The sequence below is a fragment of the Nomascus leucogenys genome, chromosome X (genome assembly GCF_006542625.1).
Source record: "Nomascus leucogenys isolate Asia chromosome X, Asia_NLE_v1, whole genome shotgun sequence".
NCBI lineage: Eukaryota > Metazoa > Chordata > Mammalia > Primates > Hylobatidae > Nomascus > Nomascus leucogenys.
In genome coordinates, this window is record NC_044406.1 from 53,573,373 (window position 1) to 53,628,492 (window position 55,120).

General features: G+C 39.7%; 1 non-coding gene across 1 annotated transcript; it reads right to left on the minus strand.

The window, feature by feature from the left end:
• Positions 1-34,670: 34,670 nt before the first annotated feature.
• On the minus strand, positions 34,671-34,777 carry LOC115833373. The gene has a single exon (XR_004028811.1). It is a non-coding gene; the product is annotated as a U6 spliceosomal RNA (small nuclear RNA).
• Between the last annotated feature and the right edge of the window lie 20,343 nt (positions 34,778-55,120).

Consider the following 55,120-nt stretch of genomic DNA (forward strand, 5'->3'; position numbering starts at 1 on the left):
TCCCCAGTACAAGTATAGAGAAGGTCCCCAAAGATAATATGTTGAACCAAGTTGTCAGTGCCACTACCTCTCCCTAGGTTCTTCTTTTCCCTCTTGTTAAGATTCCCTCAAGGCTCCTAGGATCCAAATTAAAGACATTCAGATGCTGTAAACCAGCCTTCCAAGGCATTGGCAGCAAACCACTAATCAGTTTTTTTTTTCCTCACTAAATCTTTTCCCATGTCCCTGTGAAGTTTTGAAGCTCCCAAACTCAACACTCCACTCAAAGGACAACTATTTACTGAATATTTACTCTTTTCCAGGAACTCGAGGATTTGATTCATACTTAATAGAAACTCCATGAGATCACACACACACGTACACACACACACACACAGGCAAAGTGCAGTCTCTAAAAGTTAGCACACTCCATAAAAGTGATTTGGCACCCTTAAATTACCATATACCCATGTGGAGAGGGGAAATCTGCTCTAAATGTGTGCTTTTGCTACATTGATTAATATTTAGTATTTTACTTGGCCTGAACATTGATACAATCACAGGTTCAAATAGCTTATTTTCTTGACAGTCTAGTAGACTTTCTGGTCAGTTCCCCAAATGCATCACCTACCTGCCTCTCCCTGGCTGCCTTTCCACTATAGAAGCTGAAAAAACTGATACTTTCCCAGTCTCCTTTGCCACTAAGGGCAGCTATGTGCCCCAGATATTGCCAATGAGATAAAAGTAGGATTCTGTTAGATAAATTTGGGGAAAGATATTTTTTCTCTGATGAGAAAGTTGCATGAGGAAGAATACTCTGACCTTTTCCACCCCGTTTCCTGTCATTGAACGTGGGATTAAGACCGAGTGTCTTGAGCTGTTAGAGCCATCTTGAAGCCATGAGGGTAAGACACTGACTCAGAACCCTGATATTGTTAGGTCACTGTATCAACTCCAGTTACCACCTACTGTCAGACTTCTCTATTTTCTTTTTTTTTTCTTTAGAGACAGGGTCTTACTCTGTCACCCAAGCTAGAATGTAGTGGTGCAATCATAGCTCATTGCAGCTTTAAAATCCTGGGCTCAAGGGATCCTCCCACTTCAGCCTCCTGTGTAACTGGGACCACAGGTGCATGCTACTATGCCCAGCTAAACTTCTGTAGTATTACAAGCCACGTTTAGTTGGCTTCTCTGTTACTTTCACCAAAAAATAAAAATAAAAAATAAAAAATAAAAAATTAAAGTTCACAACAATATATAGATTTTTTTCAAATATAGAAAACTCTCATTTATTTAGAACACAGTGAATTCTGAGGATCCACACTTTGAGTACCATTGAATTAAATGGCTTATCTTTTAGGAGTGAAGAGAAAGAATGCGCAGGTGGATTTCAAGGAATGGCAAACCTAATCTGGACTGCCAAATTATTTTATTCATTCTTTTTTTTCAACAGACCTTACTTTACTAGGCTGCAGGGATACAAAGATTAATAAGGCATTACCCTTGCTTTCAAATAAATTTTATTACTCTAAGCAAGATGGATAGGTAAACCAAGAATCATAAGGTGGTAAGAGCTAAGATAGAGGTATATAGAGGAGAGGAGTTATGTTATCAGAGAAGTGGGAAGCTTAACGGCTCCCTGGGGAGGACATTGGAAGAGGATCATGGAAGCTTCCACTCAACTCTAAAAAATTATTCCTGTGATCTGACTAAACATGTAAGGTTTTATTAATTTTATTTCAAGGAGGGGTCTTTTCTATAATTATAGGTTATAAAACAAATGACAATTCAAGAAAGATCGGGGACTAATCAACTGCCAGAAAAGATACCCCATCCATTTTTCTCTCCCACAAAACAAGACAAAAACATGGTTTTGTGTGTGCATTTTGGGGTGGGGGTGGCGTGCATATCAGCAGAGTTGTTTTCTAGAAGAGAATACTTCTGTGTTGTGAATTAAGACCACCTGTTAACATTGCATCAAACCAAACAATTTGATGGTAAAGCAATCAGTTATCAATATAAACCACATATTCATGCATTCTGGGAGATGCTCTCCTCTGCTCCTTTTAAGCAAAAATGACAATAATTAGTATTTACTTAATAGTCACAGAAACGTTTTGCATTTAATGATAGAGAAAGGGGAAACATCTCCCTGCCACCACCACCAAAATGATTTTTCTAAAAGAGGTTAACAGAAGGAACTCCCTAACCTTAGAGGAGAAACTAACACGTAGTTTTGCACTGTTAAATCCTTATAAGAAACAGAATAGGTCCTCACTGGTTGTCTTGCAAGGGAATAATAGGCTTTGGAGCGTATCTGAAAATAGAGAAAATAAAACCAGCAATAGTCTTCTAAAATTTTCCTGAAATATAATACTTTGAAAATAAAATATTCAATAGTGTCCTTCAATGAATTATTTCAACATTGTGGCATTCACATTAATTGTGCCTCCGGAACATTTTGATTCAGTCAGTGATAACGAGATAGATATGCAACAACTGCAGTTACCTTAAGCGCTGGCATGTCCTGGGCTGGAGAGGGTTGTTCCAAGATCCCAGCTCAGGCTACAGTAAAACATCTGCCACCTCGCAGAGAATGAAGAAGCCACTCTGGCAAAGGATCCCAGCTAAGCCCTCTGGCTCTCCTGTCCCCACCTCTAAGAATTACACCGGAGGAAAATGGGGGAGGAGGGAAATACACTAAACAAATAAAACATTCCTAGCTCCATAAACGCTGCATTCGGACATGCGAAGGTACCCGGTAAATTAAGAATATGGCCCCAGAGTTTTGTTTATCTGGGGTCTGAGCATAGATTTTATATTCTCTGTTGCGTTTTTTAAATCCAACTTTCTGTCTCCAATGGAGAGAGCCAGAGGGAGGAAGCAAAGGCAGACACAGACTGGAAGACCCCCTCCCCGCGAGTCCCCCAAACAGTAAGCATCAGAAGACGAGAAACTTGCCTGGCCCTCACCTAGACGGAGAGGCAGCTGGTCCAGCCTCAGGAGGGGGTCAGCCTGCTGGGATGAGTCGCTGAAGCTGGAGCTGAAATGCAGACCCCAGGCGGGAGGCAAAGTCCCGCTCCTAACCCAGGGGAGCAGAGTGACTCACGCGCTTGGCGTCCGCCTCTGGGCGCTGTGCGCCCCTCTCCCTCCCCACCCCCAGCAAGTACCAGGACCTAGTGCCTCGTGAGACGCGGTCTCCAGGCGCCCCTATCCACGGGGCTCACAGCCGGACGCCCCCAGGCGGCGGCGCCAGAGTCGCGCCAGGCACAGCCCGCCCCTCAAGGCAGCCGCCCGCTGCCAAGGGGTGAGAGCCTCCTTTGTGGATCTCCCTCTTCTCGGCTCCCCGCCACCCCAGGAGCCCCTGACCCCGGGCTGACCATTTGAGCTTAACACACTTTTCATATACTACCTGGATGCGGCTTTGCAAAGTCCCTCTTGCAGGCTGTGCCAAACGGGCTTCAGGATGCACAACCAGCCCCAGGACTTAAAACCGGTCTGCAAAGACCCCACCCCCGCCATCCTTGGTCTCCACCTTGTGGTGGCTCCGGAAGCCTCTCAGCCCAGAAACAGGTACAGCTGGCTCCTCAAGATCCCAGGTGTAACCTTTTCCATAGGTCTTTCCTCGGGCCCTACCTTGCAGGAACTGTCACCCCCCACGCCCCCCCCACACACACCCCTTGGCCCATCTGACACAACCACCTGCAAGGTGGATATGGCGATGCCCAAACCTCCCACAGTTTGTACCTACACCAGGAGTACCCCTACTGCTCACCACAGCCAAGGCACAAGTTACTCCCATCTCATCTCCTAGGAGCCCCCTTCCTTGTGGAGGGGGCTGCAAGTCTCTCCTCTCTCATATCCCCCCTGGGTCTTGGAAAAGTACTGTGGGGAATGATGGGACCCTGGTGCCAGGGGTCACCTTCCTAATCTGACATGGAGTAAGAAAAGCCAAGTCTCCACCCAAACTGGTTTTGGTGGCAGTGCTTCGTTGGGACAGTCAAGATGTCCTGGGGTGCCAGGACTTAGAAGAGTTAATAGCTTCAGCAAACATGGCATGGGAATTCTGCCTCACGACCTGGTGTGTTCTGGTAAAGGTCAACTTGTTCTGCTAGGAGGAGGGGTAGGGGTGATGAGCCCTCAGTCCTGCCTTCACCATATCAAAACTGAGAGGAAGAAAATGTATAAAAACAGTTCCTTTAGCCCTGGCAAGGGTGAGGGATTATAGAGTTCAGAGAGAAAGAAACAAGAATAGGGAAGGGGTGGGCCATTTTCTCAACTGGAGGACAACATTTCAGCTGTCAGACTTCTTATAACTCTGGTAAAGGATGGGGGTCCAATTTCAAAAAGCTGGCAATATCCCCTAACACGTGCCGTTTCTTGTCATCCCATTGCTTTCTTATACCATTATAAACTGAGATCTCCCCCACAATTGGATGCATAGGGACTATAAGTTACTCATTTCAATGTACTAATAACCCAGCACATGGCCTAGCACATAGTGGAAAATAAAGCTTCATTGAAAGCTCAGAAGTCTACTATCCAGGACCTTCCTCCCCCTGTCTCTGGCTCCCACCTCTACTTTCCATCTTTTTCCATTTCTTTACCTTTACTTTTCTTGCTTGTCTATACCTACTTGCCTGAATAATACCAGCCTTCAGTTTTTCTACCTCTATTTTCTAATTTTATAAGGCAGTGTTTCATTTCCAATTTTATTTGTTCTCTTTTTCTAAAGTCCCCTCCTACTCTGCATTCTCTCCCGATGCCCTATTTTCAAGTTTAATTTTAATGAAGTGCCTTTCCTCGAACCCTACCTTGCAGGAAATGCCACCCCCACCATCACCCCACACACACTCCTTTTTTGTTTGTTTTAAGGTTGGATCAAAATTCTTACCTCTCAAAAATCTTACATTCCCCAGAGAGTGAGTGTGTGTGTGTGTGTGCTTGTGTGCATCCCAGACAATGTGTCTTCTCGCACAAAGCAATCAGCCATGTATTACCAGAGCCATATCTTCATTAATTCATTCAACTCACATTTACTGTGCACCTAATGCATACTAGACATTGTGTTAGGTCCTAGGTTTATAGAAATGGATAAGGCAATGTGACTACCATCTAGAATGCCACAGACCGAGGGGTGGGGGAAGGGGAAGAGCAGATAATAAAACAAAGTTACATAACAATGCTGTAAGAGAAATGTGTACAAGGTGCTGTGGGAATAAGAAGGAAGCTCACAGTACTTCATGGAGGAGGCAGGAGGTGGTCAAGAAACATTTTACCAGAAAACGGCAATTGAACTGAGTCTTGAAAAACAATTAGGAGTTTTCCAGGAAGACAAGAAGGGAGAAATATATACAAGATGAGTAATTTACTTTGAATTTTATTTTATTTTTTTTTATTATACTTTAAGTTTTAGGGTACATGTGCACATGTGCTAATTTAATTTCAAAGCTACAAACCAAGCTCAAGTCTCAAGTGCAGCAAATGCCTCTGAAATGAGGTTTCTATGGATTCATAAACATAAAACAATCAATGCAAAAGAATAATTGAAATGATTTGTCTCCTACATTTTTTTTTTGTCCCAAGCATTTTTTTTTAAATTATACTTAAAGTTCTAGGGTACATGTGCACAAGGTGCAGGTTTGTTACATATGTATCCATGTGCCACGTTGGGGTGCTGCACCCATTAACTCTTCGTTTAACATTAGGTATATCTCCTAATGCTATCCCTCCCCCCTCCCCCCACCCCACAACAGGCCCAGGTGTGTGATGTTCCCCTTCCTGTGTCCATGAGTTCTCATTGTTCAATTCCCACCTATGAGTGAGAACATGCGGTGTTTGGTTTTCTGCCCTTGCGATAGTTTGCTGAGAATAATGGTTTCCAGCTTCATCCATGTCCCTACAAAGGACATGAACTCCTCCTTTTTTATGGCTGCATAGTATTCCATGGTGTATATGTGCCACATTTTCTTAATCCAGTCTATCATTGATGGACATTTGGGTTGGTTCCAAGTCTTTGCTATTGTGAATAGTGCCACAGTAAACATACATGTGCATGTGTCTTTATAGCTGCATGATTTATAATCCTTTGGGTATATACCCAGTAATGGGATGGCGGGGTCAAATGGTATTTCTAGTTCTAGATCCATGAGGAATCGCCACACTGACTTCCACAATGGTTGAACTAGTTTCCAGTCCCACCAACAGTGTAAAAGTGTTCCTATTTCTCCACATCCTCTCCAGCACCTGTTGTTTCCTGACTTTTTAATGATGGCCATTCTAACTGGTGTGAGATGGTATCTCATTGTGGTTTTGATTTGCATTTCTCTGATGGCCAGTGATGATGAGCATTTTTTCATCTGTCTTTTGGCTGCATAAATGAATTTTAATTTGAGTCTCCTTTCCCTTGTAATGGCAGATGGTGTGTAACATTGTTCCAGAGTTAAAAGAGTTCTCTTTCCTGATAGCTCCAGGGACAATTCTTGGTTCTACTTGGATCATGTGTCCATCCCTGAAACAATTACCATGGCCAGGTAGGTAGTATATTCTGATTGGCTGGCCTGGGTCGTCATGTGCCCACTCCTGGGTTTTTGTTCTTTTGTTTTGTTTTGTTTTGTTCTGTTTTGGGAGAGAAACATAAATATAAATACCTTTCAGTTCCTGCCAGGAAAGATGTGAACAAAAGTAGCATGTCAATTATATGTATACAAGCATTTCTGACATAAAATGACATACCCGACTCTGAAAAATCTCTCATTTTTCAAAATCACACACTAAAACTAACAAGGCATAAGAGTTAAGGCAGATCACTCAAAACTTATGTACCTTTATAAGCAGAGCATTAACAATTTTTTTAAATAATATATCGGGTGATGACTTGTGCACAGCTCAGACACACAGCTTGTTATGGCTAGAGGCCACCTCAGTAGATATTAAACATGCAAGAAACCAATAGAGAGGAAATTCTGCTTGAGAGCTGAGACAATGCAGATGGAAGTGGAAGTCTAAGACAGAAAGGCTGCTATTAAGGTGGGCACAGGAAGAAGTACACTCTACCTGAGGCAAGAATCATGCAAGGCTGAGGGTCTACTTCCTTGGAGAGGAAGCCCTGGGTGTAGAACCTCACTTTTAATTTTAAAACATAAATAAAGCTAAAAGGGCTTTTGATGCTGCAGCAGCCAAATTGAGGGATTTTTCCTCTCATGCTGAAGGTTATAATTCTACTTCGACCCAACGTCCACATTGTATTGACATTCTTCCCCTATTTCCAATTACATATATACTATTTGTTATAGATAATGTGTTGTAGCAGAAGAGATTGTGTATATTTGTTTATTACCTATCAAATATTTATCAGGCCCATGTAGTCTAATCTAGTCTCATGCTTTAAAATTCCAATTATTTGCTAATGACTCCCAAATTTATGCCTCTGGACTGGTTATTTCTCCTGAACTCCAGACACTTATCAAGCAACCTGTTGAGCAACCTGCTCAACATCCTCACCTGAATGGCAATAGGAATCTCAGACTTCCCTTATACAATACTCAGCTCTTTCATTTGTTGCCTATTCTAGACATTTTACACAAGTGGAATCATAAACTATGTGGGCTTTTGTGTGCGGCTTCTTTCACTGAGCATAATGTTTTCAAGGTCATCCATGTTGTAGCATGCATCAGAACTTCATTCCTTCTTATGAGTGAATAATATGGGCCTACTTCTTAGAGAAGAACTTCAGTTTGGGAGTGTAGAGGAGAGACAGGAAGGATCTCTGAGAAAAGCTGCAGAGCAAAGGCTTGATGGAGGTTGTGTTTTCCGGTTAGATAGTTGTCCCCCATATGAATCCTGTGCTTGCCTTGCATCCTCTGAGAGCCTCGGGCCCAGCTGCAGGCTTCTCTGCTGGCAGGGTAGTGTCTGCAGTCCTGGCTTTTTGCTTAATGACAACGCTGCATCGATGGCTCTTCCTGCAATTGCTTCTACAACAGCTTCTATGAGGCAAGATCTTTGGGATGCCCGGATCCCCTGAGGGAGATTCATGGCAGAGCACCTGGGGTCTGGTTCCATCTGCTCCCAAGGTAAGGTGAACTTAGATCCATGGGATAGTCCCAAGGGATCCCCTCAAAATCAGTGGTTAGACAATGGTGGAGTCATTCAGTCAACATGTGGTTTGTGATAGTCCTCTCTATTCATACAATAAACCTTTGTGAAGCACCCACTTTGGCACCAGGATGCTAAGCTGTGCTGAGGATTCAGTCATCCCGTGGTCCTGTGCTAAGTGCTCCTTCCAGTCTCAATACTTCTGTAATTCTCTTCTTCCAAAGGAACTTGCAAACCCTGATAGATCAAAAAGAGAAAAGTTACTTTCTTTGCCTCCCCTAACTGATGATCTCCTGGGGAAGATTACACAGAGTAGGGGCTCTGAAGCCCCCTCCACACACAAAAAAACAAAATCCCAGGAGTGGGCACATGACCCAGGCCAGCCAATAAGAATACACTACCTGCCTGGCCATGGTAATTGTTTCAGAGATGGACACATGATCCAAGCAGAACCTATCAGAATTATCCCTGGAGCTTTCAGGAAAGAGAATTCTTAACTCTGAAGCAAAGTTATACACCATCTGCCTTAAAAATGATGCCATTACATGTCAAAGGAGATGCAAATTAGAATTCAAAGAAAATTATTCATCTTCTATATATTTCTCCCTTCTTGTCTTCCTGGAAAACTCCTAGTTGTTTTTCAAGCTCAGTTTGATTGTCATCTTCTGGTGAAATGTTTCCTGACTGCCACCTTCAAAAGTCATGTATTACTGAGGTCTTCTTTTACTACTTTATTTTGAATGGCAACTCTCCCACCTTATAGTTTATTCCTGCTGAATTTTTCCAATTGTCCTTATCACTATCTGATGTACTAAATATCGTATTCATTTATGTCTTTATTTTCTGTCTCCCACTTGTAGAATATAAACTCTGTGAAAGTATGAATTCTGTTTTATTCAATGCTGTATCCCCAATGCCTAGAACACTATCTGGCATGTGGTAGGCACTAAGGAAATATTTGAGTGCATATTTGCCTACTGTGCACCAGGCACTGTTCTAGGCATTATGAATAGGACAGTAAATAAAAGAGGTAAGCCCCTCCCTCACCATTGTGTGTGTGTGTGTGTGTGTGTGTCTTTGTGTGTGACCAATCCCCAAATATTAGCTTATAGAAAGCAAGACTTGTTTCAGTTTCATTCAGCCTATTCTATATGGACAAGCAAAACTCTTATGCTTAAGAGAACAAATACTGAATATGATATAATGAAGATTCGCTTACATATTTACATATATTTGCAAATTACATAAATTCTCTCTGAAGTGTTGCTTGTTTTTTTTTTAAATTTGAAAAGCCCATATAATCATTATCTGATTCAATTCAACCCTTTCTTCACTGGTAGATCGTTCTATAACATCTTGGCATTAAACCATTACAAGCTGACTGTAAATCTGTTTTGTTATGGAAATATTTCATTCTTATAGGTACCCAATATACTTAAAAAAGGTCTCACAAGTAAAATTACAATGAAGCTGCATGGCACTAAAATAACATGATCATAATTATGGAGTAGCACACCAGTGTCCTGGGGCAGCACATAATTAAATGGCAAATGAAATAGGGAGAGAGAATGTGTTGTGAACTCAGACGTGGACAAATAAGTGGTGACTGGAGTGTCTGGTTCTAAGGGTTAGTCATTTTGCATTTTGCATTTTGCATTTTCAGCTCACTGAATCTAGCACCTTTAGGGTTGGGCGTTAACAGATTGGGACAAAGCACTTAAATTTCTGAGCCTAAGTTTCCTCATCAGTTAAGTGAGCATGATAATACCTACCTTATCTTTTAGGACTGTTAGAAGAAATATCAAAGATTTATGTAGGCTGGGCATGGTAGCTCAAGCCTGAGCCTCATTAGCTCAGCTAATCAGGAGGCTGAGGCAGAAGGATGCTTGAGCTCAGGAGTTCAGGGCTGCAATGAGCTATGATTGCGCCACTGCACTGTACCCTGGGTGACCTAATGAGGCCTGTCTCTAAAATAACCATAATAATAAAGATTAATAATAATAAATAATGAATAATAGATTAATGCCTTTTCTTTATTACTGGGAATAATTGAGTTTTTCTACAAATAATACTTGTTACATTTTCTTCCTTGGTATGTTATAAGATTCTTATTCAAAATTCCACGTTGTCTCAAGTATTCTTACTGCAAGCCAAAGTTTTAATGAATGTGATTTTGTGGATACTTAGTACTTTTCAATGTATCGATACACAAGTATTTTTAAGTACCTACTAAGTGCTGGGTCCTGAAAGAATGTGGGCTCTTAGGTGAGATTGCCCAGGATGAAGTCTCCACTCCACTATTTATTAACCATGTCCCATCTCTGGTTTCTGATTCCTCATCTGTAAGAAAGAGAAATAATCAGAGTAATTATTCACAGAATTCTCATGAAGTTTAAGATAATCTACATAAGTACTTAGCACAGTGCTTGACACATTATAATCATTGAATGAATGCTTAGCTGTTATTATCTTGTGCTATAAGTATAGCTGCATAGAGGAAGGATATAAAATAAATTGAAGGAATTATTCCTGTCTCTAAGAAACTAATAATCTATTTCAGAAGAAAAGGACTATATTAAAGAACTAGAGAGAGATCACAGGATAATTATATTAGTTAAGAGTTTTTATTTGCAAGCAGCAGAAATTAACTTTGCTTTATTCAAGCAAAAAAGATTGAGTGTTGGAGCAAATTCATTTTAATGATTCAGGAGTGTTCCACAGACTCAAAAAACAAGTTCAACCATCAAGCCTTGACAAAGACAAGAAGCAAGTCAGCTCCTGAAATTTGGCAACTAGAACGAAGTATGAATTCTATGGCCCCCTGAGTTCAGGCAGTGCTAAAGTCTGAATGTTTGTGTCCCCCCAAATTCATATGTTGAAACCTAATACCCCATGTGATAATATTAGGAGGTGGGGCAATTGGGAGGTGATTAGGCTATGAGGGTGGAGCCCTCTTGAACGGGATTAGTACCTTACAAGAGACCCTAGAGAGTTGCCTTGCCCTTTCCACCACATGAGGACACAACTTGAAGGCACCATCTCTGAGGAAGAAGGCCCTTGCCAGACACCAAATTTATTTTTTTGAGACAGAGTTTCACTTTGTTGTCCAGGCTTGGGTGCAGTGGCGCATGATCTTGGCTCACTGCAACCTCCACCTCCCGGGTTCAAGCAATTCTCTTGCCTCAGCCTCCTGAATAGCTGGGATTACAGATACCCGCCCCCACACCCAGTTGATTTTTTGTATTTTAGTGGAGATGGGGTTTCACCATCTTGCCCAGGCTGGTCTCAAACTCCTGAGCTCAGGCAATCTGCCTGTCTTGGCCTCCCAAAGTGTTAGGATTACAGGCATGAGCCACCGTGCCCGGCTTCCAGACACCAAATTTGGCAGCACCTTGACTTTGCAGCCTCCAGAACTGTGAACAATAAATTCCTGTTGTTTATAAGCTACCCAGTTTATAGTACTTTTGGTGTAGCAGCCTGAGCAGGCTATGACTGCCAGTAAGGTGACTTCAGCTCCAACATCTCCCAGTCTCTGGGGCTCTGTGTCCCAAGTTTCACAGTTTCAGGAGGGAGAAACTGATTGGTTCAGCTCATGTCAGTTTTTAACTTCCATGTTGATTAATTGTTATACTCTCACATGAGACATGTATTTGGCCCCTTGTTAACTCTCTGCCCTCTGCCCTCTTTTTTTTTTGAAATGGAATCTGGCTCTGTTGTCCAGGCTGGAGTGCAGTGGCGTGATCTCAGCTCACTGCAACCTCCGCTTCCAGGATTCAAGTGATTCTTCTGCCTCAGCCTTCCGAATAGCTGGGACTAAAGGTGCCTGACACCACGCCCGGATAATTTTTGTATTTTTAGTAGAGGTGGGGTTTCGCCATATTGGCCAGGCTGGTCTCGAGGTCCTGACCTTGTGATCTGCCCACCTCGACCTCACAAAGTGCTAGGATTATGGACATGAGCCACCGCACCTGGCCCTCTGCCCTCATCTTTTATAGTGCTCCAGCACTCTGACTTCTTTACTTTTCTTCAAAAAGAGCCAGACATGCTATGCCTCAGGAAATTTCCACTTGCCATTCCTTTTGCCTACCATGTTCTTCTCTTAAATAACCACATGAATTACTTAAATCTCCTTCAAATGTTTGTTCAAACGTTACCTTCTCAACAAGGCCTTCCCTGGCAAAGCTTTTTAAAATTTCAACAGCCCCTCCTCCACACACATGCATACACATATACACTTCTACTTCCTCCTTCTGTGCTCTATTTTTCTCTGCAGTAATTATAACATTCAGTACCAGTTAGCTATTACTGAGTAATAAAACATCACAAACTTAATGGCTTAAAACAACATTTTATTCAGCTCATGATACTGTGGGTTGGCTGGGCAATTCTTCTAGACTGGACTGACTCAGCTCATCTTTTCTGGGTTTGCTCATGCACTGATGGTCAGCTGGGAGGTCAGCTGGTGACAAGATGATCCAGAGTGGCCTCATTCACATTTCTAGTGTTTGGCAGGCTGTCAGCTGCAGATCTCTGTTTTCTTCTATGCAGCATTCTCATCTTCCAGGAGGCTTCCTTGGATTCATTCACATGGTCATCTCAGCATTTCAAGAGCAGTAAAACAGTAAGCCCCAGTGAACCAGCACTTTTCAAACCTCTGCTTGTGCTTATGTCTTATTTGCTAAAGTCGTATTGGCCAAAGCGAGTCACATAGCCAGCTCAGATTTAATAAGTTGAGAAAATAGACTCCAATTCTTGGTGAGAAGAGCTGCAAAGACATGCTGCAAGGAAACATGGTAAACAGATGTGCAAAGAGGGATAAGAAGAATTTGTGGCCATATTTGCAATCTACCACACCTTTATATCATGTAATTTACTTATTTATTTTGCATATTGAAAAAAAGACTCTCCATTCATTTGTGAATCCAGGACACAAGAATAACACTGGTTGAGAGGGATTTGTGTAGGAGAATCAGTTTCAGTTATTTTGCTCACACTGAAGAAAAGGTGACTGTTAATGTGAGAAGGTTTCCTTCCAATCAACCCATCAATTGCTACATTTGTATGTTACAGCATCTGTGCAGCCTTTTAGCTGTTTTAACAGAACAATGTATTAACTACCCTAGTAATTGCACAGACAAAATCAACATCCCACATGAACATTTAAATGAATGCAAATCAACCTAATGGCCTCTCCTAGAGGGAGAATAATCATGCAAAGAACATTTGTGCTAACTGATGTTATATATGCAAATGAGATTTTAATTTTGATACACTTTCACATGGACCTAGCTTCAATTCTATGCAAATCCACTTGTAATATATCATTAAAGCTGAATCAGTCTATTTTCTAATGTGCTTAATATTGATATAGACAATGAAGTTTAATTTTTAGAATATCAGGTGTTCTATTCTGCACATTACTTAACCACCTCCGAGAGAGAACATTATTTTAAGGATGGGGATATAATGTCTTGCCTTCCTACGTTTTTTTCTTTTCTTTTCCCCAACCATCCTCCAGCATCCCACTTTTCTCAATGTTGCCCTATAATTTTGTTTGTTAAGATAATTTTAAGAGTTCAAAATGACATTACTCTTTAGCAATTTACACTTGACCTCAGAAGAAGGAAGGAAGGAAGGAGAGAGAGAGGAGAGAGACAGAGAAAGAAAGAAAGAAGAAAGAAAGAAAGAAAGAAAGAAAGAAAGAAAGAAAGAAAGAAAGAAAGAAAGAAAGAAAGAAAGAAAGAAAGAAAGAAAGAGAAAGAAAGGAAGGAAGGAAGGAAGGAAGGAAGGAAGGAAGGAAGGAAGGAAGGAAGGAAAAGAAAAGAAAAACTAATTGAACACTTGCTCTGTGCCAGACATTAAAACCCTAGACTGCTCCTACGAGGTAGATATTATTGTCCCCAGCTTACAGCTAAGGAAACAAAGGCACAAAGAAGTTAAGTAATTTACCGAAGATCATACAATTATTAAATGGCATATCTAGCTTTGAACTTAAGTCTTTGAGCAGAGCTTTTTGAGAATGTAATTAGCAACCACTCCTGGAAGTATTTTGCATTTCTGATAAAAATGTTTGAGCATTTTTCTAATAGATGTTGAGATTTACAGCTCTGTCAGGATTCTCCAAAGAAACAGAGTCAAAGGTGACAGATATAGATGTAGACATAGACATAGGTAAAGAGTATATATGTATATAATTGTATCTACATATATACATATATTAGTATATATACAAAGTTTTTCAGAGCTTATATACCTTCTAAGCTATATGTCTAGATGTAAGTGTGCATTCATCTGAAGACAGAAGAGATTAACTTCTTTTAATGTATAACTAAGATCTGAGTCCTGAAGACCTTCCTCTGAAGCCTCAGTAGTGTTTACTTAATCTAAATGGGTCCCAGTGCTGGAGTGATTACCCTTATCTTGTCTCCTGGTAAGTCGTGGAGGTTTGGGGAGTTCCTTTAGTCCCCAATAAAGCTTGTTTGTGGAAGCCTGGGGAGTTTCTTCAGACCCCCACTAAAACTTTTTTAATCCTAAAAGGGTCCTGCTAAGAATTCCTTCGTTATCTTGCCATGCTTCAAGGCCCAGGAAAGGCCTGGGCAAAACTCTTGGTGGGCTTTTGTTACCTTCCAGCCTTTGTGTAAGCGCACTGGCTCTATCAGCTTTTAATATTTAACTTCACCACTCAGTCAGTGCTGAAACAGTTGTTATGGAGGCCTGCGTTAGTGAGTCCTGGTCTGCCACATTAGTATGACACAATGAAGATAAAATAATGCAGGGAATAAAACCTAAACAAAGCATAATTGTGATATGCTTTTATCTGTTTGGAAAACAACTTAACTCCAGTCCTGCAAGACTTAGTATTTATCTCAAGCATTAGCAGCACTTCCTTTTTTTTTAATTTTCTTTCAGCTAAAAGCCAAAGAACTGTTAAATTGCCAAGAGGCCTTCATTTTGTCAGAATTGAGATTAAACTATCCAAGAGAAGTTAAGGCAATTATTTTCCACTAGGTGGGCTATTATTAGGTAAATTTTACTTTGCTTTTCAATGTATCTAATAAACATTTGTATGATTTGTATGATTATCCCCCTACTCAAGCCCATCCCACATCCAGGAGTTATTTTGGCTTCATATGACCTTATTGTAAAAACATTAAAACCTGTGTACCATCTAAAACTATCTTTAGGATTAATGATATTTGTAGTAAAATAGTCAACTTTTATTTTTTCGTATGAGACTTCAACAGGAAACAAAAAGAGCTGTCTCCACTGGACTGTTTAGTAGACTGACACCAACTCCCATACATGAAAGAGCCCTGGCCATACCACGACACAAGAGATTTTTATGATAAAGAAGTATAATTCCACTACGTAATTTGCAACAAGTAAAATGCTACAACCTGAAGTCTCATAGAGCCTAATGATATCTCAACGTTCCACAGTGAGTGTTCTCTGGGTCTGTTATGAATTCTGCAGAAATAGTCTTGCTACTAGCATGGTCTGCTTACCGCTCTTCATTGGTGTGGTTAATTCAGTATCTTCTGCCTTCCGGTCTTTCTTTTAATATCCAAAGCATCTCAAATTTCTCTCCATACAGCATTGACAAAGGAAGCAGCAAAGTTTCTCTTCTGACCTGCTCACAACTCCAGTTCTCCTAGATGCCCACAATTTTTGCAATAAAGTTTCAGATTAGAGAATTTCACTTCCCAAGTTATATCTTTTTTTTTTTTTTTTTGAGACAGAGTCTCACTCAGTTGCCCAGGCTGGAGTGCAGTGTGCGATCTCGGCTCACTGCAAGCTCTGCCTCCCGGGTTCATGCCATTCTCCTGCCTCAGCCTCCTGAGTAGCTGGGACTACAGGCGCCCGCCACCTCACCTGTCTAATTATTTTATTTTATTTTATTTATTTATTTTGAGATGGAGTCTCACTCTGTCGCCCAGGCTGGAGTGCAGTGGCGCAATCTCTGCTCACTGCAAGCTCCGCCTCCCGGGTTCACACCGTTCTCCTGCCCCAGCCTCCCAAGTAGCTGGGACTACAGGCACCAGCCACCACGCCTGGCTAATTTTTTTGTATTTTTAGTACAGATGGGGTTTCTTCATGTTAGCCAGGATGGTCTCGATCTCCTGACCTTGTGATCCTCCCGCCTTGGCCTCCCAAAGTGTTGGGATTACAGGCGTGAGCCACCGTGCCCGGCCCCCAAGTCACATCTATTTATGGTAAAATGGCTTCTGAAAACTAAAGAAATTCACTCTGGAATAAAGTCATGGTGGACCTTTCCCTTTTCTTTCAAAGACCTGAGAGTCAAAGAGGCTGGAGTGTCAACTTAGAGTGTCACATCTGACTTCAAGCCTTAGAACTGCCCTTTGTTGACAGGGGTGTTTTTATTAGGGCGGTTTATTTGACAAGTTCTAGGTTTCAGACTTCAAAATCTACTCCAGTGTGGCCTGGTGCGGTGGCTCACTGCCACTTTCAGGAGACCTCGCTTAATTGGTTCTGGGAATTTTAACTTTCCCTTACCCCATGCACCACCTGTTTTCCATCTGTTTGCTTGTTGGCTCTGTCACAAAGCTGAGAAACACTTGGGACAAAAAGGCACTGAATAATTTAGTTTCATTTTAAGGCTCAATCCCTAAGATTGTCTATTGAAATTTGGTATCTCATGGTTGTGGGTGACAGGATTAGGCACGTGCAAAATTATGGGACATGGGGAGCTTTTCTTTCTCCCCCAAAGTGGGAAACTTGAGAGCTGATGGGATTGCTGGTAAAGATCCCTTCGTGACTGACAAGCAACCGCCTGAACTTTTGATTCAGTGTCGCTGCAATGGGTGGGTCTTTTTCTGGCCTCCCTGAGCTCCTCACTTTCCCCCTCTCTGCTGTAAGCAATGTTTTTCTTGTTATCTTTCTCTCTTTTCCCTTTCCTATCTTTTCTATCACTCAGGGCGACTGTCTGTTCTTCCATCTTGCCTAGAGACCCTGTGTTGAAACTCCTGGTCAGAGATCATTCCACCCCACTTTGAGTGGATCAAAGACAACAATGGCCAATGAGGGCAAATTTGAGCCATGCCAGGTTGATGTTAGGTGCTGAGTGGGATGGCTAAAGTCTATGTTTTATCACATGTACTTTGCCCCAGCCAGAGTGCAAAATGTTAATTTGGCTCCCACATGCAGCCCATTGGGCAGCATCTCGCAAATTTGAAAAAACATGATTTTCTTTTGTAATGTGTCTTGGCCCACAAAGATATGGCACAGTAAGCAGGGCCATCAAACCACCCAGAGAAAGGAAGTCCAGAAACCTGGCATGCCAGCAAAAGAGTAAGAATTTCTTAGCAGTCAGGATTCTGGTCTCTCTCTTTCTGTGTAAACCAGTTGAATAAATGGTAAAAATCACTGTTTGTCTCCTCTGCAAGGTTTTGATTAATTGGAAAAAGGATTTGTGAGGCTAGTCTTAGGCTATAGTGAATCGAGTGTATTTTGTGCTATGAATGTGTCTTTCTGTGTCATTCTGTCATAAAAAGAGGTACCATAGAATAAAATGTGGGCCTAGGACCCCTTTAAGCCCACTATTCAAGCTGGCTTAACAAACTGGTCAGGTATAAACTTTGCTACAGATACCCGAAGCAAGAACTAGATGAGGTTTAACCCTTGTCTTGTTTTATGTCCTTGGGAGCTTAACCTTGTGACCATGTGGGGGTACTTTCTCTTGGTATCCACCATCTGGGGTGTGGGAATTTTGAGGTTTATGTCATAGTTAGCCCTAAAAATTATCATGAGCAGTTAAAAGCATTTGCAAACTCAAAATTGGCCGCTCTAGGCTCCTTCTGGGAAGAGCACTGGAGACTGCTCCATGCTATAGCCCAATAGCTAAGGCTTTATCTCTTTACAATGGTGGCTAGTGTTCAATTCCCAGCTTAGGTAATGAGTCCCTTCTGGTTTTATGTTTGTGTGACCTTTGCCATTTACTGATTATTTACCCCTCCATGAACAACTTCTGACTTCCTCTCTTGAATTTTCTTTTCTCTGATACTTTGGATACTCTAAAACTTATAAAACTGCTTGCGGTTTCTTTGAAGACACCTTGTGTGTTCATGGTTAAGTCATACCCTTAGTTAAGGCTTATTGGTTTCACCTGGGAGGTTATCTTTGGTAAACTTCAAAACCCAGAAATATTGGCTGTTTGTCCTGGCTAGAATCTGTTAAAAGAGATTTGGCTAAAAATCAGCTTAATTAAAAGCATATGTCCTGTCTATAAACTTATTTAAAAGACCTTTATGCTTTTTCTCTTCTTGGGTCTTGTTTGTTTGATAAAAAGGTTTTTGTTTTGTTCTTGTCAATTGACTGAATTATTTCCTCAGTCTGTTTTCTTGCCCTCAATGCCCAAATGAAAGGGCCTAAAATGATTTTTGACAGCCTGGCACTCCTTGGAAACATACAGATAAGGCACCACAGACCCTTTTTTGAGAGAAACCTCTGTTTTCCTTATAAAACCCCAGGAATTGTAAGTGAATAGACACCTGTAAAAATCTAAGGCTGTCCTCCATTTTGCACTGCATTACCTGACTTTTTGACTTTTGGGGATGTCAAAAATTACTTTGCATTATTAAAGAGCTTTTAGCCTTGGCTTGTAATAACTAGATAAGAAATATACTTTTGGGGATGGCTAAAGGCAGTTATGGGGGAGAAATAGTCCACTACTTGCATGTTTGAATCAGAGAAGCATGGTTTTAGCCACCTGCAAAATATGAGAATGTCCACCGCCACCCCCTCCCTCAAAATTTCAAACTCTCATGGGAGATGGGCTGATTGGCTTTGGATTGCCCATCAGCTTCAGGGAAATCTCCTTGCAGTAAAATTTGTGGTAAAAGCATTGCACTGTCGGGTCCTATAACATTTCCCTCTTTTTAGTGACCCAGAATTTGGCATAAAAATGTGAAGGAAAAACTTAAAAACTAGCAAATGAAAAATCTTTAACTATCAAATCTGCCCTGCCCGTCCATCTGTGTATTTCTGTGTTGTATGTGTCAGATACCTTGCTACCAAAATAAATGAAAGCTCTGATTAATTGGCTTAAAAGTAATAAGCGCTTAAATATCTTTCCAGAAAAAAGAAACTTTAATGCCTTTTAGTTCACATGGCTTTAGTAATCTTTGGGAAATAATTTTAAAGATTATTGGTAACATAAAAATGTTTTGAAAATTTAGACATTTGATCTAAATTAGGCTGCTCGGATACTGTGTTTACTAAACTACATAATCTGGTTCTTTGACTTTTGATAATTGTTCACCTTACCTGCTTTAGAGCCATTAGATTCTAGGTAAGGCCTTGGGACATGTAGAGTTAGCCATGCCCCCTTGCTATGCTGGAAAGAATCAAATCTTATCTGCACTTCTGTCTGGTGTCCTAAGCTCCACACTTGATACATAATTAAAACTGCCTACTTACCAGGAATTTTTTTTTACCAAAAATAAAAGTTGCTAAAAGTTAACACGGTAACATATGTAACTGAGACTACTGGTGAAACAGTTTCATGTGCAATGTTTATAAGGAAAGTAGAATGTGTTTTTGGTAAAAGATTATAAGAAGGCATGGGAGCATGATTTTTGCCTAGCTTAGAGGGTTAAAGGATTGTTTTAATTCAAACAGGATAAAGCCAAAGGTTTGAGTATGTTGTGGAACGTTTTTGAAAGGTTAATCTTGTAAAAGAAATTCTGTGTGTGAACATATTGGCTAAAGCTAAAGGGATATTATTTAGTTTCCCCATAACTTGAACACTGGAATAAAAGCACAGCAGGGTTTTCTTAGCACACTGATGTGCTTTTTTGCAGAACATTGTAAAGGGTTATAAAAGTTTTCTGAAAATATTACCTTATTGTCAAACAGATTAAGATTGGATAGATTTGTCTATAAGGTTTTATTAAGAATTAGGTTTGACATTAATAGTACACTAATACAAAGTTGAAATTTGGCTTTCTCTCTTGAACAAGATTTTCATGTAATATTAAGAGATAATGAAAAATTGTTGTTAAGAGAGAAAAAAAGAAAGATTGTTTGGAAAGCTAAGTCTTCCCTTTATCAGTAAGTAAAGGTTTTTGCGTTTTTAAAATCTTTATCATTTTGGCTAATAAATGACTTATGGTGACCTGAGATTCTATTTTATAATATCAAATGTTTTAAACCTTTGATATTTGACAAACTTTCTGTTTCATTTCAGAATCAAGGAGACTTTTCTTTTGAGCTATTTACAGCTTTTAACAATTGAGTAAAGCACACTTTACTATAAACAAAATTTGGAGCATATTTCTTTCTCTCTACCAAATTTCTCCAGAATTTAGAAACTATCTGTGAGCATTGTTAATTTATGGCAATATAGTTATTTGCATAAGAATTGCAATAAGAATCTGTTTTCTTTTATAACAGGACACAATTGGAGACACTTGTTATTTTACCAAGGCTTTGACTGGAATGGTGTGCTTTCAGATATAAATAGACTGCTTTAAGGAATCAAATTTGACTCATAGGCTGATAAAAGCCCCTTGGGAAAACTGGCATCATACCTTGTCTACACAGTCCCTGTACAGGTCCCTGACAGGCCCAGGAAGCCCAAGTTATCTTGGGACTTTGAAAGGAGAGGAATTCACCCAACTTGTACAAGTATGTTCAGGAACAGATAAACCCATGGCTGGGCTCAAGGCTTTAAAAAGTTTAACCTGAGATTCCAATAAAGCCAATTTTAAAAAACAGCCTACATGGCAAATAATCATTCTTGTTGCACTTTATGCAAATAATCAGGCTGAATATAATAATACCAAAGCTTATTTTGCAAACAAATCAATCCTATCATGATTTGTTTTTAATAAAAATTGGGGCTGGAGAGAAAAAGATTATATTTTTAAATAACTATGGAACACTTGTTTTTAGATCCATTGTATTTGAGTTTTTTCTGGAATTTAGACTGACCCTGCTTATTCCTGTGAACCAACCAGTGATTTCTGGCTGCTACTCCGAAGAAACAAGAGAAATAAATATCACCTTTTGTTGGGACTCAGAGTTATATAAATGGCCCTCACCATACTGATACTTTCTGACTGAATTCCTGTCTACCATGAATACAAGAGATCCTAATAGGCAGGAATATCATTGCCCCTATTCAGCCTGAAAAAAAGCTCCTTAGAATTAAGGGTCCCCTTGTAAAAGGAAGGGGGGAAATACGTCAGAGGTGTTTGAACCAGAGGAGCCCATCTTGAATAGAGGCCGGGTAAAATGGGGTTGAGACCTGCTGGGCTGCATTCCAGGAGGTTAGGCATTCTTAGTCACAGGATGTTTACAGTTAAGGAAACAAGTTAATATTGTTTACTGAACAGAGCCAGGATTTAATAGACCTAGGAAATATCAGACCCAGGAAATGTTCTGATGTCCTGATACCTTAAAAACAAAAGCATTCTTGGTTTAAGTTTCACTTTAAAGATAATAATATATATACTTGCAGAACACAGTATTTACATAAACATTAACAAACCTTTGTTACAAGCCCTTGTAGCAGAGCACATCTCCCCCGTGATTTTTTGCTTTATCTTATATACAATCAAGCATTGTACCTAACGTGGGCATTTTCCTCCTCTTGCTTTTGGGAATGCCCTGCTCCATCTATGGACTAGCCATTCTTTTATTCCTTTATTTTATTTCTTTTTTTCTTTTTGTTTTTGATGGAGTCTTGTTCTGTTGCCCAGGCTGCAGTCCAATGGCGTGATCTCAGCTCACTGCAGCCTCTGCCTCCTGGGTTCAAGCGATTCTCGTGCCTCAGCCTCCTGAGTAGCTGGGATTACAGGAGTGCATGCTACCATGCCCGGCTAACTTTTGTATTTTTAGTAGAGATGGGGTTTCACCATGTTGGCCAGGCTGGTCTTGAACTCCTGACCTCAAGTGATCTACCTGCCTTGGCCTCCCAAAGTGCTGGGATTACAGGTGTGAGCCATTGCACTCAGCCTTCCTTTACTTTCTTAATAAACTTTCTTTAACTTTACTCTGTGGACTCACCCTGAATTCTTTCTTGCATAAGATCCAAAACCCTCTCTTGAAGTCTGGATTGGGACCTCTTTCCAGTAACAGAACCAATCCCTCTCAGATACCAAGGAATTACAGAATATCCTAAAGTCTTTCACAGAGCAGTAAAGAAGATCTATTCTTCAACAGGGAGCAAAGCTTCTAGAAATTACTCTTTTAGGTGTCACTCTGCCCATTTATTTATAGTAGCATCTCTCAATCTTTCTCCTTTCTCTCATTAATCTCCCAGATGACTCTCTCACATAGAACTCCAGCCTTTCTAGATTCTTCTATTCTGGGAGTAGCTCCATACCCTTTCATATGTAAATCAACTTAGTGTTTTCACTTTCTCTAATTCTCTTCACTTAGTACCCTAGCATCAGTAATCCAACAACCAAGGATTCTTAAAAGGTGAAAGAGGGCAAAATGCTGGGAATGGATACACATTACTAAAATCAATTATCATTATAGCTAAAAACACACTTTCAAGGCACTTGTGAAAATTTATCAGCTCAGTCCTATCCTCTCTTCCTCTTCTCCTAATTCATCCCCTTTAGGGTAAAGGTGGACTTCTTATAAAGGATTTATATTCCTCTCTAAACTAAGATACACAGGCTATACTCTAACTAGTGAATAAACTGAGGAATTACAGATATCTTACCTAATATTACAAATCTCACAGCATGGGCATTCCCAACTTGTTGAGAAAGACAGAACCTGCTTTAAAGATGAAACAGTCAATATGTACTTGGCCTCGACATTTTTTTAAAAAGTTGAGCTGCCGGGTGCGGTGGCTCATGCCTGTAATCCCAGCACTTTGGGAGGCTGAGGCGGGCGGATCACGAGGTCAGGAGATCAAGACCATCCTGGCTAACACGGTGAAACCCTGTCTCTACTAAAAATACAAAAAAAATTAGCCAGGCATGGTGGCGGGCACCTGTAGTCCCAGCTACTCAGGAGGCTGAGGCAGGAGAATGGTGTGAACCTGGGAGGCGGAGCTTGCAGTGAGCACAGCACAGCACTCCAGCCTGGGTTACAGAACGAGACTCCTGTCTCAAGAAAATAAATAAATAAATAAATAAAAAGTAGAGCTAAGATATCTTTTTCTTATTTCTCTCTAAATTGCAAGCCCCTTGAGGGCATCATTTGTGTTTATTTTAGGGCTTAGTGGCACTTTACTTATAGTAAGTGCTTAATTACTATTATTTCAAGATATATGTCTAATGATCCAAAAATGAGAAACAGATAAATCATTTAAAAATAAAATTGTAATTTTATTTTCCTTCCTTCCAAAATGCAAATTTCCAACACTCTAAAATGTTGTTTATCTGAAGAGCCTTTTCCAGCTCTGTTAAATCCGTAGAAGCATTAGTCATTCTTATTATCGAACCAAGAATTCATCCATAACCCTGTAATGGCTTTTCTGATCTCCTGAGGGAAAATACTGCTAAAAATAGATACTTGCCTTTTTTTTTTTTTTTTTTTTTTTGTGAGGAAGAAGTATGTACTTCAACATCCATCATCCTAGGAATATTAATAGTTTTACTCCTGGATTTTTGTTCTCAGTTCTAACATGATTTTGAAAGATAAAATATTTGGGTATAATGCTCATTTAATATAAGTCATATATGCATAAGACAAATCTCTGACCGTATTATGTGGTCCAAATATCCTTATTATACTTTAACGTAGAAAAAGCAAACAGCTTGTGTGGATGTTTGTTTTGTAAACAAACACACAAACATTGCATTCAGTCACTGGTCATATCTCTTCTAACCTAGGAGCCTCTACTGAGCACTAAATTGTAGAGCTTGGTATATCATTTGAAAAAAAATACTCACAAGCTTAAAAGTTTAAAACAAGATGAACCTTTATAGGAACTTCACTAAGGAAGGAAGGAGAAGCCAGGGGCTAGGTACCCCCACATTCCAGTTCCTTAGCAAATCAAAAGTACAGATTTTCTTTTATACCTGTATATATCCAATGTCTTCATTTGAATCTTCCTGAAAGCAGAGCCAGGTATGGAGCTCTCTGTGTGTGGCTCCCACTTTTCAAAGCTCGCATTCACCTAGGCACATTTTGGGTTTTAGGTACATAATTGAATCCTATCTCACCTTTCTTCCCCTCAGTGATTCTTCATAGTTTCTGGGTTACAATGGGCTCATTTTCCTGTTTTCCAGCATATTTATAGATTTATTTATATATTTATAATTATTTTTTACATTTTCTAGAAACTGGGCATAAGACAAAAAAGCTTGCTTTATGGGATTAATCTACTATCATAAATTGAAATCTTGAATTTTCACTAACCCTGTGATAATGGACTAGACAGGTACTAAAATCTCTATTTTGAGTTTATTATAATCTCTGCTAATGAACCTATGACAAAATTTTGTTCAAGATGGCTGACTAGATACCTGCCCTCCCCAGAAAGATGAACTAGTGACAAGAGTGGATCCCAGGTCTAGAAACTTATCTGGATGTTGCTCTTCTACATTAAAATATGAGTGCTAATCATCCGCCAACAATATATTCTCTCTCTCTTCCTGCCAACGGAATTCCCAAATTTTAGATGGTCACTCAGCTTGGGTCTACATATCCTAGCCTCCTTTGCAGATAGGTGTGGCCATGTGGGTAAATTCTAGTCAAAGAGATACAATGGAAACAATGGCGTGCTGTTAAATGTTTAACAACTAGCTTTCAGCTGGGGAAGTGGGAGCTAATTTGTAGCAAGTGTTGATCTCTCGGGATGTAAATACTCCCATCATGTGTAGTAATTTCAAGCTACAATGCAAAGTTGGGAAGAGATTTCCACACCATTCGATAGTATTCCCATCATACTGATGACATAGATGCAAATAACCTCAATAGCCTAGACACAAGCATACCTCAAAAATATTGCATGTTCAATTCCAGACAACTGCAATAAAATGGTTATCACAATAAAGTGAGTCATACAAATAAGTTTGTTTCCCAGTTCACATAAAAGTTATGTTTACACTATATTGTAGTCTAGTGAGTGTTCAATGGTGTCATGTCTTTAAAAAACAACGTATGTACTGTAATTTAAAATACTTTATTGCTAAAAATGCTTAGGATCATCTGAGCCTTTAGCAGGTCATAATCCTTTTGCTGGTAGAGGCTTTTGCCTCTACCAGTAGCTACTGACTGATCAGGGTGGTGGCTGCTGAAGGCTGGAGTGGCTGTGGCAATTTCTTTACATAAGGCAATAGAGCTTGTTGCTTTGACTGACTCTTCCTTTCATGAAAGATTTCTCTGTAGTATGTCGCTGTTTGATAACATTTTACTTGCAGCAGAACTTCTTTCAAAATTGGAGTCAATCCTCTCAAACTCCGCTGCTGTTCTATCAGCTAAGTTTATGTAATGTTTTAAATACTTTGTTATTATTTCAACAATGCTCACAGCATCTTCACCAGGACTAGAATCCATCTCAAGAAACCACACTTTTTGCTCATCCATCAGAAGCAACCATGATCTGTTAAAATTTTATCATGAGATTTCAACAATTCAGTAACATTCTCAGGCTTCACTTATAAATCTAGTTCTCTTGCTATTTCCACCACATCTGTAGTTGCTTCCTCAATTGAAGTCATGAGCCCATGAAAGTCATCCATAAGGGTTGGAATCAACTTCTCTCAAACTTCTGTCAATGTTGATGTTTTGACCTCCTCCAACAAATCATGAATGTCCTTAATAGCATCTAAAATGGTAAATCTTTTCCAGAAAGTTTTTGATTTACTTTGCCCAGATCAATCAGAGGACTTACTATGTATGGCAGCTATAGCCTTATTGAAATATATTTTTTAAATAATAAGACCTGAAAGTCAATTCATGGGCTGCAGAATGGATGTTGTGTTAACAGGCATGAAAACAACATTAATCTTCTTGTACATCTCCATCAGAGCTCTTGGGTGACCAGATGGATTGTCTATGAGCAGCAAGCAGTAATATTTTTAAAGGTATTTTTTTCCTAAGCAGGAGGTCTCAATAGTGGGCTTAAAATAATTAGCAAACTAATAATTAGTAAACTAATATTAGTAAATATTAGTAAAATAACTGGAAACAGATGTCCTGTCATCCAGACTTTGTTGTTCCATTTGTAGAGCACAGGCAGAGTCAATTTTACATTATTCTTATGGGCAATGGGATTGTTGGAATGGTAAAAGAACTTGGCTTCAACTTAAAGTCAGCAGCTGCATTAAGCCCCTAACAAGACAGTCTGTCCTTTGAAGCTTTGAAGCCAGGCATTTATTTCTCCTCTCTAGCTATGAAAGTCCTACATGACATGTTTCTCCAATAGAAGGCTGTTTTACCTACATTGAAAATCTACTGTTTAGTGTAGTGACTTTTATCAATGATCTTAGCTGGATCTTCTGGATAACTTGTTTCAGCTTCTACATCATCACTTGCTGCTTCACCTCGCACTTTTATGTTATGGAGACAGCTTCTTTCCTTAAACCTCGTGAGCCAACCAACTTCAAACTTTTCTTCTGCAGCTTCCTTTCCTCTCTCAGGTGTCATAGAATTGGAGTTAGAACCTTGTTCTGAATCAGGCTTTGACTTATGGAAATGTTATGGCTGGTTTGATTGTCCACTAAAACGTTCTCCGTATCTTCCTATCATTTGCATGTTCACAGGAGTAGCACTTTTAATTTCTTTCAAGAATTTTTCTTTTGCATTCACAACTTGACTAACTGACACAAGAGGCCTCGCTTTTAGCCTGTCTCAGTTTTTGACATGACTTCCTCACTAAGCTTAATCATTTTTAGCTTCTGATTTCAAGTTAGGGACATGTGACTCCTCCTTTCATCTGAAAATGTGGAGGCCATTGTAGGGTTATTAATTGGCCTAATTTCAATATTGTTGGGTCTCAGGGAGTAGGGAGGCCCCAAAGACAGGGAGAGAGACAGGGGAATGGCCAGTTGGTGGAGCAGTCAGAACACACGCACATTTATTAATTATGTTCGCTATTTTATATGAGCATGGTTCATGGCACCCCTAAACAATTACAATAGTACCATCAAATATCGCTGATTACAGATCACCATAATGAATATAATAATAATGAAAAGTTTGAAATATTGTGAGAATTGCCAAAATGTGACACAGAGACATAAAGTGAGCACAAGCTGTTGGAGAAATGGTGCTAGTAGACTTGGTCAACACAGGATTGTCACAAACCTTCTATTTGTGAAAAATATATCTGCAAAGTTTAACAAAGCAAAGCACAGGTCTGCCTGGCAATAGTAAAATGTAGTAAAATAATTTTCAAAAGATGAGTTTTGAATATTTACCTTATTTTTAATATAATTTGTTTAATGATACATTATATACAAATTAATTTTTAGTAATGACTGTGTTTAACAACTGGCTCACAAAATTGAAACTTTTTAACAAATGCTTCTTGTGAACTGGTACAAGCTGGTGCAAGTCAACTCTGGTACACCTGTGAATGAAATCTGTGTCTTACCCCTCCAGTGGCATATTAGATGTTATGTTTTGAGCTGGAAAAAGTAACTGCTTTGCTGTTTTGATTGTATGCTGGAGGAAAGTGGTATTCATGGATATTTGAGTGTTCAGAAGGTACACTGTGGCACAGACTGCTAATTGTCCCTAATATTCACTTTTTCTTTCTTTTCTTTTTTCCTTCTTTTTCTTTTTTCTTTTTCCCTCCCTCCCTCCCTCCCTCCCTTCCTTCCTTCCTTCCTTCCTTCCTTCCCTCCTTTACTTTTTAGTACAAGAAATCTCCATTTAAAAACTGGGTAGCTAGGCACACAGCTAAAGGCCACTTTTTCCAGACCCCTTGCAGTTAGGTGTGGCAACCACATTCTGGTAAAAGCAATGTGAACAGAAGTGGTCTGTGCAACTCTTGGGTCACATTCTTAAAAGGAAGATGAGTGACCTCTACTTATTTTTCTCCTTTTTTCTACGTGGGTTAAAACAGATATGATGATGCTGAGTCACCTTTGATTTTGAGGATAAGAAAAACATCATAGAGGATGGCAGAGCAACAAGAAGAACGAAATGAAAATCTCTTAATGACTTTATGGACCAGAGCTTCTTTATCCTTTTGTCCTACTTAGCAGCTTGGACATTCATATAAAAGAGAAACAAATCGGCCGGGCGTGGTGGCTCACGCTTGTAATCCCAGCACTTTGGGAGGCTGAGGCGGGCGGATCACGAGCTCAGGAGATCGAGACCATCCTGGCTAACACAGTGAAACCCCGTCTCTACTAAAAATACAAAAAATTAGCTGGGCGCGGTGGCGGGCGCCTGTAGTCCCAGCTACTCGGGAGGCTGAGGCAGGAGAATGGCGTGAACCCGGGAGGCAGAGCTTGCAGTGAGCAGAGATCTCGCCCCTGCACTCCAGCCTGAGCGACAGAGCGAGACACTCATCTCCAAAAAAAAAAAAAAAAAAAGAAAAGAAACAAATCTTCCTTCTCGTTAAAGCCATTGTTATTTATTCTCTGCTAAAACAGCTAAAGCAATATACAGAAGCTGATAACAATAATTCCAGTTCTCTGAAATAAGACACTACCTAATGCTTTTGCTAAGAACCCTCCTCCTATTTCAGAAATAATTGATTATAAGTAATCAACTTATTACAAGATTTTATGGACCAATATAGTTTTTCTATTGAAAGACATGGCCCCTATGCAATCTCATATTTCTTCCTAAAACATGTTTTAATTGTTTGATGGGTATAATTATGATAAAATTACTATTTGATATGTTATTGAAGGTTTTCAGATAGCATTATATCTCTACATTTCATTTTGGGAAGTTTCAATATCTTTCAGCTCACTGATTCTTTTCTTGGCCATGTCCAGTATACTAATGAGATCATCAAAGGCATTTTAAAATTTCTATCACAGTGGTTTTGATCTCTCGCATTTTTAAAATTCTTTCTAAGAGTCCCCACTTCTTTACTTAAGTTATCCAACCATTCTTGAGTGTTGTCTGTTTTTATCTTTTTTTAATCTATTAGAACCCATAACATATTAATTATAGTTATTTTAAATCCACCATCTGATAATTCTAAAATCTTTGTCAGAACCAGATCTGGATCTGATGTTTGTTTTGTTTCTACATTCTGTGATTTTTATTGCCTTTTAGAATGGCTTGAATTTTTTGTTAAAAGCCAGACATAATGTATCAGAAAATAGAAATTATGGCAAATAGGACTTTGATGTAAATGTTCACGTTAACCTGGCTAGAAGTTGGACTGTGTTTAATGTTTGCTTTAGCTATAGGTGTCTGAGACTTCAAATTCCTCTAGTGTTTTTGTTTTTGCCTCCGCTGTTGACTTTGGGCTTCCCTAATACTCCTCAAAGAGTCTACATCTTGCTGCTATTTCAGCTAAAATCCACTGCCATTTTACTAGACCCCTATTGGTGTGGTGGTAAGGTGCTGGGGAGGGAAAGCATTCTACAAACTTATAATGAAATCTTAATCTTTTAATAGGCCTGTATCTTTGGGCTGTGACCATCACCAGTGTTTCTTGGCTTTATTTTTCACCTCTTGTGAGAGAGAAATGCTAGAAGGGAATGGAGTAGGGAAAATGCCCTTCCTTAACTTGGAATAAGATCCTGGTTAAAAGTCTTTTCTCCTGGAGATTAGGCCTTTGTCATATAGAATACCCTGGGCATATTTCAAGATGGTTGCTCTTCCTTTTACCCTACCAGAGCCACCAGGAGATCATGCTCAATTTTTTTCCCATAAGTATGTGGTGGGGATCCTGGAGATAAATCTCAAGAAAATATGGACTCCCCGCCCCCGCCATAAGACTGCATTCCAGAATTTTCTTCCTTTCATTTTAGTCCCCACTCTACCTCTAGCAATTTCTTATTATTGCCATTTAAGTATTCCTACCAGCTTATGGCTCTAGCTGCTTCTGCTCCTGGTTAACAGACCTCATCTGTGACTCCTTTAATTCACCCATCTCTCCAGATTTCAGGGTGATGGTTTGCCCTGTACTTCAGTTCTCTGATGGGTCCAAGAAAAAAAATCATTGATTTTTAGTTCACCTTTTCCTGTCATAAGGATGGGAGTGACAACTTTCCAAGCTCTTTATGTGTTAGAGCTGAAATAAGAAGTCCAACAGCACGCTATCTTAACTTAGAATATTATGGTTGTATACCATATTGAATTTAAATGGAAATTTTAAATGAATTTTTAAATTTGAAACTTAGGGCTGGGCGTGGTGGCTCATGCCTGTAATCCCAGCACTTTGGGAGGCTGAGGTGGGTGGATAACCTGAGGTTAGGAGTTTGGAGACCATCCTGTTCAACATGGCGAAACCCCATCTCTACTAAAAATACAAAAATTAGCCAAGCGTGGTGGTGGAAGTCTGTAATCCCAGCTACTCAGGAGGCTGAGACAGGCGAATCACTGGAACCTGGAGGCAGAGGTTGCAGTGAGCCGAGATAGCACCATTGTACAACAGCCTGGGTGACAAGAGTGAAACTCCATCTCAAAAAGAAAAAAAAAAAGAAAAGAAAAGAAAAAGAAACTTAGATTAGATCTGGCGAAAAGGATCATTTACTCCAATATTAGGAACTTTGGATTCACTGGCAAGCTGTTCATATAAATTACAAATATCAGGATGTTGTAGGCAAAATCTACCATCTCAGATCATGCCACATAGATGGGAACCTTCTGGGCTGGCTCTACTAAAACCACCAAATAGGTACCTGGCTTATGTCAAAGGACATTCAGTGAATTTGAATTTTACCTTAAGCTAAGTGAATGAATTTCTAGTGATATGAGGGTGGACTCATGGTTTCCTGAAAATTTGAGCCTATTAGGATGGGGAAAGGGACAGGAAACTGAATGGGTGTTCACAGTTTAGTGCCATAAAAATCAGGAAAGCCAAGGAAGAAGATATCCTATAGAAACCACCCAGACACCAAGAGGCTCTGACTTGCCAAGACTTCCATGGATGGGTGGCCACAGGGTAGCATTATGGTTCCCAGAATAGTCTCAGACCACAGAAATGTAGACTAAGGTTATGTACTCAGCAATGTGATCCTCAATTGGGGAAAATCTCACTCCAAAATGTTGCAGCTCTCTTGGAATAAGTAGCCTGTGTTATTACCTCAATTCACTGTTGACTTGTATGACTTCACTTGTCCAGAACCCATTCGTTCAATATTCTCTTCACAGCCATATGCCATGAGCACTGTTGGTTTCCCTTTCCCTGTCTCACAAATGATTCAAATCTATTTCCACCCACCTGCTACCTCTTGTACTCTGAGAGTGGGATATTTCCTCTAAAGAGAACCTGTCAGTGCTAATTATGGAGGAAAGCCTATGAGGCAATGTGTAGGTTTAAAAGACAAGAAAGTCCCCCACAGAGGTTCTGTGAAACACTGGATACACTGACAACTTAATAAAAGCTTGATTCAGTGACAGTTTTAACACACTGGCATGGAAAGTATCATTAGAAATAAAGTGACTTTCAAGGGAAAAAGTGTTTTATGGAACTGTGTGAAGAGCTATGATTGATCTTAAATTTCCTCTGTTTCATGGCTCCTGAAGTGGTGCATCAAAGAACAACTGGTATGGGAGTTGTATTTCTCCTCAGGGCCCACACCTGGTAACAGCTTCTTTGTGGCATTGGGGAGTGTCATTGTTTGTGAAACTCCTTCATCCAGAGAAAAGAGGCTGACTGTTCTGCTTTCTTTCTCTTCCAAACCCACATTCATATAGAGCTAACTTGGAGGGTGGGTAAGAGGAAAGGCAAAAAGAAGCAGGGAGAGGCTGAGCCATGTGGACATAGTTGCATGTGTGTGTGCTCTGGATTGGGGCAAACACAGTCAGGGGAACATTTGGTAGGCACAGCTTTGAGAAAAACAAGCTTGATGTTGTTTGTTTCAGACATGTGAAGGATCACTGGATTTACAAAAAGTTTTTTCTCTCTTTTATCGTTCTCATGGAAATAGTAGGAAGCTATTACTGTGTGCTCGAGCTTCACCAGTGTTCTAAAAAGTTGCCTGATAAATCAGACACATGGCAGCCAAACAATGTATTGATGAGTTTGTACTTTATTACATGGCTTGGGAGATGATGAAAAAATTATTATTAAACAAGTGTCAAGAGCTCAGTATGCATAGTAGCTACTAGGGTTAGCAGTTCAACCTGAAAAAGAAAAAAAACTATACAAAATTCTAAATGAGGTATGTCTATCCATGTTTATGACTGTTATCCACCAACATTTCAAATAATCCAATCTGACTATCTAAAAGAAGCCACTTAGTCAAGCTCTAAACATTTATGCTTATTTTCATGAAGCATATGTAATAGTCAGACTTTCTATGGCCATGAATTACAATAATGACTCAAGAAAATAAACAACGTGATAGATTCCTCCCACCAAGAGGAATCTAACCACCTTGTGAATCTAACCACCTTATGAATTGCTTTGCCCAAAATACGAAAGAAGTAATGTTGTTCCAATTCTGAGCCCAGGTGGCAAGAAATCTTGCTTACTTCTGCTTTGTCTCTTGGATTCTTTCCTTTGTATAAGTCTAGGCTAGCTTGGTGAAAGATGACAGAGCAGGAGGAGCAGAGCTTAGTCATCCCCATCTGAGGCTAACCTAGACCAGCCAGCCACCAGCTGACTCACCAGCTGAACATAGATATGTGAATGAGCCAAGCTGAAATCAGCTGAGTGCAGCCCAAATTAGCAAGACTCCGATTACCCAGTTAACCAACAGACTTCTGAAAAATTATAGATGGTTGTTGCCTGAAGTCATTACATTTTGAATTGGTTTATTACAAAGAAATCGGTAATTGATATGTCAGTGAATATTAACTTTCTCTGGGAACTGCTGCCCGATTTAAGTCATTCTAATTTCTTTTGGGGTTTAAGAATGTGCAACAGGACATGTTTTCATTCTGATGTAATCTTCAGAAGAGGATATGGTTTGTTATAGACTAACTTTTTACTTTACTAAAACCCCAAGTCCCTCTATCATCTTAAGAAATGTCAATATCCATATGGAAGATCCTTTCTAGTTTGATGTTTTCTTGACCTTCTGAATTCCAAGAAACTTAAACCCTATGACTCTTCAACAACCATTTCTTCTTGCCTAAATTGCTTCACACCAGAAATTATAATCTCCAACATCTGTTAGCCTCCTTGCATGTCTCATCAAATCTGATTTTCAAATTTATTTAGTTTCTATCCTTGGTTCCTTTATTTTTTGCAACATGTCAGCTCCTGTTGGTCTCACTTATATGATAGACACTAATCATTGGCTCACTTAACTCCAACATCAAACCCCTCTTCCTAGGCCTCCCTCTATTATAGTGGCTAGAATATTAAAGCTTTGAAGTTCTGGTCTTTGCAACAAGAGATGCAATGTGATACACTTTTGTCCAAAGAGGTTAAGGGGAGACTCAATGGAAAACTGCCCTCCCAAAGTAACACTTCATTAAGAGAAAGCTTTTGAACCTTTCCTTCTCCTTTCTGCCTGGAACTCATGTGGGATGATGCCCTTGTTCAGCAGCTATATTGCAACAACAAAAATAAAAGCGATGCAAAAAGGATGAGGAAGAAGAATGATATATTGATGTTACTGTGGAGTCAAAACATGACCCTAAGCCCCTTCTTCAGGATTTTTGTTGTATGAGAAAAATAATTTCTTATTTAACCTATCACATATGGTAAGGTTTTCTGTTGCTCACGAATGTACTGTAAAGTTATATTGATACAATGTCCTTCCCTATTTGTTCCTTCTGGATTTTTGTTTTGTTTTGTTTTTGAGATGGAGTCTCGCTCTTTCTCACAGGCTGGAGTCCAGTGGCTTGATCTTGGCTTACTGCAATCTCCAACTCCTGGGTTCAAGTGATTCTCCTGCCTCAGCCTCCTGAGTAGCTGGGATTACAGATGCGTGCCACCACACCTGGCTAATTTTTTTTTTAATTGTACTTTAAGTTCTAGGGTACATGTGCCAAATGTGCAGGTTTGTTACATATGTATGCATGTGCCATGTTGGCGTGCTGCACCCATTAACTCGTCATTTAGCATTAGGTATATCTCCTAATGCTTTCCCTCCCCCCTCCCCCCACACCATGACAGGCCCCGGTGTGTGATGTTCCCCTTCCTGTGTCCAAGTGTTCTCATTGTTCAATTCCCACCTATGAGTGAGAACATGCAGTGTTTGGTTTTTTGTCCTTGCAATAGTTTGCTGAGAATGATGGTTTCCAGCTTCATCCATGTCCCTACAAAGGACATGAACTCATCCTTTTTTATGGATGCATAGTATTCCATGGTGTATATGTGCCACATTTTCTTAATCCAGTCTAACACTGATGGACATTTGGGTTGGTTCCAAGTCTTTGCTATTGTGAATAGTGCTACAATAAACATATGTGTGCACGTATCTTTATAGAAGCATGATTTATAATCCTTTGGGTATATACCCAGTAATGAGATGGCTGGGCCAAATGGTATTTCTAGTTCTAGATCCTTGAGGAATCGCCACACTGTCTTCCACAATGGTAGAACTAGTTTACAGTCCCACCAACAGTGTAAAAAAAATATGGAACACTTTATGAATTTGCATGTCATCCTTGCGCAGGGGCCATGCTAATCTTCTCTGTATCGTTCCAATTTTAGTATATGTGCTGCCGAAGCGAATACACACCTGGCTAATTTTTGTATTTTTAGTAGAGACGAGGTTTCACCATGTTGATCAGGCTGGTCTCGAACTCCTGACCTCGTGATCCACCCGCCTCGGCCTCCCAAAGTCCTGGGATTACAGGCGTGAGCTACCGCACCCAGCTGTTCCTTCTATATTTATTAACTCTTGCCTTCTATCACACGATCCTGAAATATTTTAAATTAGAATCTCTGCAAGCACCCATCTTCTCTTAGACTTGAATTATAAAGTCCTTCTAGAGAAATCATACAAGCATGTATTTTTACCACTACAAATTTATCATTCCCAGCTTCAGTATGTCCTCAATACTAGAGTAAATCTTCCCTGTCTTCACTTAGTAACAGCTATTAATGTTTATCATTCTTCTTACTCTTTGCAATGTGACTTTGCAGAATGCTCTACACAATATCACTTTGTACTTTATATAGAGGCCATAATATGGGAACTCCATTTCACTTTTCTTCTCCCACTCCCTTCTTTCCTGAAAACTTATCTTTATCTATTCCCATCCTTATTTTTATATTCCCAGTTCAGTGGAGAAATACCCCTTCTTCTAACCAAAGCTAATTCCTTTTTCTGTGCCCCAGTGTTCATTGCCTTCTACCTGCTCAGAGATCACTCTGCCTAAGTCATTCCTTCTTCTGTTTGTTCAACTACTCTCTCTTTGCTAGTTTTGTCTCCTAAGCATATAAATGTACTTATATCTCCACAATCTTCAAACAGCACACTTTCTCTTTATTCATACCCATCTACCTATCGCCCTCTACCTCTCCACATTGCGTTTAGTCTTCAGTTTGCGTTTAGTCTGTCTCCACAAAACAGTAGATTATTCTATTTTTACACTCTTCAAATCTTCTGCAATTGTGGTTTCAAACCCACTACTCCATTAAATGTGCTCTAATTAAGGTAAACAGAATCCTTCTAATTGCCCAATTAAATGTGCTCTTTTCAATCTTTGTCTCATTTTCTTTCTTTGTCATTCACTCTCTTTTTGAAAACTCTGTGTGTTAGTCAACTATTGCTGCATAACAAACCACCCCAAAACTCAGTGACTAACGAAAACCAATCATTTATTATTACAAAACAAGTCTGTGGGTTAGGTGGGGGTTGTTTGATCTAGGCTGGGCTCAGCTGAGAATAACTTATTCTGCTATGGGCAGCGAGCTACCCAGGTTTGTCCTTCTCATGGCAGAGACATAAGAGTACAGGACAAATTGTGCAAGCTGCTTTTTAAACCTCTGTTTTTGTCATATTTCCTGGCATTTCACTGGCTAAAGTATGCCATATGATTGAGCCTAGAGTCACAGTAGAAGAGCACTGAAAACGTACGGGACAATGGGAATGAATACAGGGAGGGGTAAAAATTAGTCATTAATGCAATTTACCTACTCTATTACTTTTTTTTGTTTCTCTCTCTCTCTCTCTCTCTGTGTGTGTGTATGTGTGCATGTGATCACTTCTATAATTGTTCTTATCTATCTTTTAAGGACTCTTCTACTGCCCATCCCATCCCTTGGATATGAGCGTTTCCTAATATGTCAGCCTCTGCTTGTTTTTCTCTCTGCATACTCCTCCTGGGTGATCTAACTACCCCCTATATATTAAGGATTCTCAAATTTATATCTCCATATATACCCTTCTTTAGACAAATTGAAGCATTTGTAATTTTCCACACGTGCTTTTTCATGCCTCTATGCCTTCGTGCATTCTGTTACTTTTTCCTGGCAGTTCCACCTTCCTTAGCCTCGTTCACATCTACAGCTTCTCCAAGAAGCAGCCTAGTTGAAGCATCAGTTTCTCTTTCTTCCTCTTACTTCAAAGACCAGGCCAGTGTTAGAACATAACAGGCTATCAACAAACATTTATTGAAATAATTATTTAAAATAAAAGTAGCATGCATTTCATTTTGTTCCAAAATTTTAAACAAGTCATAGTCTGTTGGGCAAAGACACAACACCAAAATTTGTTTTAGACTACTAAGATGAAAGGTGACATACAACCAGATTTTATGCTGCTCTTTTCCTCCTACTCCTCTTCAAGCAAGATTCACAACATGATACATACTGGCTGGGAGTGAATGATTCATTTTATTTGAACCTGAAATATAACCTCTAAATGATAGACCTTAAATAGTTGTTTTCCCACCTAGTGGATGGCATTGTTTCCTGGAGTTGACCTTTTGTACTTTCACTTTCATTTTATATGTAAATGGCTGAATGTATTTTTGGTGGGTGATATGGCTTGGCTGTGTCCCCACCCAAATATCATCTTGAATGGTAGTTCCCATAATCCCCATGTGTCATAGGAGGGACTCAGTGGGAAGTGATTTCATCATGGAGGTGGTTTCCCCCCTGCTGTTCTCATGATAGTGAGTGAATTCTCACAAGATCTGATGGTTTTATAAGCATCATATAGTATATAAGCATCATATATGACAGATCCACTGGCAGCTTGCACCATGCTGTCTGGCATTTCCCCTGCTTGCACTCATTCTCTCTCCTTCCACCCATGGAAGAAGTGCCCTCTGTCAGGATTGTAAGTTTCCTGAGGCCTCCCCAGCTATATGGAACTGCGAGTCAATGAAACTTCTTTTCTTTATTAATTACCCAGTCTTGGGCATTTCTTTATAGCGGCATGAGAATGGATTAATACAGTAAATTAGTACTGCAGAGAGTGGAGTGCTGCATTAAGTATACCCAAAAATGTGGAAGTGACTTTGGAGGGCTCAGAAGACAGAAAGATGTGAGAAAGTTTGGAACTTCCTGGAGACTTGTTGAATGGTTTTGACCAGAATGCTGATAGTGATATGGACAATGAAGTCCAGGCTGAGGTGGTCTGAGATGGAGAAGAGGAACTTCTTGAGAACTGGAGCAAAGGTAACTCTTGCTATGCTTTACTAAAGAGACTGGCAGCATTTTGCCCCTGCCCCAGGGATCTGTGAAACTTTGAACTAGAGAGAGATGATGTAGGGTATCTGGTGGAAGAAATTTGTAAGCAGCAAAGCATTCAAGAGGAAGCAGAGCATAAAAGTTTTAAAAATTTGCAGCCTGCTGATGCGATAGAAAAGAAAACCCCATTTTCTGAGGAGAAATTCAAGCTGGCTGCAAAAATTTGCATAAGTAATGAGGAGCCCAATGTTAATCACCAGGACAATGAGGAAAATGTCTCCAGGGCATGTCAGAGACCTTCATGGCAGTCCCTCCCATCACAGGCCTGGAGGCCTAGGAGGGAAAAGTCATTTTCTGGGCCAGGTCCAGGACCCCCCTGCTCTGTGCAGCCTTGGTACTAGGTGCCCTGTGTCTCAGCTGCTCCAGCCATGGCTAAAAGAGGCCAAGGTACAGCTCACGCCATTGCTTCAGAGGGTGCAAGCCCCAAGTCTTGCAGCTTCCATGTGGTGCTGGTCTTGTGGGTGCACAGAAAAAAAGATTTGAGATTTGGGAACCTCCATCTAGATTTCAGAGGTTGTATGAAACACCTGCATGTCCAGGCAGAAGTCTGCTGCAGGGGCAGAGCCCTCATGGAGAGCCTCTGCTAGAGCAGTGCAGAAGGGAAATGTGGGGGTCAGAGCCCCCACACAGAGTCCCCACCGGGGGACTGCCTAGTGGAGCTGTGAGAAGAAAGCCAGCATCCTCCAGACCCCAGAATGGTAGCTCCACTGACAGCTCATGCCATGCACCTGGAAAACCCACAGACACTCAACACCCGCCTGTGAAAGCAGCCAGGGGTTGGGGGGTGGAGGCTTAGTACCCTGCAAAGCCACAGGCACGGAGTTGCCCAAGGCCATGGGAGTCCACCTCTTGCATCAGCATGATCTAGATATGAGTCAAAGGAGATCATTTTGGAACTTTAAGGTTTAATGACTGCCCTATTGGATTTCGGACTTGCATGGGCCCTGTAACCCCTTTGTTTTGGCCAATTTCTCCCATTTGGAACCGGTGTATTTATTTGCCTAATGCCTGTACCTCCATTGTATCTAGGAAGTGACTAACTTGCTTTTGATTTTGCAGGCTCATAGGTGAAAGGAACTTGCCTTGTCTCAGATAAGACTTTGGACTTGGACTTTTGAGTTAATGCTGGAGTGAGTTAAGACTTTGGGGGACTGTTGGGAAGGCATGATTGTGTTTTGCTATGTGAGGACATGAGATTTGGGAGGGGCTGGGGTGAAATGATATGGTTTGGTTGTGTCCCAACCCAAATCTCATCTTGAATTTTAGTTCCCATAATCCCCACTTGTCATGGGAAGGACCAGGTAGGAAGTGATTGGATCATGGGGGTGGTTTCCCCCATGCTGTTCTCATGACAGTGAGTGGGTTCTCAGGAGATCTGATGGTTTTATAAGTGTCTGGCATTTCCCCTGCTTGTACTCATTCTGTCTCCTGTTGCCCTGTGAGGAGGTGCATTCCACCATAGTTATAAGTTTCCTGAGGCCTCCCCAGCTATGTTGAACTGTGAATCAATTAAGCCTCTTTTCTTTATAAATTACCCAGTCTCAGACAGTTCTTTGTAGCAGTGCGAGAACAGGCTAATACAGTGGGGAAAGCACACTATGTTCAACCATGTCATTGGTATTTAACATATATTATGCAATGCACCATTAAATTTGATAGAATAAGTAAGCATAATTCTATCAAAACATCTTCTTATGCAGCTTTCCTGTATCAAGTTGAGTGTTATTGCCTACCTTTCTGATAAGTAATTTACTGGGAAATTTACACATTAGCAGTCTCTGGGTAACAGGGCATAGTATGAATGCCATAAACTGGACAACTAGATGAGGACATAGACTCTGTGTTGAGTTAGAAATAAACAAGCAACTACATATAAATCTTCTAATAGTGCCACCAATTTGTTGATCAAAGACTACCTATCAGTATAGACCATCATAAGGGACCTCAATAAAACCAAAATTATTGCAATTGAACTTTATTTTTTAGAATTTTTAACATTTTTTTTAAAGAGTCTCGCTGTGTTGCCCAGGTTGGAATGCAGTGGCAGATCTTGGCTCACCGCAATCTCCACCTCCCAGGTTCAAGCAATTCTCATGCCTCAGCCTCCTGAGTAGCTGGGATTACAGGTGTGTGCCACCACACCCATGTAATTTTTGTATTTTTAGTAGAGACGGAGTTTTGCCATGTTGGCCAGGCTGGTCTCAAACTCCTGGCCTCAAGTGATCCACCTGCCTCAGCTTCCCAAAGTGCTGGGATTACACACGGGACAAACCACACCCCACTGCAATTGAACTTTAAAACACTTTGTGTTCTATAACACCAGTTTGCCTCACCATACACCCCTCTTAGCTCTCATTCATTAATTTAAAAACAAAAACATTTATTGAATTACGCATAGATCTTTGCACTAGAAATACAATGGGGAGCAGGATAGACCAGTTCCCTGCTTCTTATGGGGTTTACATTTGAGTAAGAGATACAAGATAAGCAGTTTGGCAGTTACAATAAACACTGGAAGGAGAAAGAAGAAAAATGTCATTCCATGGTCTGTGAATAAGATAGAAGGAACAAATGTCAAAGAACCTGTGGAAGAATTACCACTGTGTTATAAGGGAAGCAAATCATAGCTAGGCATGCAAGTGTGTTATTTCATTCAATGGCAGGAGCCCTCAAATGATGGATCCAGTTTATTGCTAAATTGGGAAGCAATATGTTGATAGTGACAGGAATGTTCTGGAGTCAGAGAGTTGGAGAGTAGGAAAATGTTTGAAATGGCTGTGGTGGAGAACCAAAGCTGAACAGATCAGAGAATCATCAGAGGCTTCCCCTCCTGCTCTGAGAACCCCATTGTGGATGCAGACCACAGAGTTACAGAGCCCTAGTCTGGTCATTGAGAGACATTTTCAACCAGCCTAAATTTAGGTGGAGAAAAGTCAATGAATTGGATCAATTCAAGAGTTTAGCTGGGTTAATTTTTTAACCAACAAAGAATCAGAGAAAGATTACAGCTTTCTTCACTTTGTGACAATTCCTAAAAGAAATAGCCAAAAACCAAATGCAAATGCCAAAATGACTCCAGGAGAGATTATCCTAGTTAAAAGCCCTCAGTGAGGGCCTCATACAAATTTAAACACAATCCCACCACACTGACATGATGTCCTCACTATAATGACTGACGATCTCTTGGCTCCAAATACCCCCATTCTATCAAACATTAACTCAGAGTAAAATGGAGATAACACCATGTGGATAGAAAACCCTTTGTAAACAGTTTTTATTGTTCTCCAAGTCTTCGTCTGTGTTTAGAAGGAGAAAACTGAGACTTGAATGTTTCAATCAGTGCCTATTTCTAATTTTTATACCTTGAAACAGCCCACTAGGAATGAGAAATGTGTATAATCATGTTGCTTCAGCACCTTGTTCAACATCTACATCATCCATGTCTTTACCTAAGGAGAATAGAATATAATTATGATTGTTACAAGGAGAAAACTATCCACAATCCCTTAATGTCAGCTGAGGTCAATCTACATATGTTTATGTTTGATTATGCATTTGAAAAGCAGGGCTGCATCATGGGTTGAATAAGTATACATGACTGGTGCTGATGCTTGGCAAATACTCTATTATGTGTAAAACCATGACACAAATGCTCATTTTGTTCATATTCAATGTTTTTTCCCTCCCTGTACAAAGGTCACTTTGCTTTAAAATTAACTACTTTAAAAGTCCTCATCTGGCTTATGAATAAATATTTAAAATGTGCTTTGACTATGAAGAAGGTCATTAGCATATGCACTTTGACAATGAATGATTCCGTGATAAAGCTGCAGATTTTTGATGAGCAAAATGGCTATACCTAATGAAGCCATTTTATGCTTGTAAATACATTACTCCAGCTCTTCAAAAACACCAGGAAACATCTTTTGTGAGACATCATTTAAAAGGATCACAGAAATTAAGAGCTGAGTATAACTAAATGCATCTCCTTGCATGTGTTCTTTCCCTGAAACAGTACCGAATTGATTCATGCAGTACATGTGTTTTTCTTATCCAGTTTATATGCCCCTTCAGTGCAATAAAGCATTAGTAATAAACAACAGGGTCAGATTATGTACCCTGTATCAAAAGGTCAGCATTCTTTCCACTAAAAGACAGACACTAAATAAAAAACAGATTTTTTCTCTGTGAGGGAAGGAAATATTCTCAGTTTGATATTTGTTTAAAGGTTGTAATATGAGGATGAGGTGGGGCATAAATTAGCTACAACACTAATAGAATTTTTAGTTAAATAAATCGTTAAAAAATCACAACCTTCACTAGAAATGGTAGGCACAAGAGGGACCAAAACACAAAAAAACTAAGTTTTCCAAACCTTAGCCAAAAACATTCTTATTGTGATTATGCAGGCAGAGCATGCCTGAGGCACAAATGTAATTTCGTCTTTACATGAACAAATACTAAAGCATAATAAAATTGTATGGCAGAGACAAGGGCAGGAGGAAAAAAAAAAGAAGGGATATAAGATGTCTCATACAGAATCTATGAACGTCTGGAGAAAAGGGATCAACCTATATGGAAAAGTCTTATTTCCTATTTTTCCTTGGTGCCTGCTTATTTCCCCCTGCCCAGTATGTTTATCATGGCACTGTACTCTAGGATTTGTACTCAGTTGTCCCTATTCAGTCATACTCACAACCCCATATATGAAAAAGCCAGGAAAAATATCAAGTCAAAATCATAGAACCTGATAAAAACGTTGTCCCCCAGCTGATAATACAAAGCTTCTTGTACCACTCTCCTGGCTACAATGCCCACAGTAGGATATAAAAGAGGCACCAAGAAGAAGAGGAATCCTCACTCCTGCTTAGATGTTGGCTTCAAAAATATTCTATGTTCATCCGGATGCAGTGGCTCATGCTTGTAATCCCAACACTTTGGGAGGGTGAAGTGGGTAGATCACTTGAGGTCAGGAGTTCAAGACCAGCCTGGCCAGCATGGCAAAATCCCAACTCTACTAAAAATACAAAAATTAGCTGGGTGGGTGGTGCACACCTGTAGTCCTAGCTACTCTGGAGGATGAGGCAGGAGAATCACTTGAACCTGGGAGGCAGAGGTTGCAGTGAGCTGAGATCACACCACTGCACTCCAGCCTGGATGACAGAGAGAAACCCTGTCTCAAAAAAAAAAAAAAAAAAAAAAAAAAAAAAAAATATATATATATATATATATATATACACACTTCATGTTCAATCATCCAACTTGACCCCTACTGTCTTTGCTTCCATCTCACTTTTTCTAGAACCTTCACCCCAGTAATTATCTGACACCATTTTGACCTGCAGTTCAATGATCCTATCACTTTTTCGCTGCCCATCACTACTTACCTAGCTTAGAATCCACAATCCGTCAGATCAATCACTCCCCTGAAAATGCCTTCGAAGGCCATGATTTTCTCTTCCTCAGTCAAAATCACTTGGAAAAGCCCCAGTCCGGGTTAACCCTACTCTTCTCCATATGCTTCCAAGAGCTGAACATGGCCAGAGGCTGCAACATCTATGATGGTTTCATTTTAAAATTATGACCACAAAACACAATTGAGTTGCCTGAGATTTTACCATATTTTTCTAATTTATTTCCTTCCCCACACTCCGAGAAAATCCATTGTCTTCTCTCATGTAACGTCAAACTTCAAATCTAACTTCTAATGTAACTTTCAAATTCTTGTCTAACTTCTTTACATTATTTGAGTGATTGTCTAAATGTCATTTTCTCAGAGAACTCTTCCCTCTTCACCTTATCTATAATAGCCTCACCCTAGTCACTCTCTATTCCCTTACTTTTCTTATGTCTTCTTTATAACACTTACAGCTACCTCAGGTCATGTGTGTGTATACACACACACACACACACACATATACATACACACACACATATATATATAATGTAAGAGTTAAAGAAAGAGGAAAGAAACATGAAACACAGCTTGGCAGTAAAAGACACCTTTACTTTAGATAAAATCTGAGAGGGGCTTCTGGCCAATTTTGGTCAGGAGCACTTTCTCTTACAGACTAAGAGAACATATTCGTTTTAGGGTGAGGGGGCTTATCACTAGCTTGGAATGTTTCAGTGTGAGGGAGAGGTTTTATGGCAGGGTTGGAATGTCTCTGGGAGGAGGGGATTTTATTTTGGGACAGACATCTTTCCGGCTGGAGGGGGGTTATCTTGAGGCTGGCATCTTCCCGGCCAAAGGGAGATGATCTCGGGGCTAGCATGTCTCTTGTCGGGAGGAGTTTGGAATGTTTCTGGTTGGAGATGTTATTTGTGGTTTATGGTCTTGCTGACCTTAGCCATTAGGCTGATGCCATTTGGATTTAAGCAGTTTTTTATTAAGTGAACTTTAGAATGAAGGGCTTGCCCAAGACGGTGATGTTCCTGCTGTCATATAATACAGATTATATACATGTCATATAATACAGATTATATGCATATCATATATATATCACATATATTTGTCAAATATATGTGATATATATATCACATATATATGACAAATATATGTGATATATATATGATATATATATATAGTGTTTGTGTATTGTCTGCCTTTTCTAATAGATCATAAACTCCATAGAGATGGGCAATCTTTCTTGTTCATTCCCATCTTCTAATACAGGATTTCTTAACCTCAGCATTATTGACATTTTATGGTAAATAACTTACTGTAGGGGACTGTCATGTGCATTGTAGGAAGTTTGGCAGCATCCATGGCCTCTAACTACTATAAGCCAGTAGGTCTCACCCTACTTATGACAATCAAAATGTCTCCAGGCATTGCCAAATCTCCCTGGGGTGGAGGTGGGGACGACGGTAAAAACCTGCCCTGGTTAAGGACTACCTCTCTAACACAATGTTTGGCAATAGAGGGTGCTAAGTAAACCTTTGTTGAATGAATGAATGAATGAATGAATAAATGACAAACCCATAGGACACAAAAACATTCCCAAGAAGTAGCAGAATGTATTGTTCTAACGTCCAGCAGAACTATGTTTAAGCCTGTCCAGCAAAAGTGAATTTACCTTGTTGTAATGACACCTGAAGGGGAAAAAAAGATTTTACACCAAGGGTTCTCAACCCTGACTGACTACATTTTATAATCACCCACCTGGGGAAGCTTCTGAAAAACTACTGATGCCAGTTTTGATTCCAGAACAATTAAACCAGAATCTCAAGGGAGTGGGGTCTAGCATAGAAATTTTTTTAACACCTCATCCTGTGCTTTTGATTTGCAGCCAGTGTTAAAATCCTATTCCTTTCAATTCTCCAAAGACTAGTATTACAGCATAGCAATCCTCATTGTCAGTACATTTCTCCTCACATATCTACATTAGTGATCAATTCTTTGGAAATGAAAGAAAGGATATCTTAGCACAGTAACTTCCAGCTCCATTTATATCTTCTATTCCCTGCCCCATTGTAGATCTATATTCATCCTAAGTAAGGTAATTTAAAAATTAGTGTTCTATTTTTGATAATTAGTTCTGGTAATTAAAAAAAATATATTACCTTGCAATATTCCTTTGTAATAATGGCTTGTACTATGGAAGAAAACTCATTTTGCCATACTGGGACCAGATATTACAAAAGCCTTGAAATAGTACTATGTGAGAGTCTTGACTACAGTGGCTTACATACTAGAAACAAAAGAATGATAGAAGAAGATGCCTACAACAGAGCCTGTGGGGAAGCAGAGTTTGCATTTTAAATTAGAGAGTTCTATGAATACTTATATTATGGCCTACTAGTGACAACATTAATAACTGATTTTAAGTATCTTATTCAAATCCACAAAGTTTTTCACTCCCAATGTGGCACCTTGTAACTCAATCAATAAACTCTGGTTCTCAAAGATGAATCGTTTTGAAGCAAAATAAATACTTTCCAATTCCTGGAACGTTTTCTTATGGGAGTATATGTTTCTCTATGGTTTGAAATTGAAGGACTGCCAGCTACAAAACAAACAGACAAATTATCTATCGCCATATCACAATCATTGTTCATAAAAGTAATGATTAAATTCCTAAAGCAAGATAATCTAGTTCACATAAAGTACTTTTTGTACATCAAAAGAATGTGTTCTGCAGTTGTCGTATTCAGAGTTCTACACACATCAGTTATAAAATGTGTTAATCATATTGCTCACATTTCCTTTATCTTTTCTAATGTATTTTTTGCTAGCTTATTCTGTCATCTATTGAGAGGAGCATTAAAATCTTCCATACAACTGTGAATTTATCTTTTTCATCTTTTAACTATATTCATTTTTATTTCCCATATTTAAGTGCTTAACACTTTGGACTCTTACGTCCACCCAGTGAATTGACTCTTACCATTATGAAACATGTCTCTTCTCCTCTAGTAATGCCTTTTGCCTTAAAATTTACTTTATCTGCTATTAAAACATATATGCCAGCATTAAATAATGTTGCATTTTGCATCCTTTTACTTTAAATTTTTCTGCATCCTTGATATTTTTATGTGACTTTTATAATCAGCATATAGGTGGAGTGTGTTTTGTTCTGTCCTTGGTTATTTAAGTGGAATGTATGATCTACTTATATTTATTATAAATAAGATATATTTGGAGTTAAATCTATCATTTTATTATTTTTACATATTTATCTCGCTTTTACTATGTTCTTTTTTTCTCTCCTTCTTTGCCTTCTTTTGGGTTAACTGAGTATTGTTAAAATTCTATTTCTCTACTCTGTTAGCTTGGTAATTATACACTGAAAAAAAATTTTTCATTTAGTGCATTTTACTCTATACAAAAATGCATTCTTGATTTATCAAAGTATAATATTACTTGATACCTTACCCATTTCTTGAACAATAAAAGGACATTTGAACACTTTAACTCAATTTAGCCTCCTCTCAATTTATATGCTACTGTTATCCTGTATTTGAATTTGGCATATACTTTAAACTCCACAGATATTATTATCGTTGTTTTATAGAGTTCATAATCATTAAATGTAGCCCTGTAATTACTCTTCATTTCTTCCTACATCACTCAAACTTCTATCTAAAATTAGTTTGTATTTTGCCAAAAGTATAAATTTTTGTATTTCTTGAAATGTACTGCTGGTAACTAATTTCTAATTTCATTTTTATTTGCCTAAATTTTTGTTATTTCATCTTTATTTTTGAAGGATTTTTTGCTGTATAGACATTCTAAGTTCAGAGTATTTTCTTTCAGTGTTTTGAAGGTGTCAAAATAGATTGTCTAGGATGCCCACTCTCACCACTCCTATTCAACATAGTACTGAAAGTCCTAACCAGAGCAATTAGGCAAGATAAAGGAACAAAAGGCATCCAAATTGGAAAAGAAGAAGTCAAACTGTTCCTCTCTGAAGAGGACATGATCTTATATCTGGAAAGCCCTAAAGATTTAGGAGAAGAATCCAAGACAGCAATGGAGCAATCACTTTCTAGAGATATTTGCATGACAAAAAAACCAGGTGCTAATAGTCAAGACAATGGGGAAAAAAAGGCATTTCAGAGATCTTTGAGGCAGCCTCTCCCATCACAGGTTCAGAGACCCAGGAGGAAAGAATGGTTCCTGGGCCAGGCCCAAGGCCTCATTACCCTGCACAGCTTCAGGACACTGCTCCCCACATCCCAGCTGCCCAAACTCCTGCTTTGGCTCAAAGGGTTTTAAGTGCAGCTTGGGCCACAAGCTCCAGAGGGTGCAAGCCATAAATCTAGGCAGTTGCCATGTGGTGTTAAGCCTGCAGGCACGCAGAGTGTAAGACTTAAGGAGGCTTGGCAGCCTCCACCCAGATTTCAGAGGATGTATGGAAAAGCCTAGGAATCCAGGCAGAAGCCTGCTGCATGGGCAGAGACCCTACAGAGAACCTGTACCAGAAAAGTGAGGAGGGGAAATGTGGGGTTGGAGACCCCACACAGAGTCCCCACTAGGGAACTGCCTTGTGGAGCTGTGGGAAGGGGACCACCATCCTCCAGACCCTAGAATGGAAGACCCACTAACAGCTTGCAACTTCAGCGTGGAAAATCCATGGGGGCAGAGCTGCCCAAGGCCTTGGGAACCCACGTCTTGCATCAGTGTGCTCTGGATTGTGGGACATGGAGTCAAAGGAGATTATTCTGGAGTTTTAAGATTTAATGAGTGCTCTGCTTTGTTTCAGACTTGAATGGGGCTCATGTTTCTTTTGGCTGATTTCTCCCTTTTGGAACAGGAATGTTTACCCAATGCCTGTACTTCCATTGTATCTTGGAAGTAAATAACTAATTTTTTATTTTACAGACTCACAGGTGGAATTGCCTTGTTTCAGATGAGACTTTGAACTTGGGACCTTTTTGAGTGATGCTGAAAGGAGTTGAGACTTTTGGGGAACTACTGGCAGGGGATAACTGTATTTTGCAATGTGAGAAAAGCATGAGATTTGAGGGGCCAAGGGTAAAATGATACAGTTTGGATGTTGTCCACTCTAAATCTCATGTTGAACTGTAATCCCCAATGTTGTATATGGGGCCTGGTGGAAAATGTTTGCATCATGGCGGCAGATCTCTCATGGCTTGGTGCTGTCCTCAGGATAGTGTGTGAATTCACATGAGATCTGTTTGTTTAAAAGTGTGTGCCACCTCCCTCCCATTTTGCTCTGCTCTGGCCATGTGATGTGCCTGCTCCTGCTTCACCTTCCACCATGAGTAAAAGCTCCCTGAGGCTTCCCCAGAAACCAAGCAGATGCCAGCATCATGCTTGTACAGCCTCTGGAACTACGAGCCAATTAGACCCTCTTTTGTTTATAAATTACCCAGCCTCAGCCTCAGCCTCAGCCTCAGGTATTTCTTTTCTTTCTTTTTTTTTTTCTTTTTTGAGACAGAGTTTCACTCTTGTTGCCCGGGCTGGAGTGCAGTGGCACAATCTTGGCTCACTGCAACCTTCGCCTCCTAGGTTCAAGCGATTCTCCTGCCTCAGCCACCCGAGTAGCTGGGATTACAGGCATGCATCACCATGCCCAGCTAATTTTGTATTTTTTAGTAGAGACGGGGTTTCTCCATGTTGGTCAGGCTGGTCTCGAACTCCCGACCTCAGGTGATTGGCCCACCTTGGCCTCCCAAAGTGCTGGGATTACAGGCGTGAGCCACTGCGTTCTGCTAGGTATTTTTTATAGCAATGCAAAAACGGCCCAAAACACCAACACGATGAGATGATAAATGTGCAAGGTGATGGACATCCTAAATATCCTGATTTGATCATGACACACTTTATGCATTTATCAAAATGTCACTGTGCACCCCATAAATATGTACAATTACTGGGTATCAATTTGAAAATACATTGTCTTTGAGTTTCCACTGTTTCTATGAGAAGTCAGATTTGAATCTTCTTGTCTCACTTTTGAAGGTAATTTGTCTTTTTGGGTGAGGCAGTGATAGTTTACAATTTTTCTCTTTCCTTTGGTTTTCAGCCATTTTATTGTGAGGTGCAAAAATACAGCTTTTATTCATTTTGCTTGGGGATCATAGGGATTCTTGGACCTGTGGCTTAAGATCTGTGCTAAGTATTCTGTTTGTCTCTCCACATACACAGTCCACACTCCTTCGTGCTTTGGGAAACTGACCTATATGGATTACAGTCGTTCCTATGCCCTCTAGTTTCCAGTTGGGTTCAGCTAATGAGAAACAGCAATAAGAGATCAGAGGGAAGGAGAAAGGGCCAGGATAATTATTCCCTGGGTTCCGTTTGTGGAGGCCACCTCGGGCTTGTTATATCCCTTGACAAAAGATCATTTTTCCTCTTAAAGTGGCCTTGTCAACATGATTGTTTAATCCTCTTTCCCCTCAAACTTCACAGCTTAGGAGTAGTGACAGCTTCACTGTTGTTAGCCCCTTGTTCTTTCACTATCACTTGCCATTAGTTCACCTGCCCACATCTTTGTAAATGAGCACTCTTCAATTTATGCCAACTTTAGTGTGCCATCTGCTTCTTCTTGGCAACTTGATTGATACAGTAACTGGTACCAGAAGTAGCCTGTGATGGTTAATTTTATGTGTCAACTTGGCTGAGCCACAATGCCCAGATATTTGGTCAAACATTATTATGGATATTTCTGTGAGGATGTTTTGGTTGAGTTTACATTTGAATCACTAGACTTTCAGTAAAACAGATTGCCTTCCATAATGTGGGTGAGCCTTACCTAATCAGTTGAAGGCCTGACTAGAATGGAAGGCTGACCTCCCCAGAGCAAAAGGGAATTCTTCAGCAGATAGTCTTCAGACTTTATCTGTAACATTGGTACTTCCTGGTTCTGTATCGGGCTGCATCTGGATTCTAACTGTAACCCTTTCCTGAGCCTCTAGCCTGTTTAGTCTACCTCATCAGATTATGGACTTGCCAAGCTTCTACAATTGTGTCAGTCAATTACTTAGAATAAGTATTTTTTGATAAAATTAATGATATTCATATTTTAAAAGTGTGTATGGCAACAATTATCTTAAGCAAAATAAAAAGAGGAAAAAAACTGGGAGAAAGAATGTGTAACTCATCACAAACACAAGGATAATTTGTTATTTATAAACAGTTCTCACAAATCAACAGGTTTAAAAATGGGAAAGGGATAGGAAGAAACAGTTCAAAAAAAGGAAACTATAAGTGACTCTTAAATATCTTAAAATAAATCTCTTTATATACACACATACTCAAAATGAAATTCTGAGAATTGGTTGTTCATATACTTAAAGGAGCACATGGATAATCTTCTTACTAGGAAGAAATAGGGCATATGTAATTCATGACCACGATGTGACATAATGATTACTCACTTTATCATCAGAGGATGTAATGCAGTTAGAGGGCAAGGCACTGGAGGTCAAGTGGCTGTAGCACTTCATCTCTATAGCAACAAAGTTTCTTATAAAGATTGTGGAGTCACCTGGTGCTTTATTATAGCTTTAGAAAGCACAGATAGGGAAAATATAAGAGTTATAAATATGAAATGAAGAACATGAATTAAAAAACTAGAAAGTCTGGATTCAGGACTAGATCTAAAAAAAAATAAATAATTAAAAAAAAACTAGAAGACCTCCATGTCAGATTAAAGGGAGTCCCTCATATCTTAGAGCTGTACCACATCACATTGATCCATGACATTGTTGACATTAATTGGAACTGTAATCACAGAGTCCCTGGAAATATAGTAGATGTAGAGCATAAAATGTGTTGCTTGACATATAGAGGAGGTCTATTATCTATTATAGCATTTAAATTGGTCACACAACCACCTGCAATCAAAAACATTGGCTATGATCAGTGGAGGCAAAAGGGAGAGAGGATGAAGTAACAGAATAGTTGCTGTAGTCCCTGCCTCTGTAGCTGGGCAAGTGGATGGATATTGATGGAGAAAAGTGATAGGCTACACTGGATTCCTGAAACTATTCCTTATAGATCTGCTATATCCACCATCCCAGCACACAGCATTGTAAATAAATCCTCCCTGAATTATTATTTTGGGAGTTTCATCTGCTTCCTACAGAGACTCTGACTAATATGTTCTTTCATCAGTTTTGGAAGACCTTCAGCTAATATTTCATCAAATACTGTTCCTGTTCATTCTCTCTCATCTCCTTCTGGAAATCTCATTATGTATGTTAAACTTTCTCATGGTATTACTTTTGTCTGTATGCTTTCTTCTGTATTTTACATTAATTAATGTCTCTGTGCTTCACTTTGGCCATTTTATTCTGTCCATTTTTTTTCTTTTTCTGAGAGAGAGTCTCACTCTGTCACCCAGGCTGGAGTGCAGTGGCGTTATCTCAGCTCACTGCAAGCTTCGCCTCCCGGGTTCAAGCCATTCCCCTGCCTCAGCACCCCGAGTAGCCGGGACTACAGGTGCCCGCCACCACGCCTGGCTAATTTTTTTGTATTTTTAGTACAGACGGGGTTTCACTGTGTTAGTCAGGATGGTCTTGATCTCCTACCTCATGATCTGCCCCCTCGGCCTCCCAAAGTGCTGGGATTATAGTCGTGAGTCACTGCGCCTGGTCTATTCTGTCCAATTTTTTAAGCTTCACTTAATCTTCAGCTTTGTGGGAACCACTATAGAATCGGTTCTTTGTTCTTTTTTAAAAATTGGTTATTGTATTTTCCACTTCTATAAATCCCATTTGTATACTTTTTATAATTTCAAGTTCTTGGATGAAATTCTCAAACTTGTCTTTTATCTCTTTTAATATAGTAAGCATAGTTATTTTAAAGTCTATTTCTGATAACTCCATCATCTTCATCCCTCATTGGGCTATTTCCATTGTCTTTTGATTTAAGATGATGTTGTTTTGTCTCGTTATGTGTCTAGTTATGTTTTATTGTCCACTTGATGTATCTGAAAAATCGTATGTCTGATTTGAGACCTAAGATAATGTTTTCTTCCTTCGGAGAGAATTTACATTGGCTTCTAGAAGTTGGCTAGAGGCATTAGCAATTCCAGATCACCTTAATTCAATTTTAGGGGTTTGGGTAATTTAAAACTGAGATTCAGTCTGCAAGATCAAGTTTGAGTGTTTCACTCCCAGGGTTTAATCCATGGGGTTTCAACCCAAAGCAAGATTGTTTACCAGAATCATCTTCCTTGGCAGTCCATGCAGTCTGATTATTTTACCCCTTGGCCCATAAGCAAAAGGCTTAACATCTTCTCACCTCGAGGTAAAAAGTTATTCCAAACGCCATGCTCATCTTTCTGGGTTTCATTATTCTATGTCTTAGATCCATAATTCTTCCCCATCTTGTTAAAAAATCCAATTCCCTTGAGCAAATGTCTATTACATTTTGTCCAACCTTTGTAATTATCAGTGAAAGAGATGGTCCTAATTACATAGTCTACCATTACAGAAGCCTTTAAATATAATTTTAGTGGTTTGTAAAGTGGGTCCAAATGTTTTTCATCAGCTGCTTCTATGGCGAACCTTTCTCGACAATATAATTTATTCATATTTAGGGAAAAATAATTATTAAAAGCTCATTAACAGGAATTGCTTATGGCTATTCAATGCATAGAGCCAGATATAAAATATTACATGGGTGAAAGCAAGATTGAGGGTCTCACTAAAGCATTGAAAGAGATTTTATTTGGAAGCTTTTACAAATTCAATTTTAACACCCTTTCTATTTTATTTTTTCACATAATTGTATAATGTAATGAAAATATTTTTTCACCAAGCCCCATACAGATGCCCACCAAGCCCCTCCAGTTTACTTCAATGTACCATATAAATATTATCCTCTATGTGGGCCATAGCATGGAAAAGTTTGGAAAGGACTGACCTACCAACATTTATTTTATATCAATTTTTTTTCTTGCTGGCAGAACTCACTTTTCACCATACAGAATGAAAAAACAAACATTTGTTGTCCCATATGTTTTGCCCGGTGGAGAGTCACGTGGCCCAATCTTGGCCAATGGAACCTGAGGAGAAAACTCCTGAGGACTTGAAATAAAGATTTGCTTTCCTAAGAAAATCCGATCAACCCCAGAAAATGCTCATCTTAGTCACTGAATGTGATATCTTCGTTCCTAGCGATACCAGAACTAATGCAGCCATGTATGACCATGAGGCTAAATGTTGCTGATATGCTGAGGATATTGGCATGGAAAGATGAAAAGGACAGAAGCCCCCAAAATTTGTTGAGCAACTAAACGAACCTGGAATATCTCTGCCTCTGTATGTCTGTGTGTTAGTCTGTTCTCTCATTGCTTTACGGCAATGAGAAACACCTGAGACTGGATAATTTACAAAGAAAAGACGTTTAATTGGCTTGTGGTTCTGCAAGCTGCACAGGAAGCAGAGTGACTCCTGCTTCTGGGGAGGCCTTAGGAAACTTACAATCATGGTGGAAGGTGAAGAGGAAGCAGGCACATATTACATGGCTGGAGCAGGAAGAAGAGAGAGAGGAGGGAGGTGCTACACAGTTTTAAGAAGCCAGATCTCATAATAGCTCACTCACTATCACAAGAACAGCACTGAGGTGATGGTGCTACCCTATTCATGAGAAATCTGCCCCCACGATCCAATCACCTCCCACCAGGCTCCACCTCCAACACTGGGGATTACAATTCAACATGAGATTTGCTGGGGACACAGATCCAAACCATATCAGTCTGGTTATATAAAAAAAAAAATGCCATTATTTCAGTTCGTCCTATTTGGGTGTTCTATTACTTGCAACCACAGGATGCTAGTTAATAAACCCACTTGCAGTTTTAAAGCATGACCTCCAAATTATTTGACACTTCTCCCATTGAGAAGTGGATTATGTGTCCCCTCCCCTTGAATCTGAGTGAATGTTTCAATGATTAGAGTATGGTAGAAGGGCCGCTGTGTAACTTGTGACACTAGGTGATAAAAGGTGACATATCTTCTGCCGTACTCCATGGAACAGTCATGCTTGGAGCCTTGAGTTGCCATGTAAGAGATCTGGCTACCCTAAGGCTGCCATGATGGTAAGAAGCCAATCCACTCAGTGGGGCCATGTGTTGTTGCTCCAGTTGGCAGTGCTAATATTTGATTCATCCAAGCCCAGATATCAGACATGTGAATGAACAAGTCTTCAGATGATTCTGGTCCCCACCATTGAATTTCCTCCAGTCTTTGAGTCTCCCCACCTGAGGCCCCAGACATCACAGAGCAGAGGCAAATTATTTCTGCTGTGCCTTGTTCAAATTTCTGACCAAACGAATCCATGAGCATAATATAGTAAATAAGCTGCTAAATTCTGGGGTAATTTATTACACAGGAATGGTAACTGGAACAACACTTCTTCATCTCACTTTATATGCATCATGAATGATCACATAACACAAACTTGAGATGTGCTGGCGCACATTAAGATTAGGTAACTTCAGGATTTAACCCACCCAGGCATAGAAACAGTTCTTTAGGGAAATAAAACTGACATTCACAAAGACGCTACGAATCCTTCTCATGAATAGACTGCCGGAGTTGCTCATAGGATGAAAACTTTGGTAAAAAGAAATTCTTGAAAGAGGATGTGCTTCCTCTATGAATTACAGCCACTTTTCTGCAGTAATCCTGCATGATCCACAACTTAAGAGAACCAATAACAAACAGCATATTGTCAAGTAAACAGCCTTGTTTGGTTCTAAGTTCATAAAATAAGAGCCTGAGATTCAGAAGCCCAGGAGTCCAGTTAACAGCTATGTGCCCTGTAGAATTTACTTTTATCTTCTCAGCTTCAGTTTTCCTTGTAAAATAAGGGAGATGGACTAGAAGACTAATGGTTTCCAATTTTGATTCTGGGGAGCGAAATAGAAACGTGTTGTGGTTGGCTGAATAATG